The sequence below is a fragment of the Rattus norvegicus genome, chromosome 3, assembly GCF_036323735.1.
Source record: "Rattus norvegicus strain BN/NHsdMcwi chromosome 3, GRCr8, whole genome shotgun sequence".
Classification (NCBI taxonomy): domain Eukaryota; kingdom Metazoa; phylum Chordata; class Mammalia; order Rodentia; family Muridae; genus Rattus; species Rattus norvegicus.
This window is the reverse complement of record NC_086021.1, coordinates 140,617,553-140,689,641: the sequence shown is the minus strand read 5'-3', so window position 1 is coordinate 140,689,641 and position 72,089 is coordinate 140,617,553. Positions and strand designations below refer to the sequence as shown.

Genomic DNA, 72,089 nt, shown 5'->3' with positions numbered 1-72,089 from the left:
CAAAGATTCCCAAATTAAAGGGTCAGTAAATATCATCGATAAAATTATAGAAGAAAACTTCCCTAACCTAAAGAAGGACATGCCCATAAATATACAAGAAGCCGCCAAATAGATTGGACCAGAAAAGAAATTCCTCCCATCACATAATAGTCAAAACACCAAATGCACAAAACAAAGAAAGAATATTAAAAACAGTAGGGGGAAAATGTCAAGGAACACATAAAGGCAAACCTATCAGAATTACACCAGAATTCTCACCAGAAACTATGAAAGCCAGAAGATTCTGGGCAGATGTCATACAGACCATAAGAGAATACAAATGCCAGCCCAGGCTACTATATCCAGCAAAACTCTCAATTAACATAGATGGAGAAACTAAGATATTCCATGACAAAACCAAATTTACAGAATATCTTTCCACAAATCCAGCCCTACAAAGGGTAATAGATGGAAAACACCAACACAAGGGGGGAAACTACACCCTAGAAAAAGCAAGAAAGTAATATAATTTCAACTAACCCAAAAGAAGAGACCCACATAAACATAATTGAACCTCTAACAACAAAAATAACAGGAAACAACAATCACTATTCCTTAATATCTCTTAACATCATTGGACTCAATTCTCCAACAACAAGACATAGACTAACAGATTGGATACATAAAGAGGATCCAGCATTTTGCTGCATACAGGAAACACACCTCAGTGACAAAGACAGAAACTACCTCAGAGTAAAAGGCTGGAAAACAATTTTCCAAGCAAATGGTCCCAAGAAATAAGCTGGAGTAGCCATTCTAATATCTAATAAAATTGACTTTCAACAAAAAGTTATCAAAAAAGATAAAGAAGGACACTTCATAGTCATCAAAGGAAAAATCCACCAAGGTGAATTCTCAATCCTAAATATCTGTGCTCCAAATGCAAGGGCACCTACATTCATAAAAGGAATCTTACTAAAGCTCAAATCACACATTGTACCTCACACAATAATAGAGGGAGACTTCAATACTCCCCTCTCATCAATGGACAGATCGTGGAAATAGAAACTAAACAGAGACACAGAGACACTAAAAGAAGTTATGAACCAAATGGATTTAACAGATATCTATAGAACATTTCATCCTAAAACAAAAGAATATACCTTCTTCTCAGCACCTCATAGTGCCTTCTCCAAAACTGATCATATAATCAGTCACAAAAAGATACAAGAAGATTGAAACAATCCCATGCATCCTATCAGATCACCACAGACTAAGTCTGATCTTCAATAAGAACAAAACCGACAGAAAGCCCACATATATATGGAAGTTGAACAACACTCTACTCAATGATAACTTGCTCCAGGAAGAAACAAAGAAAGAAATTAAAGACTTTAAAATGTAATGAAAATGAAGGCACAACATACCCAAACTTATGAGACACAATGAAAGCAGTGCTAAGAGGAAAACTCATAGCTCTGAGTGCCTCCAGAAAGAAACGAGAGAGCATACATTAGCAGCTTGACAGCATACCTAAAAGCTCTAGAACAAAAAGAAGCAAATACACTCAAGAAGAGTAGAAGGCAGGAAATAGTCAAACTCAGGGCTGAAATAAACCAAGTAGAAACAAAAAGAACTATACAAAGAATCAACAAAACCAGGAGCTGGTTCTTTGAGAAAACCAACAAGATAGATAAACCCTTAGCCAGATTAACCAGAGGGTACAGAGAGAGTATCCAAATTAACAAAATCAGAAAGAAAAAGGGAGAATAACTACAGAATCCACAGACCACATGAAGCTCAAGAAGAAGGACGACCAAAGTGCAGATACTTCAGTCCTTCTTAGAAGGAGAAACAAAAATATTAATAGGAAGAAATACAGAGACAAAGTTTAGAGCAGAGACTGAAGGAACGGCCATCCAGAGACTGCCCTACCTAGTGATCTAGCCCATACACATACAACCACCAAACCCAGACAATATTGCTAATGCCAAGAAGTGCATGCTGACAGGAGCCTAATATAGCTGTCTCCTGAGAGGCTCTGCCAGAGCCTGAGAAATACAGAGGCGAATGCTCATAGCCAATCACTGAACCTAGAACTGGGTCCCTATTTGGAAGAGTTAGAGAAAGGACTGAAGGAGCTCAAGAGGTTTGCAACCCCATAAGAGCAACAATACCAACCAACCAGAGCTCCCAGGGACTAAACCACCATCCAAAGAGTACACATGGACAGACCCATGGCTCCAGCCACATATGTAGCAGAGGATGGTCTTGTTGGGCACCAAAGGGAGGAAAATCCTTGGTCCTGCCAGTGTAAAGGAATGTCAGGCTGAGGAGGCAGGAAGGGGTGGGGGTGGGTGGCAGAACATCCGCATAGAAGGGGAGGGTCAATGGGATGGGGGTTTATGGATGAGAAACAGGGAAAGGGGATAACATTTGAAATGTAAATTTTAAAAATCCAATAAAATTTTTTAAAACGACATTTCCATTTATAAATGAGGAGACTAAGGTGAGGGAGAGGCAGCTCGTTCAGGAGCACCCAGCCTTTAGCCGACTGTGACAGAGGCAAGATTCAAGTCCAAACCAAGCAGCCTTCATTCTTCCCACCACACTGAAGTATTTTGCTTCCGTTTGCAAAAAAAATCCCTGGTACTTAGAAGTAACTACAAATACACGGGGACCCCTTAACAACACACTGGTCCATAAAGAAAGGGCATTAGGTCAAGTCCAAGAATACGCAAGTACATCAGAGTCTTAATGGTTAGAATGTGGTTTTCTGTGTATCATCTTCCTGGATATTTAAACTCCAAACTTGTTAAGTTTCATGTATATTTTGTTCATGGAAATTTTCATTTGAAACTTGTGTTAATTACTTGAGAATTTCATACCACGTCTTTGGATCGATGCCACTTCTCCCACTCCTCCCAGGCCCACCCCCGCATCCCCACACCCCACAACTACTGACTTTCTTTTTAACAACCCAGTCTGTGCTGCCCATATGTTCATGGGTGTGGGGCCATCTACTGCAGTGGGGTCCACCTACCAGGAGCCACACCCTAAAAGAAAACTGACTCTCCCTCCCCTAGAGGCCATCCATTGTCAATGGCTCTCAACTCTGGGCTGGGGGCTCAAGCTAGAATGCTAACTGAAGCAAATGTTTTCAAGAAGCAAAGAAAGGTAGGCATAGCACAATGGTTTTAAAATACGTCAAGTTAGGGACGTAGCTCTGTGGCAGAGAACTTGCCAAGTGTGTGCCAGGTCCTGAGTTCTATCCCCACTACCACAAGATTAAAAGAAAATCTATCCACAGACACTTGGATACTCTTCCCTTTTAAGAGTTGTAAATTTCTTCTTTCCTTGACATTGGCAACATCTCCAGAGGAGTTGAAGATAACAGGATGTCACCTCTGCGGCTACATTGGACCCTATGTTTGGCTTCTTCCCTGCCCTCTCTCAGACATCACCTGGTCTCAGGAAGATAATGCTGTGAACATTCCAGCCACCCTGTGGCGTGTCCATGGACTGAGGTCAGAGGCCATCTTGAGAGCAGTGCCTTCAGCCCAGCCAGCCCAAGCAGTTCCAGCTGACGGTCTGACTACAATCTCACAGGACAGCCATCTGGCAAAGCCATCCCCAAATTCTTGGCCCATAGAAACTGAACAAAATGAAGGATTTCTAAACACTGTGTTGGGGGTAATTTTCATCACCTCAGTTGACAATCCCTTAGTCCACCAGCACCCCTATTCCCACCACAGCCATTGCCCATGACCCTTCACCTCCACACAGGACTTTTTGTACCTGAACTACCTTACAAGTAGACTGGTTTCTTTTCTGTTGATATAAAAAGTTACCATAAAGTTCCTGACGTAGTGAAGACCAAGTTATTATATTATGGTTCTGGAGATTAGAAAAAAAGGGGTTTCATGGTGCTAAAACTGAGGTGGCAATTGGACTGTCTCCTTCTAGTGGCTCCAGAACAGAATCTACTTTCTTGACATCTCTGGCTTCTGGAGGCCGTCTGTATCCCTTGGCTGTTACACTTTCTACCTTCAGTCAGCAGTTATCTGACTTCCACTTCTGTTCATGTAAATACAGCTTCATCTCTGACACAGACCCTTACGTCTACTGCTTCCTTCATTCATTTAAAGATGTAGGATACTTAGCCCCAATTTACTTTCTTAACGTCAGCGAATTAACCACCTTAATTTATCTGCAACTTCAATTCCCCTTTGCATACATTAATGTTTTACAGTCTGTGGAGTTACCTGCCAGTCAGTCTGACAAATTTTATGGGCCCATTCTCAGAATTATGTTTTCAAATATACAAATACACTGTACACGTGATGGGAAAGAAATCTAATTCTCCTGGATGCAGTTATTAAATTCCTTTTGAACATCTGTGATGCAGTGAAATATAATTCTCTGATAACAGATTCTCAACAAGACTGTGATAACTAAGCTCAATCGTCAGGTTGTTGAAAGCCAGAATACCCAGAAAACAGGTCTCTGAGAAGGCCTGTGGGATTGTTTACATTGGGTTATTGAGGTGGGAAGATCCAGCCACTGTGGGCAGCTCCATCCCCTAGGCTGGAATCCTGCTGTGTAGAAGAAGGTGAGCTAGCATTCATTACTCTCTGCTTTTCTGTGGATAAAACATGGCCATTGCTGCCTTGACTTCCCACCAGGATAGATTTTAATCCAGAACTGTGAGCCAAAAAAAAAAAAAAAAAAAAAAAAAGCCCTCTCTTCCTTTAGTTGATTTTACCACAGCGACAGGGAAAGTTACTATGACAAAGAGCTAACAGTAAATCAATAGCTTCTTTAATTTTAAAATCTACGTGAATGTTAATGACATTCCAGAAATGCCTATGATCATGTAGTATAAAGAATTCCATCAACCCAGAGGTGTGGCCGCTGTTTGTAACCCTACATGCACAAGCCACGGTGAGATGAGCCCTGCTCTGTCTTCTCCCAACAGATTCACTGGGACGAAGACATGAGTGAACGTCCTGGGGAGGGAAATCAAGGCACTTTTCGACTCTGTAACGTTATATTTCATCAAGTTGAAATAGAATTAAAATCTCCCTGTTCAGCTCTAATCAGACTATTAAGCACCAAGCGTGTACTGAAAACATCATGTGCCTAGGCAGGAAAGCAGCAACAGTAATGGAAAGTCTGCGACTGTGTGGGAATGGAGCCAAAGTCCCAGGAATTTACAGAGGAAAATCTTCCCTCAAAGTGGACATATTTGTGTTATGAATCTAATGAAACCAAACCAGGGGAGGGAATCAAAATAACAAACAGCAATAGTGACATCTAGTGGGGATCATTGGTAAAGTCCCACTATGGCCTTCCATGAAGCAGCAGGGACACAGAGCTCAGGGCCATTATACACTTGCTAAACACTAACTGAAGTTACCACCAAGGCAAGCCTGTAGGTGAGCCCCCAGGGTCTTCTCGCTCCATCCACGCCGTGAGTGGCTTCATCTCCGACACCTCAGCCAAGATCCAGACCCAAAGAAAACTAGACTGGCTGTTTTTCCTTACTAAAACAGGCAGATTAGAGATTCTGGGCCAACCTGACAAGTCACACAGTAGATGATGACCTAACCTAGACTGGAGCCTTTGTCCAGGGAAGACAAAGAAGAGCCAGTGCCCTGGAGCAGGCAAAGATCCTGAAGAGATGGCTTAGCATTTCTCACTCCTCCCAACTCCATTACCCTTCTTCATTCTGTTCTCCCTCCAACGAATCTGATCTCACCTACAGACAACTCAGGGACTGCTGGAGGAAGAGGAAATGCAGACAGTGCTGGCAAAGGCAGATCTCTGGAGTATACATGCTTCTGTGCCCACCCAGGCTCTGTTCCTCTAAATCTTGTACCTCAGAGAATGGTGAGCCCAGGTGGCCAGTGCCCAGTGCCAAGGGAGAGTCTCAAACATTCCAGAACTTCCTGAGTCCCAGGATGCAGATTGGAATCTAGAAGGCTGGCTTCCAAGTAAACCCAGTCCCTTGAACTCTATAAAAATGGCCAGGAACCACCATGAGAAAGGGAGCTTCTTGTGAAGATCTAAGGTCAATCTGCTGCTCCCTGGACTTCCTCTACTTCCTGGTTCTCAAGATTGACAGCAGTCATGTGAAAGAAGGAATGGGCTGCCAGTGATTAACAACCCACATCAAAGTAGCTGGGGTGGGGGTGGGGTTGCTTTGGGGTTGTGTTGGTTTTGTCAATTAGGTTTTGTACTGGTTTGTTTTGTTTTTGTGAGCTGTAAATTTTTTACAGTGTACTGGTTTGTAATGTTTTTGTGAGTTAGAATTATCTGGGAAGAGGACCATCAGTCTATCAGTTGAGAAAGTGCCTCCATCAGATCTCACAGAAGCAAGCCTGTAGGATTAATTCTTGGTTAATGATTGAAGTGGGAAAGCTCAGCCCACTGTGGGTGGTGCCAACCCTAGGCTGGTGGTGGTGCTGGGGCGTGTAAGAAAACAGGCTGAGCAAAATATGGAGAGAAAGTCAGTACAAGCATTCCCCCAATGGTCTCCGCTCCCCGTTCATTTCGAGTCTTCAGTTCCTGTCCCTGACTTCCCAGGATGATGGACAAGCTGTAAGGGGCAAACACTTATGAATGAAGATTCTGGCTGTGAACAAAGAACTCCTAAGAGGAGGCTGTGTCTTCAGTGACTGGTGGACCAATTAGAATTTCAGTACTGTGGACAGATTGGAGTTTTGTAGGTTCAGAGGTTACTTGCCATGGGTAACTTTAGCTTTAACAGTTATTCCTAGGCCCACTCTGTGTCTGAGCTAACACTGCCTGATAATAAATGAAACTCTTAGACGCTATCAACTTAGCAGAACACTAGCTTCCACCAATCTAAGAGCTAAGAACGTCAGATAGCATCTTGGGCTTATAGAATAGCTTCCCCCTCTCTGCTGTGCTCACCATTGTATGTTAAACCCGCCTCGATTTATGACTTTTTGTTCTGTAAAACTATATTTTAAAAACCTGTGAAACTGCTTCCATGCTAGGATATGGAATTTGGGGTCACCTAAACCTGTGTCCCTGGGGTCATGGTCACTCATAATGGCTTCAGAATATACTACTCCTTACTCTCTTTCAGCTGAGAGCTGTAATTTTTAGGTTGACACTTCCCTCCGAGTTGCTTTTAGTCATGGTGTTCATCATGCCAAAAGAAACCCAACCCACACAACAGATCATTTTTTCCATGGAGTTAAATGCGTCTGTCCCCTGCAGACAGAACAGGCCAAGTTGATGAGAATGCAGAGGGACACAGGGGAATCCCAGAATCCAGCCTCCAGATTTCTCAGGTGGGACCAATAAATGTTTGTTTTCCCTGAAGCAGTTATCCCTGCTTGATCCCACTGCACGTGCTGATGACAGATGAGAAAAGTGACTGGTTTCTCAGTTCAGAGGCCCACTGCCACCAAGAGCTCTGTGCTGGTTAGGGCTCATCAAGTTGACCCAAACTAGAGTCATCATGACAGAGGGACCCTCAATAAAGAACTGCCTCCATCGGATTAGCCCACGGGCAAGTCGGGTGTGAAGGGGGGCATTTTCTTGGAAAGTGAGTACCTAAAAGAGGATGCCTGAGAATGAGAATGCAGTTTTCCAAGTGCCTTACTCAAACAGGACTGCCTATGGAAATGTCTGCCCAAGCCAGTTCAGTTGTACAAGCACCAGAAGGCCAGTGCAACTATGGCCAAAGCAGCCAGGCTACACTGAGCTGACAGCAGAACTTGGTAATCATCCATGGGGTGCTGCTTAACAAGTGTGCAGAGTGAAGGAGTCATGGGTCATCATCGCTTGCTCCAAGGTCCCAGCAGACCACAGTGAGGCCGACTGATGTGCAATAGAGAAATCCTGAGCAGACCATTTGTAAAGCTGTGGTGGTAAGCCTACAGCTCAGTGAGGACACCAGGGGGTTAGCAATGCCAGGGACACATAACTTTGGCTAAGAAAAGCTGCAGGCACTGGGTGGAGCTGACTGGAGAGAAAGGCCATGTATATTGTAAGCATAGGCTGTAGGAGCAGGGCTTCTCAAACCCTTTGGAGTTTAGACAATGCCACCATTAGCCCTGGGTTCTAGACATGGAGGTATATCATTTTATATCTAGCTTTACTGGATTTGGGTCTTGCTGTGGTCCCATCTTTCAGTGCCATAGCCCTCATTCCTCCCTGTTTGGAATGGGAAGATTCACACTGGATACTAGAAGTAAATGGCTTTGGTTTTCATAGGGAATCATTGCTAAGAGTTTGCCTTGAATTCCAGAAGATATGACTTTTGACTTTTGACTTTTGACAGTGTTGGTCCTTTTAAGACTGTGACCTTTAGGGTTGGGGAAGATGGATCAGCTATTAAAACCATATGCAGCTTTTCTAGATGACTCAAATTCCATTCTCAAGTACCCACATTCAAATTCAAGGAAATCTGAGATCTCTGGCCTCTTCAGGTGCCTGCATACCCACACAGAGATACAATTAAACATAATAAAAGCAAATCCCTTCTAAAAAAGGCTGTTTGACTTTTGCAATTAGACCGGATATATCTTGTATTATGAGATGACTGTGACCTGGGGCATGATATGACCATGAGCTCATGGGCACCTGGGGCATTATTTAGTGGCTCATAGCATCATGTGTCTCAATAATCAGTCTCCAGTAAGAGGTACAGCTTTGGAGATTGTGAAGCCATCAAGGCCCAGCTAGAAAAGTTAGGTCACTATGGGGAGGACCTTTGAGGTTCTAGTCAAGTCCTACCTCCTGCCCCAGCCCTCTTTGCTTCCTGACCTGCATATATTCGAAGAATCCCATGCAAACTACAGGCACTGTAAACTCCAGTATGTCTTCGCTGCAATGAGGAACTATATCATCTCTAACCCTAACCCAAAGCAGGTCTTTCCTCCCTTCAATCCCTCCTGTGGGAATTTTGTCACAGTTACAAGAAAAGTAACTGATACATCTTAGAAAGGAAGCACGTTTATTTATCTCTCACAGAGGCCGGGAAGAGAGTGATAAGATGGCTGTATCTGAGGGAACGCCTGGGAAGGCAGAGGCCACACAGCAGGAAAAAGGGATGCAATCTCCTGATGGTGATTTCATTCCTGTGAGGTCAATAACCCATGGCTGTGAGAAAAGCATTAATCCATTTACGAGCACTCAGCCCCCATGACCCCACACAGTTCCCAGAAAGCCTTGCCTCCTACCATTGCTTCAGTGGGAAATTCATGTTCTGGCATCAGAATTGGGGTAGGGGTATAAAACATGGTGGCCCCAAGCAGGGAACCTGCTCCGTTATGTTTCAGCTGAGTCCAAAGCTTCTGACTAGAAAACACGTTACCACAACTTCCTCTGTTTTCTTTTGATGCCTTCTCAGTAGCAGACTATCAGAAAGGTAGGGCAACTGCTTGGGATTCACTAGAGAACTCTCCTAGAAGGTTAAATCAGGTTGTCCCCTGATGGGGGGAGAGCTCGTTCCATTGCAGGAGCTTTCCAGCTAAGTGTCCTACATCTTCAACTACCATCCACATCTTATTAAGTAGTAAATTGCTTGTTTACGTTTGTCGCTCTATGGGCATGTGCATGTGCAGGTCGGAGGACAACTTTCCTTAGAGTGCCTTCCTTTCACCATGTAGATTCCTGGGATCAAATTCAGGTCTCAGGGCTTGGCAGCAAGTGCCTTTATCTACTAAGCCATCTTGCCAGCCCATAAAGTACATTTTAATACCAATAAAAACATTGGTGCCTATGTTTAAAAGACAGGACAAGAATTTGTTTGCTGATGCCTGTAATCCCAGCATTTGGGAGACTGAGGCACAAGGGTTACGAGTTCTAGGCCAGCGTAGATGTTTTCTAGGCTTAGACATGTTTTCAAGAAGAAAGCGAAGCAGGGGGGTTGCATTCGTGACTGCTTATCCATGACAAGCTCTGTGGTGTTCCAAATATTCTCTTTTTATCCTACAGCCTAGTATTTTCTTCAGTATAATTGATTGATTTTATTAATTGTAGGCTATTACAGAAAGCACTGTGGCATCTTCAAACATATGTCTTTTACTTTGATCTCCTTTATCCTCTCACTCCGTGCATTTCCCTACTCTCTACCTTCTCTGACGTCATCTTCCACCCTGTAAGGACCCCCTGCCCGCCCTTGAGATGTCTTCCTCTCTCATGACACCCTTTCTATTTTCTTTTTTAAGAATGTTCTCTGCTTAACATATAATTATATCATTCACCCCTTCTCCCTCTCCCTCCAACTCCTTCCATGTAACATCTACTCACTCCCTCTCAAATTCATGATGGCTTCTTTTTCTTTCATTGTCATTGTCACATATATGTATAGATACATGCATATTTAAGTAAAACCTGCTTAGTTCATTCAGCAGCCTCTATGTACATGATTTCAGGACTGACCAGCTAAAATTGCATAACCAGTTAGTGGACTCATTCCTGGGATAACTACTTCTTCCTTTCTCAGCAATCCTAGTTGCTTATAGTTCTTTGTCTTAGGGTAGATCCAATAAGATTCCACCCTACCCCCACCCCTACCCCATCCTTGTTAGCATGTCTAATGGGACTGTCATTGTATAGGTCTTGTTTAAGCAGACACATTGTTGAGATATCATTGGGGTAGCTTCCCTGTCGTTTCTAAGAGATACTATTTCAAAGGAGAATTCCTGGTGCTTCAAGGTCCCTATTGTTGAAGACACCATGTCCTTCAGACACAGAACCCAGAAGATTTATGCTGAAAGCTTCCTCCCTGAGAACTGGCTTGCATGGTGCCCATGGTTTGCTCAGTCTGCTTTCTTCTGCCATCCAGGACCACCTTCCCAGTATCTGGGCCCTCTGATGCCAATCACTAATCAGGAAAATGCCTGATAGAACTTGTCTACACATGATCTGACAGAGGCACTTTCTCAACTGATGTCCTCTTCCCAGATAATTCTAACTTGTATGAAGCTGACATAAAACAAAAACATAGCAGCAGTCTTCCAGGATCTCCTTAAATTTCACTGATTTCTCTTTATTCATATACCTTGAGTAGACAGACATAGGATGAGAGGGATCTAAAAGACAGAATGGAGAAGAGATAGAGAAAGTTCTGCATTGTACAGCAAGCTAGGATTAAAGTTGAACAGAAGGCAGAAAATGCTCCTTGTTGGCACTTTAAGTCATAAGTGCAGTCCATGAATCAGAGGTAATTTAAATATCCATGAATCAGTCCCAAGGCCATGTCCTACCAATAGCATGCAGGTTGGTTCCAAGGCATCTCCTGTCTTTGTTGCCTTCAACCAGTCTCCCCATTGACAATAACATCTCTACTGTTTCAAATATATTCTGATGGTTAAGTATATAATATAATGTAGGCATCCAGCTATTTTCTCCTGGGAGATAGACTTACTGTCATTTTAAGAGAAATTTAAAGACCTGGGGTGTTCTCTTCCCACCATGTGGAATGAAAGGCAGCCATCTACAGCACAGAAGGATCTCCCCAATGCTCAGTCACACTCTTAGAACCTGTTGGTCTGTTAAAATGATTTTATGCTTTCTTAAGTCACAAGATTTTGGTGTTTTTTTTTTATAACAACCCAACCTAGCTAAGATGCCTTCTTTATCTCTTTAGCTCCTCATATTTGCTGACAACATCAGGCATTCCTCAAGTTACAACTATATCATCCTCACTCTTTGAATCCATTGTCATATACACATCATCTCCCTAGGTGTCTTTGTCTCCTCCTCCTACGTGACACTTTGAGTGTACACCACTGTCCTTCTCTTAGTGACTCTCTTCATTCCTGCTCAGACTTAAATATGTTTAAAATTCTTGCTTGATAAAATTGTCTTCTAAATAAACTATCATTTTGGATTGAGGTCTACCCTATGCCAGTATACTTGGTTGTACGTCTAAAGACTCTACTTCCAAATAAGGTCACGTTCACAGATACTGGGAGAAAAAACTTCAACACAGCTTTTGGAGGGACTCAATTTACCCTATTAACAAAGAAGAAGCTTGAAAACATATTGCGCTGCCTCACTCCATGACAGTATCCTGGATGAGCTCCAGACCCCTGATTCCCCTTAGCTCTCATGTTTTCCAAAGTCTACTGGGGGAATTTCCCTTGATTCTGTGGACCATGCCCCATATGCTTACCATAGACATCATTTGTTTCTACTTTTTAAAGGTTTATACCACCCTTAAAAGGTACCATACTAGCCTAACATTTAGACCAAATCCTCTCTAAGACATTGGGGTTAAATGTGTTTCAACCCCCATCCCTATCACCTCTCCCACAGCCCTTTCTCCAATAAACCTTGAAGAGTGAGCTTGGCAAGAAAAGGTGAGGGGTTCCTTGGTCAACCTAGGAAAAAACAAAAGATGGTCAGTGCTAATCGTCTCCTTGACAAAACCAAGAGTCACTTGGAAAAAGGACATTTGTGCGTATCTGGGGGTTGGGGGTGGCTGCCTTGATTATGTGAGATAAGGTGGGATCCTGGACAGTGTAAGAGTGAAGAAGGGTAAATTGAACATCAATCAAGCATCCATTCATTCCTTTTTTTTTCCCTTCTGAGTTTGGCCGTGATGTGACCAAGATCCCTCAAGCTTCTGCCACTGTGATCTCCCTGACTGACAGGCTGTATAATGTGGAGCTATTTGCTTTTGTCAGAGTATTCTGTCACAGCAACGGGAAAGAAATGAGACCATCCTTAGCCATATCTTTTCAATTAGTGATTCCTTCCCTCTCTACTGTAGTTCAAAACTTGATGTTCACCTGTTAGACCATATTGAATCTTCGCCCTAAAATTATCAGAGCTGTTGTGAAAATTAAAGTAAGAAAGGTATGTGAATGTTGAACATGAACCACCAAGTGTTTGTAACACTGAAAAGCCATTTCTTTAATTGAGGAGGCTCAAACAGCAAATTTTTGGATTCAGAATAACCCTCTGGTTTATAACTGCCTCCTTGGCATGGCTTGCTTTCCTTGCTGAACATTTCTAATCTCTGAAGCTACGTTTTCTTCACATTTGCCTGCTCTGTTGTCATTCTTCTTCATCAGAAGGCACATTCAAGAGGGTAAGGACTTGACTTCACTACTCCATCCGTGGTGTCTAGAGATAAAACCAAGTCAGCCGAGAGGGACGTGTAAGGCTCCTGTGACAAACCCATTCCCTCCCCCCCAAAAAAACAACAAAGTAATCCAATGAAGAGAATTCTTAAACATTCTGATAAAGATGCTGAAGTGCATGCAGCTCTCTACAACAGAGGGCTACTAGGAGGGGGGGATTGGGGAAGGACTCACTTTTCGTTAAAGGTCTGGCCAACGAGAGCTTGAGCGTGCTCCTGGGACTACATGGGCAACACAATTGGACTCAGGTTTTTGTATGTATGTATGTTTGTCTGTTTGTTTGTTTAATCTTTTATGGGGGTCGGAGAGAGGCAACAAGGGTAGGGGAGCAGACCTGGGAGGACTGGAAAGTAAGGGTGATCGAAATGCAGTATGTGAGAGTCCCAAATAATCAACAAGAATATTATGGTTTTGAAAAGGAAGGCAATAAGTAAGTATTTAAAGAGATAAATGAGTGAAAGGAGTTCTGAATATACTACAATGTTAGCACGGTAGACAATTTACTTTCTTCAGTTTTGATTTCCCATCACAAAATGGTGGCTCACACCTGCCATCCCCACACTGGAGAGATGGGGGAAGAAGGGTCACTACCAGTTTGAGACCAGCCTTATTACATAATGTATTCCAGACCTGGATTGCACAGTGAAACCCTATCTTAAAATCATCTTAAGGCCTCAAAAATGATTATATAGATGATTTTTAAAAATCTACCAAGTTAGGTTATTCCAGGAATTAAGATACACTGATCTGGATTAGTCACTTGTAGGCTGCATTGGCTTCACTTGGGAGCTTGCTAAAATAAAACATCCCAGCTCTAACCAAGACTCTCCATGAATCAGAATTTGCACCATAACAAAATCCCCCAAGTACCTAATGCATATTACATTTGAGTATCTCTGAGCTAATGTATCAGATAATGTTAAATATAAGGCTATAAATGTGTGTGCTATTATATTTTCAGTTGTGCGCCGTACATCCCTACTCTCTCACTTATGTGTCCAATGCAGAAAACCTAGGTCCTGGCAGAGCACTTAGAAGAATACACATATTTGGTCCAAGTGCTTTGTAGCAATAATATTCTGGACCCCTGTCACGGTACTGGAGAGATCACATGAACAATCATTTGGGTAAGAAATTTGGTAATCATACAAAAACCCTTTAGTATATAATCTTTGATATAGTCTAAGTGTGTGGTTTCATCATGAGGAAGTACTTAAGCACATACACAAAAATTTAGCACAGGATTATGTTGAGAGAAAATAAAATCCATTCAAAATAGTAAAGTCAATGAATTAAATAAATTAGGATATCCAACCATGCAAAGCTTGACAATCACATTAAGCAGCATGTTAGACAAGCAAGACCAACCAATGTTCTGCAATAAGGAAAAGTATTTTTATCACTTGCCCTTCTATCCTGTGGGTCTGAGGAGAAGGAGCATGTGTTTCTGTCCACGGACGTAAGTGAGGGAAGTTTCTGTGAGACATACAGGCTTTGTTGTGTCATGGAAAGCATTCCAGAAGCAGCTGCTCATTGAAAGCAATCTCAGTTGTGTGTAACGCGCAATCCAGTCCCACAGAGTGAAACATCAGTCTTAGAACAGTTAAGGTTTCTCCTTCCCGTTGTCACTCAAGATGTTGGTTCACAGCGCTACATCTTAATGGAGAGGGATGGTGGATTATACATGAGGAAAGGCTGGAAAGGGTGAAGAACATGGAAAGGACGCTCTAAACAAAGGTAGAGAGGCAATGAGATGCCCCTCAGTGATTGCCGGAAGCAACTCTAGCCTCAGCAGGGGCCTTCACAGCAACAAGATCTCAGACTTTGCCAGAGATTAGCACTGTAGTGTTGCTTGTGAGTGCAGACCTGGATTTGCTGGGAGATTTGTAACTTAAATAAGGGAAGGTTCAGATCTTCAATTACTATTTAATGACCAGGTAACCGGAGGTGAATCGCTATGTTTCTTAAGCTTCAATCTACTCATTTGCATAAAGATGCTGTCTTAGAGTATGAGGAATGATGACAGCTAGACACTATGTCAGGGGTGCCCTGAATGCTGGCTCTGCTAGCAGCTGCCCAATGACCCAGAACACCTACAGTGGCCAAGCACCAGAAGCAGCTGTACCATCAAGCAATTTGTACCAAGGATCTGAGGCACCTGCCTCATCCAACTGGAGGAAGCACATTTTTCTCAGAACAATGATGCTGGAGAGGTGCTCTTGGCATCTTTTGGAGCCACAGAACCAGGTTCAAAATGGGATCTGAAGAAAGAGCTGCCTTCAGCAAAGAGCTACAAAGACTTCAGACTGCAGGTCATTTTTGTTTCCATCTTTATTAACTTGAATATTTCTTATTTACATTTTGATTGTTATTCCCCTTCCCGGTTTCCGGGCCAACATCCCCCTAGCCCCTACCCCTCCCCTTCTATAAAGGTGTTCCCCTCCCCATCCTCCCCTCCCCTTACCACTCTCCCCCCAACAATCATGTTCACTGGGGGTTCAGTCTTGGCAGGACCCAGGGCTTCCCCTTCCACTGGGGCTCTTACTAGGCTATTCATACTGCAGGTCATTTTGAACATACACTGTGCATACATTGAATTTCTCAGGTCCTTATAACACTGTTGCTAACCAGGGCTTCAGATGTTTATACCATCTTGACTTTAAATAGAGTGGTAGTTTCTTTCTTTTCAGCCCAAATTATAGGGTTCTCAGTCAGCTTAGACCTCAAGTTGCATATAGGTTTTCCTAGAAAAGGGCAGTTCTCATCTCTTTTTGTCAGCTGTCGGCTCTGGTCTTGGCGTATCCTCTTTAGCAATTGTGGTAGTTTGAAGGAGACATCCCCCACTGTCTTGGGTAGATAAACATTTGGTTCCCAGTTAGTGGTGCTGTTTGGGGAGGCTCAGTAGGCCTTGTTGGAGGAAGTTGTGTCACTGGAGGTGGGCATGAAGAATTTAAAGATTCTGCCATTTCCAGTTTGCTCTTTTTTCTTACTTACAGTTCAAGGTCTGAACCCTCAGCTTCCCATTCCTGCCACCGTGCCTTCGCTCTCATTCATGGACTCTCGCCCTCAGGGAGCTTATACCCAAGTCAACTCTTTCTTCTGTAAGTTGCTTTGATCATGTTGTGTTATCACAGCAGTAAAAGGAGTAGCTAATACACCAATCTCTGCTGCTACAGGTAAGCAGTCATCAATACGAACCAACATTCTAAATGCCCCCTTACCAAGTTCCCTAATAATAATGCGTCTCTCAGCTTGCATTATGAATCTTAAACGTCACATATGCCACTACTCTAGCCACAGCAACTAGAAAAAGAAAATCTGCCTAGCGACCAATTAATAAATAATGGATAATGAAAATATGTATTTATATATAATAGAATATTATTCAGATGTTAAAAAAATTGAAATTCACAGAAAAATGGATATAACTGAAAAACGTTACACGACTAGAGGTAATCTGGCCCAGAAAAAAACAGTACCACGTGGTCTTTCTTATGCAGATCCTAGCTTTGAATATTTAGATTTAGTTTTGAGTATTTCGATGTATGTGTCTGATTTGGAGTGTCTGTAGAAGTCAGGAAGTTAGAAAGGACTCACAGTAGGGTGGGGCTCCTATGGAATTTAGAGATAGCACAATACACATGATATGGAAACGGGGAGGACTACTAGGGGCTAAAAGGTTAAATGAGGATGAAATGAAGTGAAAGAGAGACAAGCTAGAGGGAATACTGAGGGTCGAATGGTTTAAATCAGTTGTGGGGGTGGAAGAGAAGAAAGGATAAGGAATAATCAAACGAAAAATATATGAAAATCCAAAAACATACAAGCTAATTTAAAATATTTTAAGGGATTTTCTCGAATTGAGGCCCTTGTATGGACGGACAGCATTGCTCCTAGACACCATGCGTTATTCATTAAAAATCCCTGTGATGGCTGTGGGTTACCTCCCTATGTGTTACTGATCTGGGAGATTCTAGAGATCCTCAAAATAATGCAGCTATTGCTGTTCCCATTAGTTACCTACCAGAACTAGAGAGATTGACCTATTGCTAAAGACATCGCACACTTACTTTGCTTGTCAGACATAGAAAGATCAACCTTTCAGAAACCTCCCCCTGCTGTCTAACTTTATGTTGTTGAGACGAGTCATCAACAGTCGTACCCATCGTGGACTCCACGTCAGGCACAATGTGCCCACTGATACAAAAGAAGCTTGGAAGTCATGAGGGTACAAACAACAGGTTGGATTTGAGGTCCACTTCCAGGAGGGAATTCATTTCTAGCGCTGTAAATGTGATCAAAAAACCATGTTACAGGCCTAGGAGGAAGCTACCACTGCTGTCTTGACAACTGTCAAGCTGCTTCCTAAAGGTCTATGTTTACATCCATCCATTAGTGCTACTCTCAGCATTGGTCAACTAAACTTCTTTCTTCAGTAGCAGTTAACTGCAAGGATTCATAAGTGGTCAAAGTGATAAGAGTAAGTAACTGTTGAGCATTCAGCCCTTGAAGGAGATACCCCCAGCCCAAGACTCGAAGAGGGTATCTGAGGAATGGAAGAACAGAGGGAGAAACATTATGAAACGCTTTCTTCTGCCATTGACACAGCCACTGCAGTCACAAATTCATAACAGCTGTGGCTCACGGCACAAGGCCTGTACAAGCTCAAGAGCTGGTCACCATTCCATCATGGATGTGAGGGGGGCACATGAAGTCAGACTTCTTGCTGAGGAGCTACTGGAAATTAAAGATAGCTGGGAGCTGGAGGAGTCATTTTTTTGAGGAGAATAGCCTCAGGCAAATTGTCCACACCCATACAAATATTTTATTTAGGATATACATACATACATACATACATACATACATACATACATACATACATACATACCCATTGCCATTGTCAACTCATATTGAATTTTGACAGTGTGTTCAGTGTGTGTGTGTGTGTGTGTGTGTGTGTGCGTGTGTGTGTTTATGGTTGGAGCAAGAGTATAATAGGAGTCATCACTTTCCAGGCTGAACTGTTTGTCCCATGTTCCCTTATACATGAAGCTCTGCCTTACTGTATCACGTACAAATAACAGAATCCACCATGGTGATCAGGAAGGATGAAAACCCCCAGCACACCCTGCCTTCTCACCTTACTCTCTTCCACATCACGAGTCCTACACTGTTTGTGTACAACTGCACAAAAAAAAAAAATGTTAAGGCAGCCTGGAGCATAGCTGCGAGAGCAACCGGGCGATTTGAGTTCTAAACTTCTAGACTGTGACAGAGTTGAGGGAATTTCCACAAACATTAGATCAGATTTTTCAAGGATGGGAGGCAGCCCTGAAAATATCTGCCATTTACTACAGTCAACAAGATATTCTAAAGGGAGTAAAGCAGAAGGTATAATGACGATGTCTCTGGAATCCTGTCATTTGCTTTAGAAGTTTCCAAAGAACCAGGTAACTATTATCTCCAGGGAAGGAGAATTTATAATCAGGGGTAGGAAGAAGACTTAATTATCACTGTATGTTCTGACTAAGACAGGTACAGTACCAAAAGGAGGAAGAGATGGCTCCTGAGAGAGAGGGGATGAAGGGCAGCCATGTTTCTGTGAGGCTCTGCAGCGTAGCATTTGTGGAATGCCTTGTTACTCCAGGGCCTGCCGGTGCATGAGACGTGCTCTCTCCACTATGACAAGAGCAACATTTTAGAATTTACCTGAGCATGAAAAGTGTTGGTGGAAAGGACTCCGGCTGTTTAAAGGAAAAACTCTTCGTCTTTACAAAGAATGAGCGTATGCTTTCTGTACAGCTGATCCCACCACCTTTGTGTACATCCCAAGAATTCTGTGAAAATGAAACCTATGTATCTGCTGCATTTCTTACTTCGTTGCCAGACTTTAACATATTTAAATAAATTGTGACGTAGAACCTTATATTGGATAAGGTCCTGTTCATCTTGACAAGTCAAACTGTAAGTCAGGAATATCAGGACACGGAACATCACCCCTTTCCCCTCAAGCAGCTCTTTCAATAGCGGTGTGCGATTTAACTTCAGGGCACGTCTAGTGGACCGGAAGACTTAAATGGGTTAATAAAAACTTTGTACTGCTAAAACGGTGCTCGCCACACAAGCCTGAGGACCTGAGTTTGATTCCCCCAGAACCCACATGAAAAGCGGATGGGGTGACTCACATCTGTAGTCTCGGCACTCCTGTGCAAGACAGGAGGAAGAGGCGGGAGAGTCAGGAAGAAGCTTGCACGGGCAAGGCGGTGGCAGGAATGCCTCAAAAACAAGGTAAAAGGACGACAGACTACTGAAAAGTTCTCCTCTGACCTCCACACGTGTGCATTGTATGCCTCACCTCCTGCACACACAAATACACACCAGAAAGAGAGAGAGAGAGAGAGAGAGAGAGAGAGAGAGAGAGAGAGAGAGATTCTTAAAATACTATCAAGATCTCATTTGAAACTTAAAGTTCTACCTCAGAAATCATGGCCTCATTTAGGTACCACACATGGGTAGATAATACTCCTTCCAGAAGCCACAGGTTATTAAATGAAAATCTCAGTGACAAGTGGAGGTTCTTCTGTAAATACTTCTGCATGCATTGTTAGTAATTGACTCTCAAGGCTCAGAAGTCACCAAAGGGATACAGTCTATTGTTCTTGGTTGCCCACCAGAACTACACAGTAAAGCCCTATTGCTGAAAACACCACACACTTTTGTTGCAAAACCAAAAAGTCACATGCGAAACGACCTAGAAACTTCTTTCTCTCTGGCTAGTCCTGGAAGGTGCAACACAGGCTTTTGGGGGAGGAAAGTCACCAACAGCCTTGTCCAGCTGTACATTGTATGGGCTACAGTACCACAAAGCCAGGCAAGATGTACGCACAATAGTGGCATGAATGTTAGGGGAGTAACCATCCACTTACTGACTGGATTTGAAGTCTGCTCCACAGGATGGAACTCGTGTCTGATACAGTTAACCTGAACAAAAGCCCGTGCCTAGGGAACCTTTAAAGAACACACCACTGCTATTTTGCTAAATAAACATGTTGTCAAGCTACATATTTCTAAATGTTTCTGTTTATATCCATAATTTAATGCTGTTCTCAGCCTTAGTCAGAGATGGTCCTGTTGGCAGTGGTTAATGCAGAAGCTCATACTGAGTCAAAATGATGAGAATAAGTGACTGTTGAGTGATGAGCCCTGAGAGGGCATCTATGCCCCACCCCCCTCCAGGGATCAGGACACAGCAGAAAGGGGATAGAAAGAATATAAGAGCTGGACTGTGAGGAGAAATGCTATAAAATGCCATCTTCTGAATACGGCACAGCCATGCAAGTCATGAACTCACATCAACTGCAAGGGACCCTGGTTAACCCAGCATGTTACCAGAGAGAGAGGGAGGGAGGAGCGAGGGAGAGAGAGGATAGGGAAAATAGTGGAGTCGCTTGCTAGGAAGAAGGGGTCTGGTAGGAATGAGAGAGCCATAGTAGAGGTAACTGTGACCAGAACGCATGGTGAAGTTGTCGAAGACTAGTAAGGAAACAAGTCTTCTTTCCGAAGCCAATTCTCATGTCACGCCTCCACTCTATATAAACCTGGCAGAATTAGACAGTTCTATTCCCCATTCCTCCACAGTACACTTAAAATTTGAGGATAAGCCACTGTGTGTTTTCAATTTGTGTTACCACATCTAGATCCACATCTAGCCTACACAGTGACTAAAGAAATAAATAGGCAAATTAAACTCACTGCTGATTAATATGCATTAATTAATTAAATGAAAAACTCAGTGTTGATTCTGTTTGTGTTTTAAAGGAGGAAAAGAGGGTAGGTGTGTATATGTGTTTAGGTGAGTGGATGGGGCGTGTGTGTGTGTATGTGTGTGTGTGTGCATGTGTGTGTGTGCATGTGTGTGTGTGCATGTGTCTAAATGAGCATAGGTATGTTTGTATATATGTGGGTGTGTGTATGTGTATATGGGTGGAAGGGTGTGAAATGCTGAAGTCCAGAATGCACTTTCCAATCCATTTCGTGCTCGTGATCTCTGCCCCTTTCAGAAAACTTAAAATAGGCAGGTGATAGGTAAAATTTTATATCACAAGTCTAGGATACATACTATGGAAGAAAATCACAAATATATTTAAGCAAACAAGACAGACACAGAATAACACATCTATTCTATTCCATCTAAATGAACTGCGATGACTGCGAAAGCCTTCTGTGAAGGGTGACCTTTTTTTTTTTTTCTCATTGTTGAGCATCCCGTTGTTCAGAAGCAACAAGCATTGTTAAGCTCGGGGCCTGAACGTATTCCCTTGTGGCTGGGCACAGCCTCCAGCCACACTATCATGAGGGGAACAAGCATTATTCTCTGGTAAACCCTGCTATCAAACTATATTTGGAGACTGGGTATTAAATTCATTTCAACTTCAAGATTCTGTCAACCTGCAGTGAGCTTTTGGAGATGTGATCCTGTCGGGATCAAGGAGCATCTGTATAGATTTCTTTAAATAGCAGCAAGGACACCTGAAAGCTGCTGAATTCTTTAGTACAATCCAGAGGGATTCTTTAGTACAAATTTCTTTAGTGTAAGTTTAGTGCAATTTTCAGTGAGAATAGAAAATCTGCACTGGTACTAAAAACAAAACCCTTAATCCTCTAAGGTCACACCACAGACCTTGGACCTGTACAGTCTCAGTTCTAACTGGCCAGGAGCAGAGCCCTCAGAAAGCAGGTCAGTAAACACATGCTGTCTGCCCAAGGTCTGGGCATATTTACCTGGGAAAAGTAGAGTCAGGTGACAGCCCCATCCCTACGGCTGACTAAGTTAGGAAGTTCCCTGCTTTAGTAAGTGTTATATTGCTGTGATGAAACACCATCACCAAAAGGATGAGGAGGAAAGGAGTTATTTTTCTTACACCCCCCATAATCAGTGCACCATTGAAGGAAGTCAGGTCGAAAACACTACATTATCACCACGACATATCACTCACTACTGCCACTACCCCAACATCCCCATCAGTCCCATGACCCCAACACTCCACCCTACCCTCCACCCTCACTCTTGGGCAGAAACATGGAGGAGTGTGGCTCTGTCTGTCTTCCTGTAGAACCCAGGACCACTAACCCAGGGGTGGCCCCACACACAATGGGCTGGGGTATCCCACATCAATCACTGATTAAGAAAATGCTCTCCAGGCCTGCCTACAAACTGGCCTTATGAAGGCAATTTCATTGGCCTTACCTCCTCAGATGACTCTAGCTTGATGTCAAATTGACATAAAACTCGCCAATACTTCCTCTAAATTCTTAATTATTTCAATCGTAAAACGTCTTCTGTGCGTCCCCGGGGAAGGAACTCCGGGACAAGTGCTCTGCCACTGAGCTGCACCCTCTCCTCTTAAGACCCCGCATTTGTTAATAAAGTTCAAGGGTTATCTATTTATTTAGGTATTGGGACTACAAGGTGAGTGGCGTGAGTCTCAAAAGCTCTGTACCACCGAGCTTTTAATTCAAATGTAAAATACTTGTAAGCCAAAATGATTCCTGAATATTGTGATGTTCGAACAACAACAATAACAAAAACAAAAACAAAGATTCGACTTTAAATTTCAGGATATTTCTGGTTTAAGACGTTAATGTCAGATTCACCTCATTGGTACACATAGCCGAGGTCTGAGGCATGATGCATAAAGTTTCCCAAGGAGTGGCTGCCACCCAGCCTTCTACTCATTTCCAGTTGAAGAACTATTGTTTTCTTAACCACTGTATCCCCAGAGCCCAGCCCCAGGTCTGGCACAGTAAGCTTTCAACCAAATGTATGCTGTACAAGGGGTGGGGGAAGATGGTCAGGCTGTGGTAATTACCCAAAGTCTCCCACACTTCCTGGGCGGGCTGTCTGGAGAATACTCCAACAGGAAAATAACAGATGACTGCCTAGGGTGAGCCACCTAGGAGTAGTCCAGGAGTAGTCGAGCATTTGGCTTGGAGTTTGGTCTGATCAGAGGGGGCTTCCTTTTTTTCTTTTTTAGAACTGACATCACCCTCTTACTCAGAGGTGAATTGCCTTTGTGCATGCCACCTGTCTGGTCAGGCTTGCTCCTGAACTCTGCATAGGTAGACAATTGCAGACAGGAAGGGATTCTCCCTGGCCCCGGGTATCAGTGACGAATTTACCTAAGAGGCAGGGAAAACGACTGAGCCTTGGATTCAGGGCCAGTACTGGAGGGCTTCAGGGTAGCCAGAACGCTGGAGGCCTCCAGGCAAAGCCATATAAAAGTGGAGGCGGGAGGGGTGGAGTGTATTCCAGGCTGCTTGGCTCCTGCCTGGAGCAGCCCTGCGGCTCCCTTCAACCCTTATTGTATCTGCAACCTTCTCCTACTCGGAGTGAAAGCAAGACCTAGCAGGCTGGGCTGGACGTGCCCCCGCCTGCCCGCCCCGCTAGCCTGCTCCGCGACGCTGTGGCCCCGGGACGCGGACTGTGTTTGGGCGCTGGGCGGCGGGCTCCGGGAGCTCGCACTGGCTGTCGCGAGGTCCCCCGCAACGTCACTCGACCCACTGTACCCTTGTGCCGTCCCGCGAGACCCCTGCTCGCCCAAGGCGGCCTCTAAGGAAGCAGCTGTCCACGTGCGGGCTGCAGACAGGACGCCGGGGTCTCCATAGCAGGTGAGCGCTCTGGATCGCCAAACTGGAACCCGCACCGAGGAGACTTAGGACCCCTGTCTACTTTTCTGCAGCTCTATGCAGTTAAATGGTTGTTGGGTTGAAATAATTTTGTCTGGATCACCTTCTTGGGACCAAGAATCTGGCGGTGCACACCAACACTTCTGTTCAGCGCGGGCTGCTTTTCTTTAATGGGCAAAGGGCAGGTGGCTGGTCACCTAGCATACGCCAAGGACCCTGCGACATCCTCCAAAAACCGAGCGTCCGGGTTATCTTTCGGGCTTTCTTCCCTCTTTTTTTTATTTCCTCTCATTCTCTTTGAACCGGGGCGGAGCGACCTTCACCAGGGAAGGTAAATCCAAGGTGCCTTGTTGCCTCCTATTTTGGTCTCTGTGGGTGAGCTTGCACTGGCTGAAGTTTGCTCCACAAGTAACAACTTGTTGAGGATGAGAACCTCAGGCCAAAATGAAGGCGCGGAGAGATAGGAAAGGAATGTGGGGAAACCAGATCGGCTTCATTTTAGGAGAAATTTTCGTTGTAAGGGATCTGTCCGTTTTCTAAACAAATGGGTTAATCCCTCCAATCAGGAAAACTAAGGACCCTGTGTCCTTTGTTTTAAAATTGACCCTGAAGGCCCAGAAAATGAGCAAAATAAAGCATCTGTTTTAAAAATTAAAGTTATTTATTTATGTGCAAAACATTATTTGAAACTCAAAAAAGAAAAAAAAGCATTTTGGAGATTGCAAGGCCCTTCCATGTGGAGTTGGCCGTGAAGAGGTGCTTTTATTGTGTCTTCAGTGCCGATCTGTTTGTAGACATGATGGATGTTGCTAAAAGTTAGAATTCATTTATGTGTTAAGAGTTTTCTCTCCTGTTGTGGTAAAATCGCCAAGGACGTTTCTCTGGGTGATGGATAAGCTTAGAGTAAAAAGGGGTGGATTCCTGTTTGGGTTCCCCCACCGAGCTTAATGTGATTTGTAGTAAGTATCCTACCTTCCCTCAACCCCTGTTTCCTCGTTTTTTAAATGGGTGTTGGTGAGAGTGAAGGAGCTGATGGCGCAGAAATGCTACAGGCTGGTGAGGGGAGCAGGCTTTCCGACCAGATCAATCAGTAACCGCAAACGGTCGGTTGAGAGACCCATCATTGGGGCACTGCACCTTGGGATGCCTCTGGCTTTAAAGCACTCCTGAGCTCTTGAATTTGATTCAAACACCTTAAATCTGTCCTAACCACGTTCAGATGGGCTGTGGTCGATCTTTGGATTGGTAGTAGTGAATGTACCTGGTGTGTTTTTGAAACTCACTTAGGGCTTACTGATACACCCTCTGAGACGAACACCTGGCGAGACATTGTTGGTTTAATTATACATTGTTATGAAAGCAGTGCCCCTCACGCACCTTAGCGTTCCAGCTTCAGATGGCTCTGCTAGGTTGACTGAGTCCTGCATCTACTTATTCTCTTGCCTGTGGTGAGCCACAGAAGCTGGCTGGGTTCACAGTATGAGACTGGATGTCTCGGTTAAGAGTGTTGTCTTGGGAGTGTTAGTACTGTAGGTCCCTGGAGAGAGACCTTATGAAGCACCGGCTTCTTCTCAGAAGCTGTCCTGCATAAGAACATGAAAAGGAGATCTTACACTCATCTAAGCGACCTTATTTAACATCCTTTTAAAAGCCCAAATTAGCAACATCATTTGAGCCGACATCTCGAGCTTTCGATTCTGATGTTCCTAAAACCACCAGATCATAACAGTCTGGGTTATATTTGTTTTTGTTAGTCTTTTCCTTTTTGTACCTCCAGTTAGAAGAAAACTGTGGGTTTGAACTCCCTACCCTATCTTAAAGATTTAAATTTGGCCTGTCATGCATGCTGGGTTTGGGGTTTGGGGGTTTGTTTTTTGTTGTTGTTGTTGCTTTGTTTTGTTTATTTTGGGAGATTTGGGGGTTTTTTTTTGTTTTGGGGGGGTTGGTTTTGCTTTTTATCTTTTGCCAAAGATGTATCCAAAACCTTTGTGGAGCCAAGAGGGGTGGTACACACCTGCCATGCCAGCACTTGGGAGGCTGAGGCAAGACAATGCAAGGTGGAGGAGGCCTTAGAGTGACCGTGTCTCAAAAAAAAAAAACAAAACAAAACAAAAACAAAAAACCTTAATCAATGTAATTTATGCACCAATTATCATGTGCTTTAAAAGAGTGACTTCCTCTGGGTGGGGGCTATATAGCTCAGCGGTCAGATCATTTGACTAGAATGTACAAGGCTCTGGGTTAGACACCCAACGCTATAAAAATAAATCAGTAACTTAAGTAAATCAAACACACATACAGAACAATTATTGTCATGTGCCATGCCATCGTACACATTAAGGTAAGATAATGCAGTTATTTTGCTGAGATTTTATTTTAGGGTTCTCATACCAGAAGATACCAATATTAGCAGGAGGAATATAATAACACTGATCTATGAGAGATACTAAAAAGAGGGTTTCAATGGGAAATGGTTTTAGTGGAAAGCTTCTTATAATTGCGTTTACTGAAGCATTTTTGCATACAACAAAATGTGTTGAACTGTTACATTAAAATCTATACGTTTTATCACACAAAGTATATTTCAGTTACTATGGAAGTTACTTTAAGATCTCACGGGAGGTTGCCAAGGCTTATTGTGTTTTGTAAAAATAGAGAAAATCAAGAAAAACTAGTAGAAAATGAAAACCAAGACTGATACATTATAGTGACAAAATATATATATACCCCAGTAGAGAAAAGAAAATAACAGAACTTTAGATAGTTGGGGTTATTTTTATAAGTCTTTTTGTATATATAATTAGGACCCTAATTTAATATCTAGGTACCAGGAAACTTACAGAATTCTTTGAACAAAAAATCTAAAATAAAAATATAAAAATGAGGGGTTGGGGATTTAGCTCAGTGGTAGAGCGCTTGCCTAGCATGCGCAAGGCCCTGGGTTCGGTCCCCAGCTCCGGAAAAAAAAAATTTTTTTAAAAATATATATAAATGAAAATCAATGGCTCTTCTCTGAGGACTTGCTGACACCTTCTACTGTCCCCTGCCATTCTGATCTATGTTTGATTTTTGTCCCTGAAGACACCTGCCTGGACCACAATGTTATCATCTGGTGACTTTACATCTGCATCCTGGGAGCTTGTAGTCCGAGTTGACCATGCAAATGAAGAGCAGCAGACAGACATCACGCTGAGAGTGTCTGGGGACCTGCATATTGGGGGAGTGATGCTCAAGCTGGTGGAACAGATGAGTGAGTCATTTCTTCTCCATGATTATTCTGCATTTGAACCCTGCTGTGTTACCTCCCTATTCCATTACATTCCATGGCTGGCCCTAGATTTCCTGACAGCATGTTCCTCCTCCCCACCTCTAGTCTCTCCCAGGAAGAGAAAGAGGGAACCATGCAAGAGCTTTCAAGTGAATCCAGCCTCCTTTGTAAAAGCTCAAAATATGATGGCAAACTATACACACACAGACAGACAGACAGACACACACACACACACACACACATGTATGTATGTATGTATGTATGTATGTATGTATGTATAAAGGAGATATAATGCCATGCTCCCACAAGGTCAAGGTCCATCCCACCAGACAGCACAGTGATCTTAGGTGACCTGCCATTGACTACGGAGTCCATTCTTTGTAAACACTTGATAGTTTCATGCTTGCTGTCAATGTGTCATTTCATACTTGCCCACCAAGAAAGAGAAGTCTTCTTCTGGCCTTAGAGTTTAATGTCTTGTTTTCTGTTTCTTTGAGGCCCTGGATGCTGGCCTCTCATTTACCCTGAGACAAAGCTCTTTTCTAAGTGCATCTTGAGTGGAAGGCAACGTGCATGTGGGAAAGTGCTTTGTGAGGCTCAGGCTAGTGAATGAATGTCCACATTCACATGATCGTCTCCCAAATTGAGGAGGAACATCACCTGCACCCCCTCTCAAGCCCACACTTGCTACTCACTCCCCATTGCTGCTTCACTAAGGGCAACCACCACCCTGGCCTCTCACTTTCCTGTTTTTGACTTTCATATAAATGGGCTTATAAAAGATATACATTATATAGCTGCTTTCTTTGACTTAATTCTATGTTTGAAAGAAATCCATATTGTTGCATTTGTTTATCTAATTTTGTTGCTAAATAACATTCTATTGTATGAACCTACCACAATTTATCCACTTAACCCCTGATGAACATTTCAGTTATTCCATTTTCACTTCATATTGGTGGTAGAATATAATATCTCCTAATAAACATTTCTTTTGAGGATTAGATTAGTTCATTTATTTGTTGTTATAACAAAATACCTGAGGCTAGGTGACTGTGAAGAAAAGAGGGTTATTTTGGCACATGGTTCTGGCCAAAGGGCTAGGGACTACATCTGATGCTAGAAGACTGAAAGGCTCTCAAAACAGCATGAGGTATCATGTAGCAAGGGGTGAGTGTTTGAGGGTGAGGGGGCAGTGTGCATTCACATGTGTGTCTCTACCTGGGTTTTCCCGCTTTGTTGTAAAGGCAACAAATTCAACCAGAGGCTGCATTTTAGGGGTCATACCTAATCCTACTTACTTTCCAAAGGCTCCCCCTCCCAATACTGTGGTCAGATTAAATCTCTACCTTCTTCATCCCTAACAGTGGGGATCAACCCTCAACTCATAAAGCCTTGGGGGACCCTCAAGTCATATCCCAACCACAGCATATATATTCTATGCCACAGAGAACAATTACTGATCCATCATCTTCCAAAATAATTTGATGCTTCCACTAAGAGCATTGAGAGAAGGGTTTTCTAATTCAACAAGGGGCAGAGTTCCCTGAGAGAAAAATAACAAGTAAATTAAAATGTTGATGTCTCTCAAGGCCAGCCTGGTCTGCAGAGTGAGGTCCCAGACACCCAGGGTTACACTGCCACCCGAAAAAAAAAAAAAAGATTGAACTTACTTCACACTGACCAAAGGAAATCTCACCTTGATACTAACGCTGAAGGAAGGTCTGGGTGTGGAGGCACACGCAGTGGGGGAGAATGTGCAGCTCTGACGTCAGCACGAGTGCTCTGCACACCGCAAATATAAAACTGCTAGAGAGATGGGCATGCAGAGAAGAGTGACCTGTCAGCTTTCCGTGTTCTGTGTGGCAGGTGGGGACCATCACTGCTCCCTTACGATCCAACAGTACAAGAATTAATTTCTATAAGATACTGCGATTGATTAAGCAATCAAGATTGATGCATAGAGCACGTGGGGGTGTGGCTTAGCATTCATTACAACAAAAGTTTTGTTTTGTTTTGTTTTCATGATACTTAGGAGTAAATAAGAGTAGAGTTCAGACATCAATTGTCCCCCTGCCCCTCCTGGGAGACTTTGGAAGGAAGCTAAGAACTGTAGAGCCTTAAACCATAAAAAGAGATTATAAGCTAAAGGTTAGAACTTCACCCGCCATGAGTAGACTGGGGTGTCTGCAACCTGCGTGCTCGACTTCCTCTCATAAACTGTGTTCTCCATTTTTGCAGACATAGCCCAAGACTGGTCAGACTTTGCTCTGTGGTGGGAACAGAAGCGCTGCTGGCTTCTGAAAACGCACTGGACCCTGGACAAGTGTGGAGTCCAGGCCGACGCCAAGCTTCTCTTCACCCCTCAGCACAAGATGCTTCGTCTTCGGCTGCCCAACACCAGGACAGTGCGGCTTCGAGTCAGCTTTTCTGCTGTGGTGTTTAAGGCTGTAGCTGATATCTGCAAAGTACTGAGTGAGTTCCCTGCAGGGCCACTGTGCCCTTTAGACTCTTGGCAAAGGAAGACAGGAAAATTACTTGTGCTTTTCTACCTGCCTCAAGCCTTTGCTGGAGAACACTCCTTGACAAGGAAGTAAACTCCCATGCCCAGGGCAGAGCACTGCAGTCCTTCAAGTGGAATGAAAGGAAAGGAACGCCATTTGCATAAATCAGAGTCATTTCCACAAGCTTCCAATTAGTTGTTCAGATACATTTGTAAGTAGAAGTGGGCACGTTAAGTGGGTCACTCCAAACTCGTTTCTCCAAACTCCACTCAGATTTTTAAGACAAACGAAAGAGTTTTGTTAAATCTTTTATCGTGACAGACTGTGTGGTCTCTATCCTTGGCATTGCACACTTTAATGCCTTCCTTAGTACTGGGCTCCTGTAAATAATGACAAAGGTCATTTAAGAAGCTTAAACAGAAAAGCACTCTTTGGGAAGAGAGCTTTGTAAGCACAGTGCTTTATCAATCCCCAGAAACTGTGTTTAAAAAAGATGAACATGGTGGTATACTCTTGTTAGCAGTGAGGAGGCAGAGACAGAGGGACCCCTGGGATTCACTGGACAACTAGGCTGCCCTACTCGGCAAGGTCCAGGCCAGTGAAAGAACCCATCTCAATAAAACAAGGCAGATGGTTCCTGAGGAACGACACCCCAGGATGTCTTCTGGCCTCACACAGATGTGCACACAAGTGCACGTGTGCCTGAAAACATACAAACGTCCACATACATAATACACACACATACTTATGAATAGAAGAATTCATATTCATATGAATATATTATGAATAGAAACCTAATCTTTTTCTGTTTGGATTTTATGTAGCCAAGGCTTTCAGAGCCTCCTGCCTCAGCCTAAAATACACTAAGATTACCAGCCTGTGCCACCAGGCTTACCTGACGAACTGGTGTCTCATGGTATAATATCACAGAGACAATACTACTCCAACTATTTTTTTTCTTTATGATACACTACTTTTTTAAATGTGTGGGTGTCTTCTTTGGCACCAAGAATATTAAATATCACCCAGCATGCGAACACAAAATATTATGTCTCACTGAGTATTCCCTCTCCCCCCATTAAACTATAAGCTGCTTCATTCATTCATTCATTCATTCACCCACCCATTCATTCAACAAATGCTCCTTGAGCCCTACTGTGCATGGGTGGGTGCATGGGCCGGTACTGTGTTGAAGGTCACTGACATCTTGCCCTTTGAAACAGGCAGAGACGGATAGCTACAAATAGGCAAGGAAGAGTAGAGAGCACTAAAATGGGACAGGACGTAGAGCAAACGAAGGAAGAAGTTCACAGGTTGAGGAATATCCATGTTAGACATAAAGGGCTCTGATGGCCTGAAACAGGATGAGGACAGAAACACTAACTCCGCATATCCATGTCCGGCACGCACTGCCTGCCCCGTGGCTGTTTAGTGGACCATTCGATGCACGGAATATTCCACTGGGGAGTACAAGTTGCTAGAGTGTCCCTGGCATGTAGCAGGCAACTGTGAAGCCAGAGGACACGTTGTTGTTTTTGCGATTGGTAGTATTCTAGTGAGGGTGCCAACATCAAGTCAGAGACCAAGTGAAAAGGTCTTTTCCACACCCCCCCAAAGGGACCAGGTGACACATCACAGTTGAGGGCAAGCAGTTAGCTGCTCTCCTCTCTAACTGTGGCTTTGAAGACACATTGAGAGAGAGCTTTGCTTAGCATCTCTAATCACAGCTCTTACATCGATCACTGCTAGCTCAGATCGATCTAGGAGTATGGCGGTTTCCCCTAAAGAAGAGAAGAGGCACGAATCTGATCTTCAGCGGAGTTTTGCTTTGCTATTTTATGATTAATGCTAACACTACAATATTTAAGTTGTCAGGTGTGTATAAAATAGACATTTGGGATGTCCAAGGTGTGTTTGTCACCTGATGGTCAGAGACATCCTGACTGCTGGGGAGAGTCAGCTGCATTGCTCAGACCTCTGAGTACCAAGCAGTTTGTGAACTGACTGGATGAGAGGATCTAGGACAGCAGGTACGAGAACCCTTAAAGTAGCCACTTCCTTGGATTATAGCTGAAATGAAGGCTGCTCGGAGGATTATCATCAGCTCTGACTACAACTGCACAACCGGTTGGATGAGTCAAGGAAGGGCTATCACAGCTTGGTTTCTTCAAAAGTCAACTCTGAGATAAGGTCCTGATGCTAGGATATACTGTGTGGAAATAGGCCAGAGAGATTGTAGACATTCAGCTCCCAATAAGAGTGTCGCAGTGTGGGCAGCCAGGACCTCTGGGAGGTAGTATAGATAGATAGACTCTGGGCTGTTCCAGGACGGTGAAGATACCAATGAAGGAGCTACCACTGAAGACTCTGTGGGGAGCATGAATCTTTTCACATGGACTGTTGGAGGTGCGCAGTGCAGAACATGGCTAGCAGGCAGCACAGCCCTTGACAGACACCCAGATGCTCTCAAACTATTGGGAGTCAGGTTGGCACACATTGAATGATGGAGACTCAGAAGGCAAAAAGGAACAGGACACCTCTAAGGGATGGCAGGAAATGATGACCGTTGTATAGGGAATAAAAGGCTGCAAAGTCCACAAATCAAAAAGGATGTTGGGCGCTTTGTGGTTATTTACAAACCAGAGTGGGGGGAGGAAGGGAAAGAGGGAAAAATCAGTAGCCCGTGGATAACACTGAGTCACACAACACTGGATGGCAAGCCTGTGGTGAAAGCTTGATACCGTCCCCTGTGCTCTGCATGCATTTGAAATACTTTCATCATGAGTTGCACTAGTCTGAACCTCCTACCACTATTTGCTACCCTTATCCAACTTAGGGGGTGGGTCTTCGCTCCTTTCTGCTATTTCAAACCGGATGCAGTGGGTTCCATTTGCTGTCGAAATCTCCCCAGCCTGAAAGAGACCTGTCAAATTACACAGAACAGCCTTGAGTCTCAGAAGGAATTTTTTTTCTTTTTAGTTTTCTTGCGTTTTGTTTTTGTCAGGTGTTACTTTGTTTCATTTTAGATATCAGAAGACCAGAAGAACTCTCATTGTTAAAGCCTTCTGGTGACTATTGTAAAAAGAAAAAGAAGAAAGAAAAAAATAGTAAAGAGCCAGTGATTGAAGACATCCTGAACCTGGAAAGTTCTTCAACAAGCTCGGGTTCCCCAGGTAAGGGGCTGCTGTTTAACCTTCTGATGTATGACGGTAGATCCCAAAGGGAAACCAGTCTCTCTCTCTCTCTCTCTCTCTCTCTCTCTCTCTCTCTCTCTCTCTCTCTCTCTCTCTCTCTCTCTAGGACTCTTGAAGCAACAAAGGGAATCTATGTCTCCCCTTCTTCCTTTCTCTTGCCCCTCCCTCCCTCCACTTTTCTCTCCAAGCAAAGAAGGATCAACTTAATATCCCATTAAGTTTAATATCTCATTAAGTTAAAGAAGCTTTAAACTGGCCTGGAGAGGTGGCTCCGTGGTTAAGAGCACTGACTGCTCTTCCAGAGGTCCTGAGTTCAATTCCCAGCAACCACATGATGGCTCACAACCATCTGAAATGGAATCTGATGCCTCTTCTGGTGTGTCTGAAGACAGCTGCAGTGTATTCACAATAAATAAATAAATCTTTTTTTAAAAAAGAAGTTTTAAACTTAGACTCTTACAAAGGTATGCTTAGTAACTCATGGTTTTAATTGTGTATCATATGTTGTAACATGCTGGTATATACAGCCATGAATTGTGGATGAAAAAGTAAATTTTAGAAAGAAAGTAATTTGGATCATTTAAGTATATTTCTCTTTTTCTGGTTTGTCTTTGTGTGACTCTTTCTTAAGCAGTTTTCATTGGCTTGTACGGGGAAGGCAGGTAAGGATTCTGAGAATATATACCCTTTCATCCCATATCAAAACAACCTCACTAGCTTTCTTGTAATATGGAGGGCTGTCTTGTATAGTGTATTCCAATGCAAAGAATAAAAGGGGAATTTGAGCAGTGTTCAGAGTGAGAGTCAGGTTAGCATTTACTATGTTCTTAAAAGTAGCAAACACAGCCCTTTGCTGTCTGAGACATTTTGTATCGATGTTCTCAGTTCCCTAATGGCACCAGAAGACAAGAGAACTTTGAATGGTTAGAAAAGGCTTACTTGCCAACATTTATATGTGTTGATTTTGGGAAACTTTTTTACATGTCTGAGATCCCAGGACTGGAAGATCCAGGTAAGATCTTTACCTGTGTGTTCCTGGCATCCCTACCATCCTGACTCCTGGCACATTTAAATCAAAATTGTTTCAGTATAACTTTTTCTAAAGATTCCTAAGATAAATCACCTATCACCGTGTCTCTTTCCTTGCCTCATAGTAAGCCCTGGCTTGTACAGTAAGACCATGACACCCACATATGACCCCATCAACGGGACACCAGCCTTATCCACTATGACTTGGTTTGGTGACAGCCCTTTGACAGAGCAAAACTGCAGTGTTCTGGCCTTCAGCCAACCTCCTCCATCACCAGAGGTGCTCGCCGAAATGTTCCAGCCTCGATCTTTGGTTGACAAAGCCAAGATGAATGCAGGGTAAGGATAGGGCTCCATCTTCCTCCTGGTGTTCATGCATTAAGAAATGTCAAAGAGCTGGGGACTGTCTAATGTGGGGGTTTATTGGCATGAACGTTGTGCTTCTTAGCAAAAGTCAAAAGGCTAACTTTAACAGGAAAAAAAAAGATCAACTGAGATTGAAATGGTCTCAATAACTTTAAAGGGTGACAAAACTACTGTATTCAAATAACTTGATGTCTTCCTATCCATAACTATGCCTCTTGCTGTTGCCACTATGAAAAGAGTTTTGGGGGAATAGAAGGTAACTTATAAAAATGGTGCCCCCTATGAACCTCTTAGAGACATTAAAGGTGGTCAACCTGGCTTGTGCTGTATTTTAGAGAACACTGCTTCTCTCTATTTAAAAGTAAGCTACATGACTAGAAAGATGGCTCAGATGTTAAGAGCACTGACTGCTCCTCCAGAGGTCCTGAGTTCAGTTCCCAGCACCCACATGATGGCTCATAACCATCTGTAATGAGATCTGATGCCCTCTTTTGGCACACAGCTATACATGCAGATAGAGCACTCATACATAGAATAAATAAACTAAAATAGAATTAAGATGCAACATTATTCACATTTAAATGTTCAGTAGCCACGTCTGGCTGAAGGTTAATGCATTGCACAGCTCGTGTAATTTTTCCCATCTCTGCAAAAGGATCTATGAGGCATGTCCAACCCATGGCCCGTGGAATACACATGCACAAGATAGCCACAAATACAGCACAACACAAAATTACAAAGGTCCTTAAATTATGAGTTTTACATTTTATTTCGTTATGCTGTTGTGTAGTTCTCGATCATGAACTCTGTAGATGACAACGCTGTGCTGCTTGTCAAAAGACTGGACACTGGTTAAGCTAGACCTAGCGTTGGGTTGACCACAGTGGACCACAGGGCAGCAGTTAGAGACAGAGACTTACATGCTGGCTCCACCATGGAGCTCTACCCTTGCCTAGATCATAAAATTCACAGAGACTTGGTCACCTCATCTGCTACACCAAGGTAGTAACAGACGCGATGAGATGTGTCTATAATTCCAGCAGTCAGGAAGCAAGAGGATCACATGTTCAAAGCCAGCTTGGAGTACACATGAGATTCTGTCTCAAAAAAAAAAAAAAAGGAAGGAAAAAGGAGGGAAAGGGAGAGAGAGAAAAGAAAGAAAGAAAGAGAGAGAGAGAGAGAGAGAGGGAAAGGAAAAGAAGAGAAAAACACTAGATATCAACTCCCATAGCTCATTCACTTTCATGTGTCATTAAGAATATTTTTTAACTTAAGAACAGTAAGGTGAGGTGCAAATTATAAGCCCTTATGTGCTCATTGGTTTTGTTGACATTGTTTCCCATGCCCATGGATGTACGCAATATGTAACTCAGTGTGGTGGGTATGCATAGAAAGTGAGCTGGCTTTTAAACCCTAACCCCATGTTTCCTAGCTGGCTGGACTCCTCGAGGTCCCTTATGGAGCAAAGCATTCAAGAGGATGAGCAGCTGCTGTTGAGATTTAAATACTACACCTTCTTTGACTTGAATCCTAAAGTAAGAAATCGTCCTTTTGTTTCATTTGTTTTCCTTTTGTGATGTGCTGGAGGACACTTTTCCTAAGAGCAAGCCAGGACCACATGGTGGCCTACACAAGACACCCCACCACAGTGTAAAATGCCTTTAGTAGAAAGGGATCATCTAAGAAAAGAGCACCAGCAAATCTCTACCTGATGCTTATTTGGAAAGTTAATGAGAGTTGAGATGAGTCCTTCAGACTTCTGTCTCTTTACTGCTTACAAGAAAGCTGTTTGTAGAGCGAAGTGTCAGCTGCTACCTGGCCCATTACAGAAAATGTGAATGAAACAGTGTGGTCTCTGTGTGGCCAGGCAACCTCCCTGCATCAGCCCTGTGCAAGCTTGTGCCTCCTGCTCTTCCTCCTCCTCTTCTTCATTTCTCTCTGAGCATTTATGTGAGGAGCTTGTCCCTGCCTTTCTCTACACTTTTCACCCCTGCAGCAACACCTCTGCCCTCTTGGTTGATTTATAACTATCTTTCAACCACCGCCAGTCTCAGTTCCCTGCCTTCCCTACTGAATTTCTTCCAAAAATAAACGAACAACAACAAAAATGAACAAAACAAAATAAAACAGCTTACTGTATGGTGAGGTGGAAGGGGGTGCTTCTGAGGGCCCATACTGAGGCATCCCTTCCCCCTGAGGTACCAGCCATATGACAGACATAGTATGGAATAGAGTTTATTTAGGTCATGGGGAGGAGAGTTGAGGAGTTAGTAGAGTCAGAGAAAAGGAGAGAGAGAGACAGAGACAGAGACAGAGACAGAGACAGAGACAGACAGAGACAGAAGGAGAGAGAAGAGGAGAAGCCTTCTAGGAACATGTTGAGAAAGGGGAGAACGGAATAGGGAGAAAGAAGGGTCAGAGAGGGTAAGAGAGTAAGAGGGAGTGAGGGGGCAAACAGCCCCTTTTATGGTGAGTCAGGCATACCTGGCTCTTGCCAGGTAACTGTAGGGCGGATCCTAGAAGGAATGCTAACAATGTGTTCTTAATTGAATAAATAATAAAACCCCAGTAGTCATTGTAAGTCAAAAAGCAAAACAGTGTAGCTTCTGTGGAAAGCAATGCTGCAATATCTGTCAGAATTACAATGCTACTTTGACCTGCAAATCTATTCATAGTGTAGTGGTACTTATGTAACTTTATACATTACTACCATAGGTTATTACTGTGTAATTGGTTTTCAAAAACGATTGGAAACCACCTAAATGTCCATCAGTAGAGAATTGCTTTAGTATGTTATGACACACTTATACCTTACTGTTGTTAAAAAGAATGGGACAGCTCGTTTGGGTTTTATTTTGTTTTGTTTTTGTGAACACTTTTATTTTTTTTTAAAGATTTATTTATTTATTATATATATATAAGTACACTGTAGCTGTCTTCAGATACACCAGAAGAGGGCATCGGATCTCTTTACAGATGGTTGTGAGCCACCATGTGGTTGCTGGGAATTGAACTCATGACCTCTGAAAGAGCAGTCGGGTGCTCTTAACCGCTGAGCCATCTCTCCAGCCCTGTGAACACTTTTAAATATGTTTATAACATGTGAATTAGGGAAAGAAATTTTCTCTTCTAGCTCTGACAGTCCACACTGTCACGTTTTGTAAGCAATGAGAACATTGGAGGACCCCAGGATACTGACCTCCATCCCCAGCAGTCAGAAAACCTTGTGGTTAAACAGTAAACTTTCTTGAGAACATGGAAATGATGATACAGGTTTATTGCGCTGTGTGTTGTGGTTGGCCTGGGGGAAAAGCTGAGCTATGAGACAAACAGAAATAGGAATGGGTGTAACAGAGATGGCAGAATCCATCCGTGCCCTCCAAGGTGTGAGGTCCTAGCTTTAGTCAATCGGGAGACAGAAAACTAAAGGCTAAGCATTGACCGGGTAGCCTGTACACAGTGTCCTGGTTGTTACTATTGCTGGGATGAAGCACCATGTCCAAAGCAACTTGGGGGAGAAAGGGTCTATTTGGCTTATTCTTCCATATCACTGTTCATCCAAGGAAGTCGGTGCAGGAACTCACATAGAGGGACATAGAGGCAAGAGGTGACACTGAAGCCATGGGGGGGGGGGTGTTACTTGCTGGCTTGCTCCTCATGGCATGCTTGTACTTTCCTAGAGAACCCAGGACCACCAGTTCAGGTATGGAATCACCCATAACTGCCTGGGCCCTCTCCCATTAATCACTGGTTAAGAAAATGACCTCCAGACTTGCCTCCAGTCCAATAGAGACGTTCCTTCAGTGAGGCTCCCTCCTCTCTGGTGACTTTAGCTGGTGTCAAGTTGACATAAAACTATCCAACATATTCACTAAAGAAAGAGTTGTTCCTAATTAGTGGAGAAGAGATCAAAGTATTCTCAGAGATCGAAACCTACAGGATGCCTCAGACTGACCTACAGATTGGTGCCTCAACGCCTGCATGGGAAAACCAGCCTCTGGGAGGGAAACCTCAAAGCCAGGCAGGAGCAATAGAGAGGCTCTGAACAGCTCTAGGGACAGGGCTTGGCCAGCACTGAGCCCTTATTCTGGATCCTGTTGATTTCCTACTGTTAACTTGTAACTGGATAATTGTAGTTTAATATGTTTTACATGCCATTATTTTAATTTGGCTTGTGCAGCATGTCAAGATGTTCAGGTATGGGAACTTTTATTACACTTTTAAAATCTTTATTAACTACTCTGAAGAAAGCCTTGCTGAGCGGCCTGTCCCACCGAGTCTCTGAAGTATTAGTACCTAGATATACTAGGACTGAGGGGCTGACCAACATCGAGGTTGACAGCTTTTTGGTCAAATGTAAGTTTTGGCTGTTTTGACATCACTATTTAGATTTTGTCTATAATCTATTAAATGAAACAGGATTCGTGTGTGTGTGTGTGTGTGTGTGTGTGTGTGTGTGTGTGTGTGTGTGTGTGTGTTAATGGCTGCATGACTTTTAGCTTTGTTTGTTTTTTGAGAGGAGACTGGCTATGGTGCGCAGGCTGGTCTCTTAACTCCCATGCTCCTGCTTCGGGCTCCCTTATATCTGAGATGATAAGCATATGCCACAACACCTGGATGCATGTTTACTATACATGTGAATTTCTTTTAGTTGTAAAGTCTTGATTGAACAAAAATGCATGTACTCGTTCTCTGGAAGTCAGGGGTCATGGCACATGTCTGTAATTCCAGCATGTCGGCTTTCCTACTTACCATTATCAGGGCTATCCACTGGTCTGGGCTTGCTTCACAGTTACACATCCCCTATTGCCTCTATTCTTAACAGGTGTAAGATTAGTACAAAAGGGGGGGGGGGAGTCAGTGCTAACCAGCTCATGAAGAATCTATGAGGTCCTCTTGAGTATTTTCCATTACTCCTTCATGTTTTCTTTATGAATTTCTTCTAAGTATATAGTATAATGTATAGCTATTGTACAAAAACAAATCCAAGTGGGCCTGGAGAATTGGCTCAGTGATTAAAACTGCTTGCTGCACAACCCTGAGGACCTGAGTTTAGATCCTAGCACCCAAATAGCTAACTAGGTATGGTCTCACATGGGTCTGTAACTCCAGAACTGAGGTGGGCAGACACAGGGGTAACACTGAGGCTTTCTGGATGACAGTAAAGCTGAAAAACCATGAACTCTGTGTTCAGGGAGAAGCCATGCATCAAAGGGATAGACAGAGGGTGATGGAAGAGGATACTAACACAATTCTCTGGCCTACTTTCACATGCCTACATGAATACCTGCCCATACTGCACACAAACGCGCACACACACACACACACACACACACTCTCTCTCTCTCTCTCTCTCTCTCTCTCTCACACACACACACACACACACACACACACACACACACACAAAGGAGAGAGAGGGGGAGGGAGGGAGGGAGAGAGAGGGAGAGGGAGGGAGGGAGGGAGAGAGGGAGGGAAACGGAGAGACAGGGAGAGAGAGAGACTAGAAAATGATTTCCCAAAAACAGAACAAAACCTAACTAGAAACTATGATTTAATGAGAACAGAATCTTGGTCTTAAAAGCTGAAGAGACTGTAGTGGTGATGGTTGTACCTACTGTGACTGTACCTATGCCACTAAACTGTACATCTTATATGGTCAAGACAGGTTTTGTTAGACATATTCTACCACAATTGAGATTGTTTTCAATTCAAATGCAAAGAGAGGTTATTTAGAATAAAAAGTAGTGTTCAGCCTGAATGAATAAACTCTGTGAAGTCTCATATATGATGACATTAAAAAAGATCCTGCCATTTGCCACAACACAGATGGGTCTGGAGGACAAATGTGTGCCAGGGTCCAGCCCCAGTGGTTGTTCTTTCTTGTTTGGTTCTTCTTGAAGCAGCCAAGGGGGAAGAGCATCGATGTGGGTAAGATTTGGTCTTGCTAGATATTTATGGTTGCTATATAATAATAAAATACTTACCTGCCTTAAATCTAAGTCACTTTGCTGAGGTAGCTGACCTGCCTGTCTGAGTTCCTCTGAAGCCAGAAACTGTTCAGCACCTCCTCATAAAACAGCAGAGGATAGGTGAAAAGATTTATTGCTGGTGCTCCTTTTCTGGTGAATCTGCCAGAAGCCTCTCTGGATAAGCTGATTAACTCTTTGTGAACCAGAGAGAAAGGAGAGGAAAAGAATCAAGATGGTGTATACAGGCAAATATTTACAGACACGTATACATTTGAACATTCATACACCCACACTCTGACAGGCCCAACTGTCACAATCAACTCCACAAGTATTCATGCATGCTTACACATACACGTTTGGATGGATGGATGGATGGATGGATGGATGGATGGATGGATGGATGGATGGATGCATGGATGGATGGATGAGACAAAGATCCCCAAGTCAAACCATTCGACCAACAACTTTATTTCTTTTCTTTATTTCTTTATTTCTTTCATACCTACTTAGACAAAAAGTTCTTTAGAAAATTATCTCAGAGATAAAATGTTACATAGAATGGGAGTTACAGAAGGATGTTGATATTAAGTTCAAAGTAGAGTTTCATTATAATATACTCTTTAAAAGTTCAAAGCAACGGTTTTTTGCATGGTCTTGCCTTATCATAGTGCACACCTGTGACTTTATCCTTGAACCTAAATGTTTTCCCTTGAACACAAAATTATCCCACATCAATTTCTCTTTTTAGTGGGCTTATGAAAGCTTATTGTATTTCTTATTATGCAGCCTTTGCTTACTATTCTGAGGAGTGGGCAAATTCTATTCTTGACTCTAACTTTATTACATCTTTCTAGCAACTAAGACAATCTCTAAAAGCTTTCCTCCTAAAATTACTTTAATCAAATTAGGAATTCTACAGAATTATTCTCTATTTGTCTATACAGCATCACTATGAGAGAGTACATCTTCGTTGTTCTGCAGAGATCTCAAAAGGGTGGGCTAATACCTAGTAATGGTTATATATTTAATAATAACAGGAAAGTCATATTAATAGTAGGAATCTTTACTAAAATGAATTTCTTCTGGGCCTTGCCTATCGAAGCAAATTTCGCCTATCTGTTGTGAATTTTAATCCAAGGCAGACTCCTCTCAGGAAGATCATTTGCTGGCTGTCAGCCTCTCCTATGAGAGGCAGTACTGGTTGGGAAGACAGACAATAGGGAGATAAAGGTCAAAGAATAGAAAGTGGCAGGAAACAGATGAATAATTCTGGAGTGTTTATGTAGGACATGAGGACCATGGGCAGTAAACATGTATATATTGCAAATTTTTGTTAAATTATGTTTGATAAGTTAGCTTCTCTTTTCACACACAAATCCAAATTATAATCTATAGTATAGTATAGTCTATGGTATAGTTTCTTGTTGCAAACCCTAATATACACAAAAATATACACAGTAAACTCATTTCAAAAGAACAGAGAAAAAAGTCATCCTTTGCTAGGAACTTTTTTCCTAAAGGCAGCCACAATTTCACGGCTAACCATCCTTGCAAATTCTTCACATGAGTTTATTAGCCTATAGTTTACCAAATTTCCAAGGCCTTTTATTCCCAGTACAGATTGGAGTTTTTACATGCTTTGAGTTTGCGCTTTTTAATTATTGGAGCTTTCTTTCAAGTCATTATGTGGTTTAATTTGCTCTTTTATCAACGGAAACATAATCAAAGGAAAGCTGACCCATACACTGACAGATTGTAGGGGCCCAAATGTGGCAAACATTCTTACCAGAGTGTCTGGCGGGTGCCTGCATTTCTGTCTAGATACTCGTCAAAGTGCAAGAGGACATTGAGAGTTGTGTCTAGATAGCCTTCCTAATGACCGTGCCTGCAGAAAGTACCAGCTGCTCCTTGTCCAACAACATCAGATACCATCAATACCTAACAGGCCAGTCTGAAAGAGCAGGCACTCTGTCATCTTGTTTTAGTTAGAATTCTCTAAGTTGTGATAAGACTGGGCATCTTTTCCAGTGTTTAAATGGCCATCTTGTCTTCTCTGTGAGACACCTGATTATGTTTGTTCTGTATCCTTATGGATTGTCTGATTTTTACATTCATTCATTCATTCATGGGAATGGTTTGTATTCATGGATATTATCTTTTCTATTTATCGAAATACATTCTTTCAGTCTTTATCTTATAACCTTGAAAATGTATGTCTCATTGTAAATGCCTAATTTTATGTGTCAGGTCTACTTTATACATTATAACTTTTTAGGCATCTTGTCTTATGTAAAACCTCCTCCCCAGGTAGTGTGGTTCAATAGTAGAGCATGCAACTAGCATGTGCCAGGTTCTAGGTTCAATCCCAAAACCAAAAAGAGAGAGTAAAACAGGAAGAAGAGGGGAAGGAGGAAAGGTGAGAAAGGAAGAGAAACAGAACCAATGCAATAGCCACAGAGCAATGATTTTTATGTAACCACAAAATTATTCAACCATAACCATGCTGCTGTGGTTACTGTGTTTCATATCTGCTCTCTCTCTCTCTCTCTCTCTCTCTCTCTCTCTCTCTCTCTCTCTCCCCTCTCTCTCTTATAATTTTATTTTTCTTGGATATTTTATGTATTTACATTTCAAATGTTATCCCTTTCCACCCCTCTCCCATATTCCTTCTCCCCTCCCCCTGCTTCTATGGAGATGCTCCCACTCCCACCTCAACACCCTGGCATTCCCCTACATTGGGAAAACGAACCTTCACAGGACCAAAGGCTTTTCCTCCCACTGATACCTGACATGGCCATCGTCTGCTACATTTGCATCTGGAGTCATGGTCTTCTTGGATGGGTAGAATTTGAAGATCAGCTTCATCTTTACCTGCCTATTTTCTAGTGCCTATTTTTACTCTCAATAGAAACGTCATAGAGGAAAAACTGAGCTGGATTGACTTGGCTGTTTGAGGAAACTCTGCAAATATTTAGGGAAAGTTCCTTCTGACCTCAGAAGTCACAAGAGGTAGTGGGCAGGGGGAAGATAGCAGACTCCTTGCAGTTGTCTGAGCTAGACTTTAGAGTATGTGATTTCACAGAGATTGGCCTCAGTTATTCAAGAACTTCAGTAGAACTTCAGTGCTGTGGAATATAAATAGATACACAACACACACACACACACACACACACACATACCTTTTTCTTTCTTTTTTCTTTTTTATTGGATTTTTTTAAATTTACATTTCAAATGTTATTCCCTTTCCCAGCAGACATAAGCCCCCTATCCCCTACCCCTCCCCTTCTCCTATAAGGGTGTTTCCCTCCCATTTATCCCCCCTTCCCTCTTCCTCCCCCCAACATTCCCCAACACTGGCAGTCCAACCTTGGCAGGACCAAGGGCTTCCCCTTCCACTGGTGCCCAACAAGGCCATCCTCTGCTACATATGCAGCTGGAGCCCTGGGTCAGTCCATGTATAGTCTTTGAATAGTGGTTTAGTCCCTGGAAGCTCTCTAATTGGTTGGTATTGTTGTTCTTATGGGGTTGCAAACCTCTTCAGTTCTTTCAATCCTTTCTCTAATTCCTCCAGCGGGGTCCCATTCTCAGTTCAGTGGTTTGCTGCCAGCATTTGCCTTTGTATTTGACATGGTCAGGCTGTGTCTCTCAGGAAAGAGACATCTATATCCTGTTCCTGTCAGCATGCACTTCTTAGCTTCATCAATCTTATCTGGTTCTGGTGTATATATATGGGCCACATGTGGGGCAGGGTCCTTCAGTCTCTGCTCCAAATTTTACCTCCCTCTCCCCTCCTATGAATATTTTTGTTCCCCCTTTTAAGAAGGAGTGAAGGATCCACATTTTGGTCATCCATCTTCTTGAGCTTCATGTGGTCTGTGGTTTGCATCTTGGGTAATTTGAGTTTTTGGGCTAATTTCCACTTATCAGTGAGTGCATACGATGTGTGTTTTTCTGTGATTGAGTTACCTCACTCAGGATATTTTCTAGTTCATTGCATTTGCCTATGAATTTCATGAAGTCATTCTTTTCGATAGCTAAGTAGTACTCCATTGTGTAGATGTACCACATTTTCTATACCCATTCCTCTGTTGAAGGGCATCTGGGTTCTTTTCATCTTCTGGCTATTATTAATAAGGCTGCTATGAACATAGTGGAGCATGTGTCTTTGTTGTATGTTGAAGCGTCGTTTGGGTATATGCCAAGGAGAGGAATAGCTGGTTCCTCAGGTAGTGGAATGTCCAATTTTCAGAATGATTTCCAGAGTGGTTGTACCAGTCTGCAATCCCACCAACAATGGAGGAGTTTTCCTCTTTCTCCACATCCTCGCCAGCATCTGTTGTCACCTGAGTTTTTGATCATAGCCATTCTGACTGGTGTGAGGTGGAATCTCAGGGTTGTTTTAATTTGCATTTCCCTGATGACTAAGGATGTTGAGCATTTCTTTAGGTACTTCTCAGCCATTCAATAATCCTCTGCTGAGAATTCTTTGTTTAGCTCTGTACCCCATTTTAATAAGGTTATTTGGCTCTCTGGAGTCTAACTTCTTGAGTTCTTTGTATATTTTGGATATGACAGTGTCATTTTTGCAGTTTTATAGGTCCCATTTGTTGATTCTTGATCTTAAAGCATAAATCATTGATGTTTTGTTCAGGAAATTTTCCCTAGTGCCCATGTGATCAAGACTCTTCCTCACTTTTTCTTCTATTAGTTTGATGTGGAGGTCCTTGATCCACTTTGACTTAAGTTTTGTGCAGGGTGATGAAAATGGATCGATCTGCATTCTTCTACATGGTGACATCCAGTTGAACCAGCACCATTTGTTGAAAATGCTATCTTTTTTCCATTGGATGGTTTTAGCTTCTTTGTCAAAGATCAAGTGACCATAGGTGTGTAGGTTCATTTCTGGGTCTTCAATTCTATTATATTGATCTACCTGCCTGTCTCTGTACCAATACCATACAGTTTTTATGACTATTGCTCTGTAATACTGCTTGAAGTCAGGGATGGTGATTCCCCCAGAAGTTCTTTTATTATTGAGTTAGTTTTCGATATTCTGGGTTTTTTGTTATTCCATATGAATTTGCAAATTGCTCTTTCTAACTCTATGAAGAATTGAGTTGGAATTTTGATGGGGATCGCATTGAATCTGTAGAATGCTTTTAGCAAAATGGCCATTTTTACTATATTAATCCTGCCAATCCATGAGCCTGGGAGGTCTTTCCATCTTCTGAAATCTTCAATTTCTTTCTTCAGAGACTTGAAATTCTTGTCATACAGATCTTTCACTTGCTTAGTTAAAGTCAAACCGAGGTGTTTTATATTATTTGGGACTATTGTGAAGGGTGTCATTTCCCTAATTTCTTTCTCAGCCTATTTATCCTTTGAGTAGAGGGAGGCTACTGATTTGTTTGAGTTAATTTTATATCCAGTCACTCTTGCTGAAGTTGTTTATCAGGTTTAGGAGTTCTCTGGTGGAATTTTTGGGGTCACTTAAGTATACTATCATATCATCTGCAAATAGTGATGTTTTGACTTCTTTCTTTCCAATTTGTATACCTTTGGCCTCCTTTCATTGTCTGATTGCTCTGGCTAGGACTTCGAGTACTATGTTGAATAAGTAGGGAGAGAGTGGGCAGCCTTGTCTAGTCCCTGATTTTAGTGGGATTGCTTCAAGTTTCTCTCCATTTAGTTTAATGTTAGCTACTGGTTTGCTGTATATTGCTTTTACTATGTTTAGATATGGGCCTTGAATTCCTGATCTTTCCAGGACTTTTATCATGAAGGGGTGTTGAATATTGTCAAATGTTTTCTCAGTATCTAATGAAATGATCATATGGTTTTTTTCTTTGAATTTGATTATATAGTCGATTATGTTAATGTATTTCTGTATATTGAACCATCCCTGCATCCCTGGGATCAAACCTATTTGATCATGATGGATGATCCTTTTGATGTGCTCTTGGATTCGGTTTGCAAGAATTTTATTGAGTATTTTTATGTCATAAGGGAAATTGGTCTGAAGTTCTCCTTCTTTGTTGGATCTTTGTGTGGTTTAGGTATAAGTGAAATCATGGCTTCATAGAAGGAATTTGGTAGTGCTCTGTCTGTTTCTGTTTTGTGGAATAGTTTGGACAATTATTGGTATGAGGTCTTCTATGAAGGTCTGATAGAACTCTGCACTAAACCCATCTGTTCCTGGGCTCTTTTTGGTTGGGAGATTTTTAATAACTGCTTCTATTTCTTTAGGAGTTATGGGGTTGTTTAGATGGTTTATCTATGCCTGATTTAACTTTGGGACCTGGTATTTGTCTAGAAAATTGTCCATTTCCTCCAGATTACACCTCTTTTTCTTTCTCTAGTATGATGCTGTCCGAATTAACCAACTCTACGAGCAAGCCAGATGGGCTGTTCTCCTGGAGGAAATCGACTGCACAGAAGAAGAAATGTTGATCTTTGCAGCTCTGCAGGTTATGGGATGTCTGCAGCTTTTCCCGGGAGGGGGGAAGAATTCTAGTTTGTTCTGGTTAAAGCACACTGTCTGTTTCTTTGAAGAAAGAAATGAAAATTAGGAGAGTAGGTTTCCATGTAAAATGTTCCTTGCCTTCCCCACGTGTACACTACTGTGTAAGGCAACTATTTTGCATCCCCAGTCACCTGCCTCCACAGGCACAGCGACAAGGCAGAACAAGGTTTGACCACAACTAACTGTGAATCTCACAATTAGTTTGATTAGATGCCATTTCTCTGAGCGGACAGACTTTTTTCCAGAAGGTATTCAGGATTTGGCGGAAATTCTCAAAAAAGAAGAGATGGTTAATGATCCATTTGTGGCTGTAAGATTTCTAAAACCTCTGCCTTGAGCAAGGTGAGGTAGAGCACCCCTCTAATTCCACCATTTGGGAGAACTGAAGCAAGAGGATCAAAAGTTCAAGGGCAGTTGAGGCTACCTAGAGAATTTGAGACTAGCCTGAACAGTCTAGAACTTTTGACAAGATTCTGTCTCAAGAACATACATTAATTTAAGTAAATTAAATAAAAATAAAATCTCTGCTTATGTTTTAGTATCACATCAGCAAGCTGTCGCTGTGTGCTGAAATACAGGACTTTGCAACCAAGTCCGAGGTTGACGAGGTAGAAGCAGCGTTGTCAAGTTTGGAAGTGACCCTCGAAGGCGGGAAGGCAGACAACACTTTGGTATGATCACTTCTGTTAACTCAGAATTTGTTCTAGCGAGTACAAATTGGAGCTAAGAGAACATGTCTTTCAAGAAGAAAAATATGCTGCTCATGGGACAAGCTTAGTTAGCAAGAACTGGCTTCTCTTGGGTTAGCTCTATGAGGGATCATTAGGAGAATTTTATCACCACCAATCGAAGCTGTTGTATTGCATTTCTTCCTGGGGATTGATCAGTTGGCACTATATGTGGTGAAATTACCGTGAGATCCACTACACTAGCAAAAAACATGGAGTTGGTCCTTTAAGTCTAGAAAGAAGCATACAGTCTGTGGCACAGGGAACCTGTGAGGGTGAAGAAAAGGCTTTAAAAGGCTTATGTTGCCACTGCGTAAGGCTGACAGAGAGGATGGCTTTTCCCTAGGACAATGGTTCTCAACCTATGGGTTGTGACTGCTTTGGGGGTTGAATGACCTTTTCACAGCTGTCACATCTCAGATACTCTGCAAATCAGATGTTTACATTACAATTCATTGCAGCAGCAAAATTATAGTTAGAAAGTAGCAACAAAAATAATTTTATGGGGTTGGGGATTTAGCTCAGTGGTAGAGCGCTTGCCTAGGAAGCGCAAGGCCCTGGGTTCGGTCCCAGCTCCGAAAAAAAGAACCAAAAAATAAATAAATAAATAATAATTTTATGGCTGGGGGGGTCACCCCAGCAGGAGGAACTATATTAAAGAGGCCCAGCATTAGGAAGGTTTTAGGATATCATGGAACACTCCTAAACGTTTTTCATTTCAGGAACCAAAACCCTCCAGTCATACCTTAGGAGGAAAACTGGTTATCACCCTTGACCCCTCACCTCAGAGGTGCTGGCTGGATACAGTCTTGCAATGCCCCACTGATTTGGTTCTCTTACTGAGCACTCTTTTGTTTTAATGTCTTCAACCAAGGGAATAATTACTGGTTTAATCACATTGAAACCAAGCAGGGGGTCCTCTGAAACGAGCTAAGTGAGTCACCACATTCTTGCCCATTCACTGTGAGTTCTCTTATCCACACCTGCCTTAAATTGGGAAGTTGGTTCCTCAGGAGAGCAAATACTTAATGCACAAAGCAGAGCCCTGCCCAAGCAGAAGCTGAGTTCCTGTTCACCTGCCTCCTATGCTGAATATGTAACAGGAAGTTAATCCTTCTTGGGATAAATGAGAAATTCCCTCCTTCCCTGAGTAGTTTTATATGCTGTAGCCAGCCATCAACTGCCACCTCAGAACGAACTTTGAACTAGGTGCTTTTCAGGTTTAATCAGTGACCTGGATGTTACTAGAGTCACCCACTTTAACTTAAAACTCACAAAGGTCTGTCCATACAGATCCGTTCAGACGTTAAAGACATCATTCCTAACTTGGGTTTTTAACTTAAACGATGTGCAAGTGTAAGAAATATCAGTTGATTTTTTTTCTTTTACTGCTCTTCATATTTCCTATCCTCACAAAGTTAAATAAATATATACAGATTAACAAATTAATATTGTCAACCAAGTCGCCATCCAGACTTGGGAAACAGGACTTTGTCACCTGCCCAAGGGCCCCTTCTCACTTTCCACTCAGCTTCCACTCCCCACCACCCCGACTCCCCCGTGAAAGCTACTGTATAACTAAGGAGCTCAGCTTCTCATTTTATTTCATTTTAATTGATTCAGATTTTAAGTCTTAGTGGCAAGTGACTGACATGCTGGTTGCACAGGCTTGAACTAGCAACTCCATCTGTGAAGTTCCTGCTGGTAACTCTCATATTTCTCCTCAGGAGGACATTACTGACATCCCTAAACTGGCAGATTATCTCAAATTATTTAAGTAAGTATCTTGAAAGGGCAAAGAAATGCCTTGTAACAGACCCTCACAATCATGGTCTGGAACTGGACATAATTTCATACGGCAGGCAGGGTCACAGGTCAAAGGTGAGCTCCGCGTTATGGGCTTTGGCATAAGGCAATAGTGTGTTGAACCTTAACTCCCTGCCATAGACCCTGGCTACATGGAGTGGAGTTTCTATGACTCTGTGCTTTGGTTCCTTACGCTATAAAGTGGGAGTATCCTCTTCTTAAGTTTGCTGGGATAAAATGGGGCATTTGAAGAGTTTAGCACAGTGCCTGGCATACAGATCCTCACACACCAGTGTGAGCATCAGTACGAATGGACATGTATGCTGCCGTGGCGTTTCTGTTAGGATCTGCTCGGAAGGCTCAGGAGTGACAGCTCTGAGAGCAAGCACTTTGTCTCTGGGCTTCCAGGGAGGAGCCCATTTGTTACCCTCCGTTCACCTGCTCAGTGTTGGCCAACCTGCTACTATTTCTGTTTGCTTTAGTGGGTGATCGCCACCTTTGTGATAGTGCCAAGGAGTGTTAGGTTGAAAGAAACAATGCAGTTACTGTGTCACTTTATGGCTTATTGACTTTCCTTAACAAACTAATACTTCACTGGGGCAGCCGGCTTCTCAGAGAGTGGGGTGGGGGTGGGGGATGCAAGTTGCTTTTGACAATATAAGATGCAAAGGACTTGCAAGCACTAAATGGCGAATGGGGTCTACAAGAGAATCAAAAGTCCAAAGACGTATCTGTCGCTGAGTTTCTAGTATTGACTCATTTAATCTTTTGTTGTGATGAAGGAGTACGAGCTCAGGGAACTTCAGTGGCAAAAGTGCCTATAATTAAAAGTGATCGGTCTAATAATATTCAGACCTTCAGGGGGACAGAGCAATTCGATGTAGCAAGTATAGCTTTATAAAACATGAGTAATTGTTTCACAAAGAAATTTGGTCTTGGTAGTCTCTGAATAGAGTATAACTAGAACTTTACAAAGAGGAAGAAGAAGAGGAGGAGGGGGAGGAGGAGGAGGAAGAAGAGGAGGAGAGGAAAACAGCCCCTTCCTGTATATGGTCTAGCATTTTACAAAGAGATGACATGTTGGATGTGACCTCTAACTCCTTCAGTTCTGTCGCCTGATGTCTTTAGCCATAACTTATACCCAGAATCACAAAACAAAATTTGTAATACTTTCAGAATATTAACCATCAAATTATTCAATATAATCAAAGAAAGCCCAAAAAGTGTAAATTGAAAATATGATTTAAATACACTAAGAAGACCCAACTTGTATCTACTGAGAGTTCTAAAAGAAATTAGTTGAAGAGAATGAAACATTCAAAAGAGAATACTTAAGAGTTTTTCATAAATGTTTAGAATATGCTTAAATTCCTGGATCATAGGTCTCTGGCAAGAAAAGCCAATAAATCAGTAAGTCTTGATAAACCCAGCCATTGATAAGGGAAAGTCTTTAATACAGAGGGAGAACAACAGAGAGGTGGCAGCCCAGTCATGCCACATGGGTCACCAGTACAGATAGGAAGTGGTTTGTGTAGTACTGAGAGAGCATTAAGTCAGACTTTCAAGTCTACTTCCTAAAGGCCCATATATACCAAACAAGATCCTTATAAACCCACATTGGAGAAAAACAGATTCATAAGTCTTGGCACTACTAAGTGACATCATGTGAACAGGAAACACGGCAAAGCTGCAAGGGCCACCGCTGCTACCAGTGCCACTTTGGAGGAGAACAAATGGTTCTGTGTGTAGTTAATAGGAATGTTGCAGATAAAATTTGTTCAAGAGATAAGATTTGTTATGTATAGGCAAGCTACCAGACCAAGGGACTTCAGTAATACTTACACATGAGCTACAGGGGTTACTTGATTCATTTCAACATAAGAGTCTTTAAATATTCTGTTATCTTTGCTTTACTTGATTCATTTCAACATAAGAGTCTTTAAATATTCTGTTATCTTTGCAATACTTTGTAAATAAATGGGGAATGATCATGAAAGCTTGGTCCCCCATAAAACTAGCTGGGGGGTAGTGGCACACGCCTTTAATCCCAGCACTTGGAAGGCAGTGACAAGTGAATCTCTCAGTTGAAGGCCAGCTTACTGTACAGAGTGAATTCTAGGACAGCCAGGGCTATTCGGAGAAACCCTGTCTCAAAAAGCCAAAAACAAAACAAAAGAAAGAAGACGCGGGGGAGGGGGAGCTCACTGGCTTCCTGTAGCAAATGCCTGTAAGTGGCATTATGACATTTTGTTTTTCAAAATGTTTCCCAAACTGATGACCCTGTGGACATCACTTGTAAGCCACCACACACCTCCAAAACAATAAACACTGATTTCCCCTTGAAGGAACAGTTATGAAATAGCTAGTTTTTGAATGATAGTAATGTTGTGAAAATATCATTTTTTCGATTATTCGTATTTTATGTACATAAGTGTTTTGCCTGCATGTATGTTCATGTGCCGCATACATGCCTGATGCCCAAAGAGGCCAGAAGAGGGCATTAGACACCATGTAAATAGTTATAAATGGTTGTGAGCTGCCATACAGGTGCAGTAAGTGTTCTGAACCACTGAGTCAACCCTTCAGCCCGCAAAGGTAACATTTTTAAAATATTCTGCAATGTTTCCATGGTTACCCTGTTGCCAGTAATCACGCCTTGTCTTAAAAAGAGAAACAGGTTGTAGGTCTAAACATCAAATTCACAGGCATAGAGGGTAGCACGGTGGTGTGGTCTGATCATGGAGGAGACGAGCTGATGACAGAGGATACCGAGGTTTGGTGTGTAAGAGAGAGAGTCCTAGAGGTCTCTGCAGCAGAGAGTAGCTTGCTAAGAGTATTAACCGTTTATGCACTAAGGAGAACATAATGAGGGAGATACGAGGAAACTCTGAGACATTTCAAACACATATGGGACACTCATGGCAATGATCTCACACTGGTACCCCAAATCCATCCAGATCGGTTCGTCAGATATGCACAGGTCTTTATGTGTCAATCATCCCTCAAGACGGGCTTTTTGTAACGTTTAAGCTTGCATAAGTAATGCATCGTGGCACCTTCCCAATTAAGTGTCATTATACTTTCTTCTCCTTAATGCCCCTCCTTCATCCCTCCCCGATAAAGTGCTTTATAAAACAATAATGACTGAGGAGCTCGTCCAATGATAGAGTGTCTGTCTACTGTGCCAGGTCCTAGTTCAGGCCCTAAAACCATAAAAGATTAAGAAGTCCAAATGCTTTTAAGACTCGGTAACGTGTATTTCCATGTTAAATATCATTTAATTCAAGAGCTACAGTGAGTTTGAAACCTACTGCTTAAAAATTCTTAAATTGGTATATCCTACTTAACTTTCCTGAGTGAGTGACTGGCTTCAGAGACGATGAAAATTAATAGTTCTGTCTCAACAAATACTTGTGCAAGCAGGGCTATGGCGTCCTGGTTCAGTAATCACAGCTGGGATAAATTCATGGCTTTTTGAGTAAGTAACAGTTTCCTTTCTTGAAAAGGGCTACGTGTTACATTCACTTTACGTTTCTGTGTAGGTTTAATAATATTTTAGTAGTGCAGTGTTACTGTTTATAAATATTTACCCATACATCAGGAGGCAGCTACTCAATTTTTTAAAATGAGATGTGGCAGAGGAAGAACATGGGCCAAAGAGGCCTGACTCCCAACTTCCCGGTCTTTGAATTAGTTTGTGCGTTGCACAGCAGTGGTTCATTTTTGGCTTTTATGTTAGTGGTCTGGGGATGCAGCTTGGTGGTATGGGACTTACTTAGCATGCACAAAGCCCAGGGTTTGATCCTCATTACCAATTTAAAAAAAATAGAAGTAAAACCAGAAATTTGAAAGTTGCTTTAAAAAACTAAAGAACATGTTATCTCAAGGCCTCGATCCACTCAAATTTTGCAATGTGTTCTGCAGTCCTGACTGGCATTTAAATATTGGCTGTATTTCTCATTTGCAGGCCCAAGAAGCTAATGTTAAAAGCTTTCAAGCAATACTGGTTTGTCTTTAAAGACACATCTATAGCCTACTTTAAAAATCAGGAACTCGAACAAGGAGAGCCAATAGAGAAGCTGAACATCAGAGGTAAGAGATTCTTGCCCCTCACTCTGGTGCACACTGAAAACACGGTTTCAACAGGATCCAGAAGAAGCTCTAAGCCAACTGCTTGCCAAACAGCAGCTCCTCTCCATCACAGGGCACGGTCATTGTGTGGAGTCTGTGCTGTGTTCTCCCTTCTCATCCAGCATGTGAGGGTGTCTGGTTCAAAAACAGTTATGTTCAGGTTGGGGATGTGACTCTGTGGCACAGCATGTATTTTTGTGCAAGGTTCCTGGTTCAATACCAAGACTGCAGAAGAGGAAAAAATGCCAAGAAATCTTGTATTTTGTTCTTAATTACATTAGTGTCCATTCTCATGTCCAAAAGTGACTGTGAGTGTATTGGTGTCTCTGCTCCCTGAGCTATTTAATCAGCCAGTGTGCTCAGCTCTGTCGTCATCGTAGCAGAGAATCACCTCTGCTTTGATCTCTTTTAAATTCTGTATTCATACCAGGAGTGGGGAATGACAACCTGAGGCAGGGACTGGAGAGATGGCTCGGTGGTTAAGAGCACTGACTGCTCTAACAGAGGTCCTGAGTTCAAATCCCAGCAACCACATGGTGGCTCACAACCATCTGCAACAAGGATCTGGTGCCCTCTTCTGGTGTGTCTGAAGATGGCAACAGTATATATATATATGTATATAGATATAGATATAGATATAGATATAGATATAGATATAGATATATACATATAGATATATCTTTAAAAAAAATAACAACCTGAGGCAGGAAGATTATAGATTCAAGATCAGCCTAAGCTACACAGAAAATTCAAGGCCAGCCTGGAACACATTGAGATCTTGGCTCAATATATGTAAACATATGTACACATATGCATACATGTACATATGTGTATATGTATATATGTATGCTTATGTATATGTATGTATGCCTTTGTGATTATTTCTAACAAGATAGCCAATATCATCCTAAAAATAAATCCAATTTTAAAAGAAAATAATAAAATCATATTTTTATCTATGTTGTCTATAAGCCTAGTTAGTTTTCCTTGAATTATTGTTATTAGTTGCTCCTCTGGCTTTCGCTTATGGTCAAGCAAAGACTTTATGTTGACATTTATTACAACAGATTTCTCAGCACTCAGTTTTGCCCCTCCTTTTTCTTCTTCAGGCTGTGAAATTGTGCCAGATGTGAATGTAGCAGGGAGAAAATTTGGAATCAAGTTACTAATCCCTGTTGCTGATGGAATGAATGAAGTGTATTTGAGATGTGACCATGTAAGTAAAGCCCCTAAGTCTCATCGGTTCCTCTGTATTAGGAGCAGGGGCTGATGAGATGACTCAGTGAGTAAAGGTGACTGCTGTCAAGCTAGATGATCTGAGTTCAATTCCCTGGACTTATACAGTAGAAGGAAAACGATGGATCCCCCAGCTTGTCTTCTGACATCTTCCATTCATGAACTGGGATACACATCGCACTATCCACCCACACACAAAAAAAATAAATAAATAAATACATCATATATACATACATATATACATACATACAATTTAATACTAGAACAAAGCACACAGATAAGTTATCGATTTTCATATGGTTAAATCCCATAAGCACATCACAAACTAAAATTACTGTTCACCCAAAATAGCATTTAAAACACCTAACCTACAAACACCCCAGCTTAGCCTACCTTAGCCATGCTTGGAACACATACATTAGCCTACACATAGACCACCTAAGACCAAACCTATTTACAGCGAAGCACTAAACACTGTGTGTAAAGCATTGAATTCTCCACTGAGAGGGAGAACTAACGATCATTAAACCATGTTTTCACATCACGGCAGAACTGAAGGCTTCTCCATAGAACTGTATAAATGACGGCCATATAGAAAGTGTCTCAAGTTGCAGCTCTGTAACAGACACGTGCTGCACTGATGCTCCAAAAACCCCTGAATTTGGGCTGGAGGAGTCTGATGTTCCGGGCTGCTCTTAGCCGGCTGCATCTGATTGGATACAGGTCTCGCTGGGCGTGGCTCCTTGCTGCAGTTTGAGTTTACTTATTTGTTCTGTGTCCCAGGCTGCATGGCACGGGCTTTAGAGACTAATAGGAACTGCTGCTGACTAATTCGGATTCCACCCGAGGCCCTGATTGCCTCCCTAGACTTAGAATCTTCACCTAAGATAAATGACGTTACAAACAATACAGAAAGCTGATGGGAGGGAGGGGTTCTTCATCACGGATGTCAGCCATGTTATGAAGATGGGAAAGGATAGACGAAGCTCTCTGGGAGTTTGAAGCTTCATTTGTCTGCAAAGCTCAGAACTCCTACGTCTCTTTGCATCATCACACGAAGTTCCCTGTGCAGAGTGGCTCAAAGCATGCTGCGTGACGCAGTCAATGGTTCACAGCCACTCAGAGCATGTGCACCTCACGTTTCCTTGACTGGAAGGTGATAGCTTTGTATCATAGCCCAAAGCCTCCTATGGCTTCTCCGCCTTTTGGCTATGATCAACTATAGAGCCAAGTTCTGTTGTGTCTGTGGCAAGGTGGCCCCACAAGTGATCCTGCTTCTAAGCTCTCCGGCTTTTGTTTCAGGAGGATCAATATGCCCGGTGGATGGCTGCGTGCATCTTGGCCTCGAAGGGTAAAACCATGGCAGACAGCTCCTACCAGCCAGAGGTCGTCAGCATCCTTTCATTTCTCAAGATGAAAAACCGGAACTCATCACCTCTGGTGGCTTCCAGTCTGGAAAGCATGGATATGAACCCGGAGTGCTTAGTATCGCCCCGCTGTGCAAAGAAGCACAAGTCTAAACAGGTTCTTGCCTGCTTGGTTGTTTTATACAGTACTTATATGCTAAAGGAAAAGGAGGGACTCCATCCAATTAAGACCATCACCATGAAAATTAGGTTAATAAAGAAATTTGACTACACATTGGGTAGTAGACAATGTGATAGAATCATCGCTGATTTTGTTAAAGATTATTTTACCGATGTTTGAATATAGTAATAGTCCCAGGTTGAACTTAATTAAGGGTAAAGTCATTTAGTCCCTACAAATTAGGAATCAAAAGTATGTTTCCATAGAGTGAGTTAGAAGTTGCACAGGTGAACCTAGTCCCATGGAATCAACGTTGAAGAGAGAGTCATTTGCATGAACCTTACACATGTGTGCCTGTTGCCTGATCTTGGCTCTCCTACTCAATCATTTTCATAACCCGACAGAGTGGGGAAAGTGAATTAGTTCATTAGTTAATTAATAGAATGAGCCATCTGTGCAGAGTTCAGTGGAGTCCTGTCTTTATCATTCTCACTGGGGATCTGGATCGAGGAGAGTGGTTACAAAGCAACCAGCAGCTGTGAAGTCATTGATGTCTCTCATTTCTGCTTAGCTGGCAGCCCGGATCCTGGAAGCTCACCACAACGTAGCCCAGATGCCTCTGGTCGAAGCCAAACTGCAGTTCATCCAGGCATGGCAGTCCTTACCCGAGTTCGGCCTCACTTACTACCTTGTCAGGTGATTACAGGGTCCATCTGCCTTCCATCTGCCGTCCGACCATAGGCGGTGTTCTGGAAGCCTACTGCTGTTCTCACTCAGTCTAGAATGTCAAGTTCTTCTTATTTTAGAATGTTGCCATTTTACAAATGGCCCAAGTACACTGACTGCCCTTAAGAATCTTCCGTGCCTTCTGCTCAGTGAGTCAACAGTCCGCGAAACTCAGCTAAATGCAGGAAAAAATGTTCACATTTTACAAAGAAATTGTGTTCTTGTAGGCTAACCACCTGGGCTAAACCAAATGGAGAATGTCAGCTGCTGAGTTAGTGCCACATGTGACCTCCCTGCCATGTATCTCACACAGTGGCCCTTTGTATGGGGATAATGTTCCCCACCTTTCCAGATACGGACCCTGTTCTGTGGCTCCCAGCAGATTGCTGAGTCTGGATGCCCTGCATGTGGCTTGTCTGTAATTACTTTCTTGTATTTTACAGATGAGAACATATTTTCCTCTGGGAAAAAAAGTTACATGATTTGTCCAAGTTCACCCCATAGTCAGAGATACTGACATTAGTAATCTGTACCTGTACGACAGCTATGTCCACCATATAGAGTTACGATTCTCCAAAATGTGTCCATACACAGGCTTGTAAATTGATGTTCTCATCAAATCTGTCTTCTACCACTCCCTTCTCTCTAGGACCTCCCAGATCTCTCTAATTATTTTCCCAGCTTCAAGTACTCTTTTTTTCTTAAGCCAACAGAGTCTGTTTGTTTTTCTAAGTAAGGGAGAACGGTAACTCATCCCAATCTCATTTCACCAGTGGCTGATGGCCTTGTACTGTAAGATACTGTTATACACAACAAAAGTCAAGTCTCCCTTAGTTCTGGCCAAAGGTCTGGTTCCTCCTGCCTCTGATAACAAGAGAATGCATTCATACATCTTGATTCATTTCCTTCTGTTCACATCTCATTTAACTTTTGCTTACACCTTTTGTCCCCCCCCCCAAAAAAAAAAAAAAAAAAAAAAAAAAAAAAAAAAAAAAACCTCCTTCTGCTCTATTCACTACAACAAAAAGGTTTAGAGAAATGGCACAGGCTGGCACACCCTTATCAGCCCGCCAACCTGGATAAAGGCAAGGGAACTTTGTGTTTAAGGGTAGCCTGGAGACCAGCCTGAGCTACATACCCAGACACTATCTCAAAGCACCAAGGACTAGGTATGTAGCCCAGTGGTAGAGCATGTGTTCAAGGCCCTGGGATCCATCCCAAGCACAAAGAAGAAAAAAAAGGTGGAGAGAAGACAAAGTTGTTTTGGCTACTCACATACAAGCACACACATGTGTACATGTATATACACATGACACATACCTGGAACTCAGAGGCCAACACACAGTAGATTCTTGAACCAACAAGGCCCAGCATGCCATCCCACCTCTTCCCGTGTTAACTTCTGACCCTGGGCATTTGCATTGCTCTACCCAAGATTGAACTTCGGGGTATGTTGAGCAAATCCAACCATGAAACAGTGTGAGTCACATGGTGATCAGTTGTAACCAATAGGTAGGTCCTGCACAGATATCCCAGGATGATTACTCCTGGACATGACTTCTCCTTTTGCCCATTAGTCCTGCCAGCTCCTACGCCTGTAACCTCCAGAATTGGTTTATAAAGCTGTTGAGGCAGAAGCCCAAGGTATAATTTTTAAAAAAATCTATGTTTCCCAAGGCTAGAACAGGGCTAGAAGGAAGAGCTAGAACAGACCCCATGTGTAGGATGACAGGCAGCAGCGGGGACTTGGCCATCCTCAGGAAACTGGGTCTGTGCATCACAACTTCTAGAGGTTAGAGAGCAGCCCAAGGGATCTCCATACACTAAAGCAACACATGCATTACATTTTGATATTAAATGTTATGGGGGCTACAGATGTAGCTCAATGGGTAGAGAACTTGCTTAGCATGCACAGGGCTGGGTTGGATCCCAAGAATTTCATAGAACTGAGCATGGTAGTGCAGACTTGTAATGCCAGCCCTTGAGAGATGGGAGCAAGAGAGTCAGCCTGGACTACGTAGGACCCTGTCTCTAAAAGCTCATTCATTCATTCATTCATTCATTCATTCTTTTATTCAAAATAAAGACTTAAGGTAACAGAATATAAAAGGTATAGAAATGGTCCTGGGAAGGAAGCTAGAGATGAGAAGGAGGAGAAGTGGTTTGTTCAGTTAGAATGGTACCCAGATTGCCTTTCTCTCCTCTACAGCACCCACACTGCTATCTGCCTCCCATCCTCACACCTCCCTTGCTGCCCCTGTGTCTGTCCCCTTTCTTGCAGAATTCCTCTAGCATGTTGGACCCGTTCCAAGCATGTCCCTCCCAACTCCACCGCCTTCCACTTGTCATCAAGGTCACCTGCTGGTCACCCTTGATCTTTGCTGAATCTGGTGACTAACTCTGAGCCCTTGTGCCTCAAGGCCTCTTAGCAGCCTTTGACTGTAAAAGCACGCCTTTGACCTTCCCTAGTACCCATCTCCTTCCCTGGCTCTTTCTCGTCTCCTTGGTTTCTTATAATACTGGAGGCATGCGCCCATGGAACTTATGCTTACTCGTGCTTTCGAGGCTCTGCTGTTTGTTCAGCTTCCCTTATATAAGGAGCTGGCTGTTCTGAGATGTGCATCCTGAGCCAGGAACCCTCTCTAAAACTGCAGATTCATCCACACCAGAGTATCTAATGAATTGGCATCTCACCATATCCAAAACTCCTAATCTGCCCTAGAGCTGCCTCTCCTTGAATTTAGTGAGCTGCACCTCACCAAATGAAAATTCCTCTTGTAGATGTGCCCCAAGTCTTTCGTGACTCTGTAGTCTCTGTTGCATTGACATCGTGTATTCTGGCAAATCCTACCAGCTCTGCCTCCAAAGCACACAGAGAATTTCACCATCACCACCACCACCACCACCACCACCACCACCACCACCACCACCACCACCACCACCTCAGCAGTGCCAGGTGACCTTACTTAGTTTCCCTGCTGCCTTTCTTCCAAAACACCAGGCAGAGTGATTCTTGTAAAATCTAAGACAGTCCTTACTCAAAACAACCTAGAGTCTTTCTGTGCCCCTCAGAGTCAATTCGTTTTTGTAGCTCAGCTCTCTGTGTCTGTTCCTCTGTCCTCCTCATACAAACCAGCTACCCTGGCCTCTTGGCAGTCCTTAAGTATACTCATACACATAAGCAGCTGTGCTCTCTGCCTGGAGTACTTTTCATCCAGATATCCATGTAGCTCACTCACCCGCAAGCATTGACTCTTTATTTCTGTCATCTCCTTTTCTAACCTCTATCTAAAATGGTAATAATCTCAACTCAAACTCAAGCTCAACTCAAGCTCAAGCTCCCAATCGTGCATTCCTTTCCTTCTGTGATCTGGTATATGGACTTCAATTTTCCGTGCCCTTTACTCCCTGCTAGTCAGAATATTCTACCCCCTCAGCCTAGGACACAGACATGCTGATTCTGTATGAAGTGATTTGACTTCCTCTGATTTCACTTTCTTCTGATGTCATCTTTCTTTAAAGACAATCTTCAGGAAAGCGTTAGCTCCCTCCCATTCTTTATAACTTGTTTGTCACCGTAAGAGAGCCTCCTTTAGGAAGCAGGTTGCTCGTTGTCTTTTCTTCTGAGATAATTTAGGAATGTTACGAGGCGACCTTTAAGAAACTGTATGTGGGGCCAGTGAGCTATCTCAGCAGGTAAAAGCTGCACAAGGCTGGTGACCTGAGTTCCCCAGAACCCACACAGAGGTGGAAGGAGCGAACTGACACCGTACGGTCGTCCTCTAACTTCCGCACGTGTGTTTTGCAGCCGCACATATACATTATGCATACAAACAGTAATAAGTGATTCTAAAGAAGTTGTTTGTGAATGACAGTTGTTCCCTTAATGAATACTGTTATTTTCAGATTTAAAGGAAGCAAGAAGGATGACATCCTGGGAGTTTCATACAACAGGCTGATTAGAATGGATGCAGTCACTGGGATACCAGTTACAACGTGGCGATTTGCCAATATGAAGCAGTGGAATGTCAACTGGGAAATCCGGCAGGTGAGGCAGAGGCTTCTGATGGTCCAGCTTGCCCGTAAATGCACATTCTCCGAGGTTCAGCCCACTCTGATTTTTTTTTAAAGGTGCTTTATAGTCAGAACTCTGGAGCTATGGACATGGGATGATTGTATACTAAAATACCAGCCCATATTTCTGGACAGTCTCCTAACAAGTCCAGACCCAGCGTTCTTTGGTTAACACTGCCAATTGGCTTAGCCTCTGTGAAGATTTTCCATATAGATTATAAAACTGCTGTGCAGTTTGTTCCACCTTCACAAACTCACCACAGAACTGTATGTGACCGAGCATAGTCATTGCTACCTTAGATGAGCCCTACACAAAGCAAATCCGTGAAAGCCTCATCCAACTGCCTGCAGACCTACAGGTTCAGATGCCTGCCCGGGGCACAGTCCAGGCCCAGGAGCGGAGTAGTGCTGAAGGCACCATAGACAAGCCCAGAATGGCCAAGGAAAGCTCGTCCTGTGAGATGAGCTCTTCAGCCCGCAGCTGTGTAACTTCCCTCCACTTTACATCCTAGGAGCTATATTTAGGCCAAAACCAAGCATGCATCCTAGAAAATACTGTATAAAGTTAGAGGTGCCTTAGCATTTTACTGACGATGTGTGTGTGTATACATATATATATATATATATATATATATATATATATATATATATATCTTTTATTCCAATACTTACAGTGAAAAATTTGGGAGCTTTTAAGTAAAAACTGAAATTTTTAATATAAAGTTGAAGTTGGGAAAGCTATGGCTTGTTCACTGATAGTACTTTGTTCTTGTTCACCCCATTCCCTCATGTCTCCTTGTCTCTCCTACTCAGCTCCTTTCCTCAAATTATCCTTTTCTCTGCTTACTCAGTGGGAGAAGTGCCTAGTCTTGCAGTGACTTGGTGTGCCAGGGTGGGGAGATACCTGGTGGATTCCCTTTCCTCAGAGAAGAAGGGAGGGGGAGAAACTGTGGGAGTGGATGGTGGGGGTAGGGGGACAGTGATCAGGATGTTAAGTAGATAGATAGATAGATAGATAGATAGATAGATAGATAGATAGATAGATAGATAGATGATGGATGAATCGATGATAGGCAAGCAGGCAGGAAGACAGACAGACAATTGAAAAGGGACATTCTTTTTTATTTAATATTCTTATTTACATTTCAAATGTTATCCCCTTTCCTGGTTTCCCATCCATAAACCCCTATCCCATCCCCCACCCCCTTCTCCTTTGAGGGTGTCCCCCCTCCCCAACCACCCACCCCTTCTTGCCTCCTGCCCTGAAATTCCCCGACACTGGGCAGGAGGGATGGTCCAGACTTGGCAGGACCAAGGGCTTCTCCATCCATTGGTGCCCAAAAAGGCCATCCTCTGCTACATATGCAGCTGGAGTCATGGCTCAGTCCATGAATAGTCTTTGGGTAGTGGTTTAGTCCCTGGGAGCTCTGGTTGGTTGGCATTGTTGTTCTTATGGGGTTGCAAACCCCTTCAGCTCCTTCAATCCTTTCTCTAACTCCTCCAATGGGGACCCCATTCTCAGTTCAATGATTTGCTGCTAGCATTCGCCTCTGTATTTGTCATGCTCTGGCTGAGCCTCTCAGGAGACAGCTATATCAGGCTCCTGTCAGCATGCATTTCTTGGCTTCATCAATATTGTCTTGGCTTGGTGGCTGTATACATATATAGGATGGATCCCCAGGTGGGGCAGACTCGGAATGGCCATTCCTTCAGTCTCTGCTCCAAACTTTGTCTCCATATCCCCTCCTATGAATACCTCTGAAAAAGCAATGGACTTAAGGAAACACCCACTAACTTACCAGGCACACATCAGAGCTGATACCACAAGAGGGCGCAAAGAGCAAAGACATTTTTCAGAAAGCCATTTTTCTGTGTGGTTTTGGGGACTTCACTAGTCCTCAGCTTTGGGGACTCTCTCCAACTGCTTTCTCATCCTTCCTTGTCGGAGTTTAAGTTTATCCATGGCTTACTTTTCCAGGTGGCAATCGAGTTTGACCAAAATGTCTCCATCGCATTCACCTGCCTAAGTGCAGGTTGCAAGATTGTACACGAGTACATTGGTGGCTACATCTTCCTGTCCACCCGATCCAAGGATCAAAATGAAACGCTCGACGAGGACCTCTTTCACAAACTGACTGGCGGTCAGGACTGAAGTGAAGCAGGGCTACCTGGCCTACATGGACCTAGGAATCCCTTCCTGAATGAATAGGATCCATGGCTTTCCCTGTGTGTAGCTTTCAGACCCACACAATGTATGCTTACCATCAGACACCCAGGTCCTTGCCTCGTCTGAGCACACTGAACGCACCCCTCACCTTACTTTGCCTCCCATTGCCAGCAGTAGACTGGGCTCCTGCTGGTGTTTCCTATAAAGTGGGTGGGGAATGAGAAGCCTGGTACTTACTCTGTGGATGCTCTAAGGCCCACCATGGCTTTCCAGCTCTGTGGCTTTGCAGGCACACGTAAGTGCTAACCAACAGCTGACCTGCTTATATGCCTCATTGGTAAGTCAGCAGTGAGAAGAGCAAGGTAAAAGCGATGTGTAGCGAGTACAAATCTCATTCCACACACTCAGGTCCTTCTTAACAAAACTGAGCGTAGCTCTCATCTTGCCAAAATGGCAGCAGGAGTCTCATCGCCTTTTTTCTTTAGAGGTCAGAGAGATGAGTGGGGAGGAGCAGGTTACAGTGGTCTTCAGTATCATCAGTTTACGGTGACTGTCACATCTGTTAAGGTGATCACTCACCATCTGGTCTAATCATCGGTCCTCATAGTATTGCTGACATGAGAGGCTCCATTCCTAGGGAATCCCACAGACACAGTGAAGTCCTTCTTAAAGACACAGGGATACATGGGAGCCCATTCTTAGCCAAGATCCATGACTCGGTCGATTTGATTCTGGACTTGGTCTCAAGAAAACAGACCCAGAACTCTGTTAATCAAAAGCACCTTTAAGGAGCTGGAAAGATAGCTTAGCAGTTAAGAGGGCTTGCTGCTCTTGCAGGGGACCTCAACTGAGTTCCAAGTACCTAGCTTTAAGGGATCTGATGCCTTCTTCTAAACTCCGTGATCTGTTTCTAGAGTCCACCATGTTGAAGATCTGCTTTCGGAGCCCTGGTTGTCGGGGTTGTAAGAAAGTGTTCTTCTTCCCATTCAGCTGCATTCTGGAGGTGGAGTCTACCTCTATGAGTCTTGCCATTTTCCCTAAACACCTTCAGCTTTGTAAATCACAGGCAGTAACAGACTCTCTGGGGCTTTTTTTTTTTCCAGTATCATCCCTGTCCTGCTACAAACATAAGCTCTTGACAGCTGCCTGAATGTCATATTCTGGTTTTTCAGTAGGAAGGAATGAGTGGGTTTTGAGTAGGTAGACTGCAGTCTCAGAGCTAAAGGGAGGTGTTTTCTTCTGTTGAGACACAGCCTTCTCCTTCCACACACTCAGACTGCACAGATAAGACAAGAGCTTTCCTTGAACTCTGCCTCTCTCCTAGGCTGCATGTTTCAGGGTTTTGGATGGAGCCCAGAGACCTTCAAGCCTCAGCTGTTGCTTTGTTTCCCAACCAAGCCACCTGGGAAGGGGGAGTTCTGCAATTCCAGGAATCAAGAGACACTCCTGGCTTGAGACCACAGACCTGAGCCAGAAGAACCTTCTGGAGGTTTCTTTTAGCCTATCCCTAGAGGTGTGTACTCATGAACCTTTCCAAGTTCCCACTGAATTTCTGGGGCTCAACTTTGCTCAGAAGTACTTTAAGCATTTGGAAGATTTGGTTCCCATCACAAAGAACTTAACTTGGGGTGTTTTTATGCAGACACATATGTTAAGTATGTGCAGTAAACACTCTGGGCTCTACTGTTTAGGCTCTAGGCACTGTACAATATACTCCTAGGTATACCACACTAGGCTGGGCATAGCATATACCCAGTGTGTGTGCCTCTAATCCCAGAACTGAGAAGACAGACACAGGCAGACCTCTGTGAGTCTGAGGCCAGCCAGGGCTCCATAATCAGAGCCATTCTCAAAAAAAAATATTTACATGCTAGAGCCTAGACAGATGTTTGAAATCCTGGTCACGATGACCTCCTTGATTATTTGTCACCTTGATTACATTTTGCTCATGAGAATTCAGCTTCCCTCCTTCACCCAGACCTGGCCTTCAGGTCAGTCCCTCCTTAGCTTTTCATGGTTGGCTGACATTTCCATGAAATGCTTGGAGGAGTTGGCTGCAGACATTATGCAGTTTTGGGTAGCATTTCTCCCGTGATGACACAGCTACATCTCAAAGGAATAAATTGGTATAAGAAGAAAATGTTAAATGCCACAATTCTAAAGAGAAATTTGGTCCTTTTTTTAGGGGGAGGGGATTAACATTTGGATACAAATGGCCAGGTGACTTGTCCTTGGTGAAATTTTAATTTGTTTGCCCCCCAACACACACACACACACACACACACACACACACACACACACATACACACACACCATTTGCTGTATTATTTGCCGTAGATGCTGAAAACTGCATTGTGTTATTTATATGACTTTAAATTTGATTTTTATATGTGTTTTAATACAGTCCAGTTGTGTCCTATCCTGCCTGCTGTCTGTTTAAAGGTAACCGTTCTCTCTGCTATGAAGGAAGAGCCACTCCAGCCTGTCATGTGCCTCTGCACACCAAGATTCCAGATCCTTCTCCAGGCGATGAGAGTGTTTGACCTTGAGTTCTGAATGTCAGCTAAGACCCTTTCTTAATCTTCGCTTTCAGTTCTTCTCTCATTGATAGGACATGCCCTGTCCTAACCCTTTCTAGATCTTGAGAAACTACCAGAAAGCAAATAACTCTATGTCCGGAGAAAAAGGAAGAGCCAAGGCCCCAGCATTTGATAGCTGGGTGCTGAGGGCACCTCTTTATTGAATGGTTAATGATCCCTAATAGATAAAAACCTGCAGTGTGTAGGAATCTCTCCATGCAATTCTCACATCAGCCCATAGGGGGCAAGAAGAGCTCATCTACTCATTCTACTGAGGAGTCAAACTCCCTGAGGTTGTATGGATGAAAGCCGGTTGGGGAAAAGGATCCAAAGCTGAGTTTGTCGACCTTCTCCAGCCCTGCACAGTCTTGAGGCACTAGCCACCTCCCACTAAACGAGACTCAGCGTCCCCCACTCCCAGGTACAGTTTGACCCAGTGGCTACCATTTCCAGCCACCAAGTCAACATCCCCACGTCAGGATCGATCATACTGGTAGGGAAGAATCACCAGCCTGGGAAACGGGCTGCACTGGAGTTAGATGGGTAAGATAGAGGTGGACCAAAGAAGTCTCAGTAGAAATACCTCTTCTGAGAAATACCTCACTAAAAGGTTTCTGTTATTGTTTTTAATTTGGGTTTTGAATCCTAAACAGTAAGGAAATAAGGAGTCTTTTTGAAAGCTAGTCCTTTAGTCAATGAATGGACTAAGAAGACAAAGTACTACACAGTAATTATTCCCTGAAGTAATTTAAAAATCGTTTTAATTGGTCTGAGGACGTATCTCAGTTGGTAGAGTGTGTACCTAGGCATATAAAAGCATAAGGTCAAAGCACATCCACATAATTGTAACCCTCAGTGTATATGGTCACTTCTCAGACTTCTTTGCATAGGAAACCCTCTTGCTAAGAATAGGAACCTGATTGTTAAACTAGACCTGAGTCCAGAGTCACATGGAACCCAATCTTTAATGCCACCAGATTAAGTGCCCCAAACATTTGTAATCACATGACATGAGAAAACAGGCCCTGAGGAGGATGCAGCACCCTTTGTGAGGGAGCAGAAGACTTATGGGAAGGGAGGCACCAAAGCCTGCGTGGTCTGACCCAAACAATATATCATCCTGAAAGGCCTTGGGGCCCTCCACAGGGCCTGTATCAGGGAAGGCAATATGCTGACAGCCAGGCAGCTAGTTTGAATACAGTTCCTAGCTGGATCCCAAGTGGGCCATACATCTGTTAGGAGAGAGCAAGGACACTGTCCCTGGCAGCCTGGCATTATAACGGTGGGGTATTCTGGAGATGGCTGGGCTACTTACAGAAGGGACCAGGTCTCTATGCTGTCATTCAAGCTTCTGCCTGTCCTCAAAGAACCAGGACTGGAAAACAAGCCAACCTGTAAGAACCACTGCTACTTTTTAAAAAAAAGTAAAATCAGTGTTTCTTTCTCCAAAGATACACACATCAAATGTGAATTTCCTCATTGCTGTTGAGGGCCAGACACAAAATATTAGACCCACATTGGTTTCAAGTTGAGGCCTTGCTACTCAAAGTGTAGACCTCAGCCAGCACTTGTGTCAGGAACACAAGGCCTGAAGCAACATGGGGTCAGCCAGGCTCTGTGAGGTACATGGAAGGAGACCTGTGCAAATGCCACTCCAACCTTGTCACCTCCAGCTCTTCTGGCTATGTCATTTACATTTCATGCTAAGAAGACAGGCTGGATCATGGTCAGACATGCCCCAAGGCGAGAGAGATCCCAGGAGGTGAAACAGCTGTGCGAAGTTAGGAGTCAGTGAGTGAAACCAGCGGCTACCTCCCCAAAGGGCAGTTTCAACAATATAGCTCATAGGTCTCGGCAGAGAGATTGATTTTGAGAGAGGTGTGGAGTGATGCTGATGGTCTCCTGTGCTCCATGCCTCCCACGACCCCTCTCCTCGTTCAGGCATGGGCTACAGGCCTCACTGCACACATTTAGGAACGGAGTGCTGGTAAATGTTTAGAAACTCTGTGCCCGTGGGGAATGCTGATTCGCCAGTTCCTGTGAGTGTGACAGGAGTGTACACAGGCTTGGAAAGAGATGTGGACATCAGGTGACCCAGCCGAGAGAGTCTAGCTCCAGCACACAGTGTAATCGTACACAGAAGTCATGAAGCGTGTCAAGGTCACAAGCCAGTGCGCAGGAAGCAGGGCTTTGAGTCCAGTTCCTCTGAACTCCGGTACACTCTCAGCACAGCGCTGGATGTTTCAGTGTGAATTCAAAGCTTCTGTGCCAGGAATCCCAGGTTGTTCGTGATAGCATCTTTGTGGAGATGTAGAGGACAGTTTGGTTGTCCAAATCTCCCCTTCCCTCTCACTCCCTCTCCCTATCTCTGTCTCTGTCTCTCTGTGTCTCTGTCTCTGTGTCTGTCTCTCACACACCCACAGATACATACACAAACACAGAGAGAGAGACAGAGACAGAGACAGAGGCACACACACAGAGGGGGAAGAGGGAGGAGAAAGCCTGTTCGAAACCTACAGATCCAAACCTGTGTTGAGCTGCATGCACAGCTTTCTCCAAATAAGTTTCTCCTCTCCATGGACCATCACATTTGAACAGGTTCTAGCCAAACATATTGCCAGTCATGGCTGGGTACAGGCAGCAGAGTTCAGTCCAGATTGAACTATTTGGGGGCACATGAACAATAATCAAAACGATGTCCCCAAGTGAACTTTTAGAGAGAATCCCCTTTTTACCATCACATGCCTAAGTACAGCTGGAGACGTGGTGTACAGCAGATACGTTAAGTAAAGGGGCACATGCAACACGCAAAGGCTCACGTAATCCAAATCTACTAATTCAAGCAGAGAACTGCTCATGCTATGTCCCTTAGTAACCAGCACGTCTGTGTCTTAAACTCCACAGAAGGAAATGCCAAACAATAGTCAGGCCCTTTGAGTATCTTCCCTCTCTGAGGCTGCCAACCTTGACAGTGGATTCATTTCTGCCCTGCCTTCCCTTCATGAAGAGCTGCATCTGTAAGGTGAAATTCCTCCCAAGTCACTTTAGGTCGTTGTGCATTTTATGTCCACAAGCTAGAATCATCTAAGAGGGAACCTCGACTGAGAAAAACACTGCCATCAGGTTTACTGGTGTAGGTGGTGCCATCACTGGAATGGTGGTCCTGGGTTCTATAAGAAAGCAGGCTGGGCAAGTCATGGGGAGCAAGCCAGTAAGCAGCACGTTTCCATGGCCTCTGCATCAGTTCCTGCCTCCAGGTTCCTGCCCTGTCTGAGTTCCTGTCCTAACTTCCTTCAGTGATGAACAGTGATGTGGAAGCTTAGGTCAAATAGCCCCTTGCCTCCTCAAATTGCTTTCGGTCACAGTGTTTCATCACAGCAATCATAACCCTAACTAGGCCAGTCATGTTCCTTAACACAGCAATAGTCACCTGAAAACACCTAGCTCAGACCCCAACCACCAGCAGGTAATACCTGAGTTGATTTTCACAGAAGATATTTAGATGAAATTCATAAAATCGTGGAAATTTTTTACCTCCAATTACTTTATATTAGATTCCAAATGTCACATTTTCTTCCTCAGATGCCAAGGATCAGTGTACTTTTCCAATGGGTCACTCATTTGCAAGTCTGGGTCAGCAGTGGGCTTAAGAGGAAAGAAAAGAATATCAAACCCCAGAGATCTGTGACAAACACTTGGCCCAAACCTCCCTGTTGCTCATAAGCGGTTGATGCCAAGTCGCAGCAGAGAGCAGTGACTCTCTCATGGGGACCAAGCCCCATTTGGGGAAGTCGAGTGAGATGTTGTCCTGACCTTTTCCTCCCTTTGTGGACTCTGGAAGCCATGTGCTCATGAGGAAAACAAATGACCAGCAAAGGTTTGGAAAACAGTTGCTAAACAGCTCCCTCCATGAGACCTGTAAAACAGGGTGTCACAGACACAAAATCACCAAGGCAGGAAATAAGAGGCATGTGGTATAATGTCATTTGCAAGCCATACATACCCTGCCTCCTATTTGTGGCAGAGAAGAGAGACTAAAGTTGACACATTTGTATTCTGTGTGTGTTAAAGTTGCTCTCCTAACTGCACATCATAGAGAAGAATCGGGGGTTGGGGATTTAGCTCAGTGGTAGAGCGCTTGCCTAGCAAGCTCAAGGTCCTGGGTTCCGTCCTCAGCTCCAAAGGGAAAAGAAAAAGAAAAAGAAAAAGAAAAAAAAGATCCTAAGAAAAGAATCAGCAGGTCCATGTTACTAGCAGCTTAGCATATGCCCACTGTTAATGGCACGTGTCTTTTGAATTAGCAGCCAGCCCTAGTCCAGATGACCCTGGAAGGGTACAAAGTGGATACCAGCAGACATTAAATGAACTGGACTCATCATTTTGAGAAGCGCCTGAAACAAAATGTCCATAGGAGGAGGGAAGAGGGCAGGGGATGATAATGAGAGCTAGACATCAAAACTCTCAAAACCCGGGCTGACCACCTGACCAGAGGGGCCAGCCTGAGCTCCAGGATGATTGGATACCTTTGTCCTCTTCCCGATCCCTCTGTACAATCTGCCTTCTGGTGATGAGACTCAAGACAGATCTCTAGATGTTAATCCGCCATCTTCTCAGATTGCCAGCTCTCTGAGTAAATGCAGCTTTGAAGACTCGATTCCCGTCTCTGCTCTTTGGCATCTGCAGGTGACAGGCAGCAGCGAGGGCAGGTGTTCTGGTTTCAGTGTTCCCACATGACACAGCCGGTCACCTGACTCAGTGGCAAAGAGTGCATATTGCTCTTGCAGAGGATCCAAGTTCTGTCCCCAGCACCTACATCGGATAACTCACCGCTGCTTGGGACTCCAGCCCCAGGGTAACCCAAAGCCTCGCATCTGAGCTCACATGTGCACACCCACATATAGACACCCACAAATACATAATTAAAAAATTAAAAGTAAATAAATATATTTTTAAAATACCACATGGCATAATATGTGTCAGAACCTACTAGACCTAACCACCAATCATTTTCAACCTGTAGTAAGGCTACTGTAATTCAACCAAATCCATTTTTGCCCCTTGCAGTGCTAGAGATAGAATTCTGGGCTTTGCGTGTGGAGGCAAACTCTCATCGCTGAGCTATATCCCCATCCTCAGCCTCCCTGACTGTTTTTCCAGACTCCTGCTCTCTAACCCAAGCTGGCCTTAAACTCAAGATTTTTCTGCCTTAGCCTCCTGAATATCTGAGTAACTAACATGGGAACTGTGTCTGGTCTAAATCAATTTCTTTTAAAGCACACCACACACACACACACACACACACACACACACACACACACACACATTGCTACCAGAAATTTTCCCTGTTGAGTTGCTACTTGGGGAAATTTTCTCTTCTTCCACCTAATCCTCCCCCGGTAGGCAATGCTAGACTACAGCACAGTACACAAGCCAACAAGCCACACACTTTCATCAGCTCGCTCCACCACGTACAGCTTGTACTCCCAAAGCCATCCCTTGGTCCCACAAGGCAGCTATGGTTCCAGACGTGTCATATGGCATTAACTTTCCTCAAGGGCATTAAAGTATTTGCTCTTTAGTCAAAGGAGTCACAGACTCAGCTAGAAGTCAGGGTTATTTTACTGATGAAAAGGAGGAGAATGGATATCGGGAGACAAATGACCGCCTCTTCCACAGGATGTGCGATGTGCCAGGAACAACGTGCATGAACAAGTGGAAGGCAGGGTTGGGGTTAGGATCAGGGTCAGGGTTAGAGGATTAAAAAAGGTTAGAGTTAGGGCTGGGGATTTAGCTCAGTGGTAGAGCGCTTACCTAGGAAGCGCAAGGCCCTGGGTTCGGTCCCCAGCTCTGAAAAAAAGAACCAAAAAAAAAAAAAAAAGGTTAGAGTTGTGGTTAGGGCTAGGGGTTAGGGTTTGTGTGAGACGGTTAGGGGGTTAGGCTTAGGGTTAAGGTTAGAGGGTTAGTGTTAGAAGGTTAGGATTAGGGTTAAGGTTAGGGTTAAGGTAGAACAAAGACAGGAAACCAAGATGTTGAGGCTAGTTTATGATAGTAGAGTTAAGAGGACATCAGGGAAGTTTTCTCCTGGGGAATATTTTGACTCAGCCTTTGCAGGTCAACAACAGATTTGTCAAGTAGAGAGAGGGGCAAGGAATTGAGTGAAGCTTGGCAGACATCATCAGTGGAGAAACCCTGGTGGTTCTCTTCTCCATCATGGTCTACAGTCAGCTTGGCATGCAGAAACACAAGTGTAGTGACAGATAGTGGAGCACAGGAAGACAGGCCACACTGGAAGCTTCAGGGACAGTTTAAAGGCTGTTGTAATCTATGGCTGGCCAGAGACCCAGCCAGAGGCAGTAGGTGGGGTAAGAGAGCATTAGCAAGCCATCTCAGAGCCAAAAATAGTTTGCTGCTGTGGTCAAGACTATTTATATACATGCAAAAACATTTTCCTTTATTTCTCC

The 72,089-nt window shown here is 43.3% G+C and overlaps 1 protein-coding gene across 1 annotated transcript; it reads left to right on the top strand.

Annotated features, from left to right (window-relative positions):
• The first annotated feature begins 23,222 nt into the window (after positions 1 to 23,222).
• Positions 23,223 to 65,208, top strand: Fermt1 (FERM domain containing kindlin 1). Its single transcript, NM_001106515.1, is given in 15 exon segments — positions 23,223 to 23,783; positions 26,883 to 27,051; positions 29,311 to 29,544; positions 32,600 to 32,746; positions 33,922 to 34,135; positions 35,595 to 35,697; positions 46,491 to 46,598; positions 47,194 to 47,325; positions 49,110 to 49,159; positions 53,156 to 53,280; positions 54,429 to 54,535; positions 55,858 to 56,079; positions 56,654 to 56,778; positions 60,715 to 60,856; positions 62,861 to 65,208. Coding segments are annotated over 14 exon segments (2,034 nt in total). The 5' UTR covers positions 23,223 to 23,783; positions 26,883 to 26,900; the 3' UTR covers positions 63,035 to 65,208.
• Positions 65,209 to 72,089: the final 6,881 nt, after the last annotated feature.